This window comes from Peromyscus eremicus, unplaced genomic scaffold (genome assembly GCF_949786415.1).
Source record: "Peromyscus eremicus unplaced genomic scaffold, PerEre_H2_v1 PerEre#2#unplaced_1634, whole genome shotgun sequence".
Taxonomy (NCBI): domain Eukaryota; kingdom Metazoa; phylum Chordata; class Mammalia; order Rodentia; family Cricetidae; genus Peromyscus; species Peromyscus eremicus.
The window spans coordinates 1,768-73,856 of NW_026735869.1; the positions used below are offsets into that span (position 1 = coordinate 1,768).

Sequence of the window (72,089 nt, forward strand, 5' to 3'; positions counted from 1 at the left end):
CATTTTTTTTAATCTTATATTTACTTTTTTATTTTTAACGGATATTCTCTCATTGACCTAGAACTCACTTAGCAGGCTAAGCTGGTTGACCAGCAAGTCCCAGGATCCACCTTTCTTCATCTCCAAACCCATAATATTATAACTATGTGCCAAAAATGTCCAGCTATTTGTGTTGGTTCAGGGCGATCAAATTCAGTTCCTTGTGCTTAGAAGGCTAGCTTTTTGCCAACTGAGCTATCTCCTCTGAAGTATTCCCCACATCAAAACACTGCAGGTAAAGAATAAAAAGCTTTTTGTTCTAGAGGAAGAATAAAATCAAAGTGGGAAAAATGGAAGCACACAAAATGGAAGAATACATTAAGAAGGAATCTGTGGTCTTTCAGGGATCTCAGTAAGACTCAGTAGGCTGACCAGTCAGTCTTAACTGACTGGTGTCCAGGTTATCAACAGTGGCTCCATAGAGCAGAAAATGAGAAGATTGAGGCTACCTACCATAGAAAGAACCTTATGCCTGTGGAACTCTGAGGAGAGCATTATGTTCTCACATACCCACATGTTCACTCAGGAGCATAGGAAAGATAAGCACATGGACTTTCTTTTCTGTACCTAATTCTGAAACCCCATGGCCAACTGTCTGTCATAGAATCTATGTCATCTATCAGAGTTTCCCTTCCATTTTCCTACTTAATAAATGTCTATTCTAGCGAGCCATTCTTCATGATTCACTTATACAGAAATTCACTAATTCAAAAACAAGGTTTGATCCCATTGTTGCATCTTGAAAACAGAGAAGCACATTCTGTCTCTTCTTGCAGTTCAGACATGTGTAAACTTACACGGGATCAAAAAAGTAGCTAAATTAAAATAGACATATTGCTGCAAAGCCACCTTCAGATTTCTCCTTAGTTTTAAATAAAGAATTTGTATGATCATACAAGAAGTGTATGTAGGGAAGGTACAGCCTTGGAGGTTACGTGAATGTGTAATTTTTCTGCATCTGGTACTTACACATCCACCTTTCCTCCATCAGTTCATTCCAGCATGGCAGAAGCCCTTCCTTTAGCCTCCTTGATACTTTTTTGTAGTCTAAACAGGATATGACTTACCTTGGTTTCTAAATCTCTGTGAAACATGTCGGGATTATCCTAGGGCACACTATTTGTTTGCTGAGCAGAAGGAATTTATTTTTTCCATGGGCCTGATTCCCCTAAGAATGCACCCACAGTATCATGGGAACCTTGACAGGGTGTAGTGTGCAGACTCCAGAGAATTCTTCCTCTCAGTCGTTTTTTGTATATACAAGATACAAGGGCAAGAGCCTATTGCTGCTCTTTTGTTTCTTCCTAATTACCGATTCTTTTATTTGTACTGATAGAATGTGTTTGACTTGTGATTTCAAATTAAACTTTTAAACCCCTAGTACATTTCTGGGATTCTTGCTGTTATCTTCCTATTCATCCTCTGTTGCTCCTCCTTTCACAGAGCCCTTTTACTCCTTCTGCAGTTTATCCTTATAAATACATTAATCGATTTTCCAACACTGTGTTTCTGTGAGAGCACCTGATTTATCTCATGTATCCCATTGACGACAGACATCCACACACTAGATATGGAGGAAGTGTTTGTTCTGTGAAAACTGCTGTGATATACCAACAGCTGTGTCAGGAGACTGCCTTTGCATAAACACAAGTGTTAAAAGCAACACTGATAGTGGGTTAAATAACCATTTAAAGTAATCAGAAAAAAAAGCAAAAATAAGCACGACAAAAGAAGGGAAGTCATAGCAAAGAAAAGTAGAAATTATTGAGTTATAACACAAATGTAAGATTCCCCAACATAGCAAACTAAGAAGCTCTGAAAGGTACCAAAATTGAGCTCTTATCAAGAGAATTCCTTGAAAAATTAGCAGTGTCAAATATTATAAATGACAATAAAGATTGGTAGATCTAACTTTTTAAGGGAACATATTTTATTTTAATTTTGCCAGGCTAAATGAAGTATAATGACATATAAGGATTCTACATATTTATATTATATAAACAGTGTTTTGATGTCAGTGTATATTATAAAATGATTAAATCAAAGTAATTAACAAGTCAATTACCTTAGATTTGTCACGAGAGTGGTAAGATGTACTCTTTGCAAGTAAACCACATTATTGTTTTATGACAGTCACAGCTCTATTCAAATGATCTCCAAAACATATACATTCCCTGTGACCAAAGCTTTATACCCTTTATCTTAATTTCCCAACCTCACTCACACCCTGGACTCTTGTATCTAGCAATATATTTTCTCCTTATAAGAATTACATAGTTTAAACCTTTTAGTGGCTTTCTGTGTTTGGCTCATTTTACTGAAGATAGTTTCTTTCAGTCCACCTACGTCCCCACACATGACAGAACATGCTCCTGGTGGTTGGCAATGCTCCAGTGGAAGGCCAGAGATCCACAAATATATGGCCATCACTAATTGCTCTCGCTGAGTTTTGAGTAGGGAAGGAGGTGGATTTGGAGAAGTAGGAAGAGGGGTGAATGTGATCAAAATTGCATTTTATGAGAGTCTCAAAGAACTAATAGAAAATGAGAAAAAGGAAGTTTATATACCCATTGGTATAGTAATTATCTTCCTTTGAGAAATGTCCCAATGTCTTTGCATATCTTTTCAGCAGGCTGTCTGATACCTTAGCACTGTCTTGTCTCTTTTATGTACTAACCTTTATTATCTATAATAGTGCCCTCTGCCATTCCTTTCACGAAGCCTTTTGTCTGTTTTTGCTTTGTCACCTGTGCTTCTAGGATCAAATAAAAAAACAAAACAAAACACCTCATTGCCAAAACCAGTGCCAATAACCTTCTTACAGAGTTGGAAAGACTGTTGCACAGTTATAACTCTTAGAGAGCATCTGAGTTTACTTGCAAATACCCACATGGCAGCTCACAGCCACCTGAACCCCAGCTCTGAGTTATACTTCCAGGCCATCAAGAGTCAGTTTATATTTCTCAACATACAACCTGTATTGGTACAATCTCCTTTAATACAAGGTACAAGTCCTTTAACACAGAGAATAAGGACTATTAAAAATCCCAAGCTACTAAGAAGGATCCAAGTAGGCACAACTAAGGGAAGGTCAGAAAGCTGTTCCCGGACAGCTTCTTTACTGCAACAACAGAAACAAAATAAATGTGGATACCTCAGCTACAAGGGACCACAGCTTAGCTCACTTCCATGCCCCGTTGAAGTATCTGTTGTAAAGAAATTAGAGTAAAGGAAACATATCAACCATGTGTCTATGGCACATCATCCTGATCTAGTAGACTAATATAAGTATACACTGGAGAAAAGACAACAGTATTCACAATAATCAAGTCATGGTGACTAGGTGCCCATCATCCATAGAATAGATAAAGAAAATGTGGTACAAGTATACATTAGGGTGCCATTCCATAATAAGGAAGAATACAGTAACATCATTTGCTAGAAAGGGGATGCAACTTAATCATATTATGTGAAATAAATCAGATGCAGATAGACAGAAATAGCATTTTTCCTCTCAGTTGTGTATCCAAGAATATGTGTGTGTGTGTGTGTGTGTGTGTGTGTGAGAGAGAGAGAGAGAGAGAGAGAGAGAGAGAGAGAGAGAGAGAGAAAGAGAGAGAGAGAGAAACATGAAAGTGTAAGTGAAAATGTAGGAAGTAGACTAGCAGGAGGGGGAAAGAATTAAGAAGCTATGAAGGGTTAATTTGGGTAAAATGCATGATACACTTGAAAGAAACTTTTATGAAAGTCAATAAATATTGAAAATAAAGATACACCAAAAAGATCAAATCGAAACAAAAACTATAGTAGTGTATGAAATGTAATATATGCTGATGTGAAGAAAGACATATAAATCCATAAAATAGAATTCATAATTGAGCAAGCTACATAGCATGGTTCCATTATACAAACTATCTAGAATAAACTTTAAAGAAAATTAATAAGGACAGAAAGTGAAGTAATGTTTCCCAGGGACTGGAGGGAGGAATGAGTAGGGAAGTGACTACTTAATGACTTTAGTGTTTACTTTGGAAAGATAAGAAATTTTAGAACTAGATAGAAATGATAAAAGCACAGCATTGTGACTGCACTATGCACCATGGAACTGCAAACTTCATGTTTTATAATGCATGTATTTTCTAAGAATGAAAATACTAATGCTTCACTTCCTCTCTCCTCCCAGCCACAGACAGAATTGAATGTGGGTAGAGCTAGCAATACATAGGCTGGAGAAGAGGGGGCTGGGAAAGAAGACAGAAAACAAAAGACAAAATGGAACTTGCAAAAAATAATATATGAAATAGCAAAAAAGTGGCAATTAATTAAATACAGGAAAATTGTTCACTGAGATTAGCCAAGAATGGCTCTTCGCCTGGTGCAGTGACTAAAGGGAATTACTGTTGTTTACTAGAAGGACTCTGGCATCTGGAGACATTATTACTAACCGTCTGCCCCAGAGCTTGAGTACACACACACACACACACACACACACACACACACACACACACATTATTAATATCCCCTAAGGTATATTAAAGGCTCCCTTTAAGCCATGTATCTGTATTTTAAAACTGAATACACAATTGTTACATGACTCTCAGAGAAAGAAAGAAAATATTGGTAAGTCTCTGCAATATATACTTAGAATTTAGATTCTCAGAAATTGGGAAGATTTAGAATATTCATGTAACTTTTGAAAAATAAAAGTATAATTAGAAAAGAGTAAACAAGCAAGAAACGTCTCTTTATGGGTGAAATACTTAAAATGTATAATACCAGAGCAGTGAACATGATGCCATGTATTAATGCTGTAGGGCAAAATTAAGGGGGAAATACATTGGAAAGAAAATTTATTGCCATCTACAATATTTCAAACATATATAATTTCACTTATTCAACTCAATAATAGACACTACTGTGCATTATCTACATGAAACAGAAACTCAGGGAATCATGTAACATGCCTACACTCAGTAAACTGAGAGCAGAATCAGGATCTAATCCTGTGTCATAATCTAATATCACTAAATGTTCTGTAATTTTACTTAGTTTTCCTATATTTGCTGTCTTTTTAGTGACATAATAAGTGATATACAAAGAAAAGAGCTATAATAGTTAGAGGACAGAGCAATACATTTTAACTCTGTATTGACTTCACAATACTTTGACATGGGAAAGGACTCAATATAAGTATTAGCTGTTTGGCTTCTCTTCATTCTTCATAGTTCAGGAATAAGTTAAATTCAAAGCTGGTTATTAGAATTTACAGTTATGTACAAGATGAGAAGATGAAGCATGAGGTCAAAAAGCTCAGATACAACAGCAGCAAGTACTTTGGGAAATAAGTTTGTAAACATGTAATAAAGAACTTTTATTTGTACAAAAAGAGTGCAGCTCTTTAGTGTTCTGGGCCTCCAGGAGGTAATCTTCATGAATTTGTTCAAAGTGAGGACTTGAAATGACATGCCAACTGCAGGGTGCAGCCAGGCCATAGAATCAAAATAGGTTGTATGAACTTCTTAAAGAATTAATTAGAAACTCATGCTTAAAGAAAACTAACCAAGAACATGAACTTGTTTGGAGATTTGATCAAGTGGCATCAGTCAACATGAAAAGTAGCAAATATAATGCTATGTCAGCCATGAAGTAAGCAAAAAGTCATGCTTGGCCGGGCGGTGGTGGCGCACGCCTTTAATCCCAGCACTCGGGAGGCAGAGCCAGGCGGATCTCTGTGAGTTCGAGGCCAGCCTGGGCTACCAAGTGAGTTCCAGGAAAGGTGCAAAGCTGCACAGAGAAACTCTGTCTCGAAAAACCAAAAAAAAAAAAAAAAAAAAAAAAGTCATGCTTATTAGTCATGTAATTAGACCACAATGAAAATGTCCAGGTAATCTTCCCTAGATGGTAATATGCTCTATGTACATTGTCATACAATGTCAAGAGGATAGTGCATCACAACTCCATGAGAGGACAGTGGGTACCTCACATTTGTAAACCTCACAGGTTTTCCCAGGCATATCTTTCTGAGTCTAATTGTAATCAGGATCCTTTTCCAGTAAGAAGCTGTCTGAATGAACACAATAGCTTTGAATGATTTTTATGAGTCCCTCTAGTAAGTTCTTGAGATGAGGATAGTTTGGGAGACCTGAGACTGAAGATGTCAGAAGTGAGTGTAGACATGAGATCTGTTTCCTAAAACTCTGCACTTTAGCTTCAGGCTGATGGTCAAATTTGATGCTACATATTTTCAACTAGAAGTCAGCAGGCTCTCATAAGGCAGCTTCAGATGGGGAAGATGCTTCATGGGTCACCATTTCCTTATGCTAACCCATCTTAAATTCTTACCGGAGGCTATCTTCCTTTTAAAGACCCAGATCCTATGAGATATGTGTGTCTGCTTTTAGACTCCCAATTCAGTTCCACTGTCTTTTTCTACTTTTTAATTTATTCACTTTTGGGCCACAAAACACTGTTATAATTATCATGGTTTTATAAAAGCTTCAAATTATAGTAGCTTAAATTATGCAGATTTTTTCCTTTAAGGAAATTTTGTACAAATTATTCTCCCTCAGACCCATTTCTTCCTCTCTCTCTTTGTACTGCTTCCACTAACAAATTTACAAAGACAGATCTAGACTATGTCACATGATTAATTTCAACTTGTTTTGAAATCTTGACACTTCTGTTTATTAACATGGGAAATACTGAGAAGTGGTTTAACTTTCTAAAACATCTTCTTCTCCATAAAACCAGATACAGTAAAATTTATGTCAGCAAATTATAACTGTATGAAACAGCTAAGTAATAATGATAGATGCAATGTTTTTCAATAATAGATACCAAACTAATGATAGCTATTGTAGTACTTACCAGTTTTATTATATCCTCCTAATACCTAGCTCTTGAAAAGAGGGGAGTTCACCTTCTTTCTTACTCTAAATACTAATTTTAAGAACTGTGTAGCTCACATCTGGCATCTCAGCTTCTCACACTTCTGGTGTAAGTGAGCAATGTTACTAGGATTATTTATACAAAACTGAAGAATGGGGGAAAAACTCAAAGGCCTTAGGAGAAATGTATTTTTAATATCAACACATTGTTTGAAGACTCTTTAAATTTTTGTAGCTCTCTATTAAGCCTGGATGAACTGTCCCATGGAAACTGACAACAGCTTTTAAACCATGCCATGCCCAGCTTCAGCCTGCAAAAGAATGCCCTTGCCCAATGTCACTGAGGCCCACCCTCTATCCTTCCTGTTGCTGGGGATTCCAGGACTGGAAGCTGCACAGTTCTGGCTGGGCTTTCCATTCTGTGTTGTGTATCTGATCGCTCTTGTTGGAAACTTTATCATTCTGTTTGTCATATGGACTGACAGGAGCCTTCACCAACCCATGTTCTACTTTCTGGCTATTCTGTCTATGATTGACCTAAGTCTCTCTACTGCTACCATCCCTAAGATGTTGGGCATCTTCTGGTTCGGCCTCCAGGAGCTGTGCTTTGGATGTTGTGTTGCTCAAGTCTTTTTCATCCATTTCTTCACAGTCATGGAGAGCATCATACTCCTTGCCATGGGCTTTGATCGTTATGTGGCTATTTGCAACCCTCTCAGGTACACCATGATCCTCACCAACAGAGTCATCGGTGTGATTGCTATGGTCGTGGTTATAAGAAGCCTATGCATGATTGTTCCCATCATTTTTCTCCTCCTGAGGCTGCCTTACTGTGGACACAGAAACATCCCACATACCTACTGTGAGCACATGGGTGTGGCACGACTGGCCTGTGCCAGCATCAGAGCCAATGTCTATTATGGTCTTGGGAATATTTCCATTTTGTTTCTGGATGTGCTTCTTATTATAGTTTCCTATTCTAAGATCTTATATGCCGTTTTCCACCTCCCTTCTCAAGATGCTCGTCTGAAGGCTCTTAATACATGTAGCTCCCATATCTGTGTCATCTTAGCCTTCTTTGGTCCAGCTCTTTTCTCCTTCCTCACTCATCGCTTTGGTCATAACATCCCTCAGTATATTCATATCCTCCTGGCCAATCTCTATGTAGTCATCCCTCCTGCCCTCAACCCAGTCATTTATGGAATCAGGACCAAGCAGATCCAACAGAGGGTAAAGATTCTTTTGGCTAAAAAAAAAATGAGTGAGAGGTAATTTGTTCAAGTAATGGGAGGATAAGGTCTAAAAGAACTTGAATTAATAATAAAAAGTAATCATTAATTTTACTAAAATTAAACATCAGCATCTCGCTGTGTAGCCCAGACTGACTGCCATCCTGAAATCTTTATGTCTCAGCTTCCCTAGTGACTGGTATACTACAGATATATATTTATAATACATATTATATATAGTATAATAGATTTAAATAGATCTAAATATTATACATATATACATATGTTGGTGGCAGCTGTTGAAGTCATGATGTATCCTCTATTGAAATCTGGTAGAATATGGATATATAATATGTATAATACATATACACATATTATACATATAAATGTTGATGGTGCTTGTTGAAGACATGCTGTATCCTGTATTGAAACCTGGCAGAATATGTTTCAACAGCAAGTTTCAAGGAAGAGTGCTTGAAATTGCTGAAGAAAGAACTTACTATTAGAATTGTCTAGTTGTAAATCTCTTACAAGTAATAATATTTATTTCATAGACATGTTTAAAAGCAGGTCATATGGTCATGATAGAAGAAGATTTAGGTAACCATCATGCAAATAAAGAGGGGCACTAACTGTGAACTAGGAAGTCAGGTACAATTTAGCCACATGACAGAGAGAATGCATGCTCATGTACTGGGATTTGAACTGAATGACTTTCAACAGGGAAATGTGTAAAAATAAAAAAAAAGTGTTATTGAATTTCAAAATATTAAAGAAAAGGAGAAAGGAGCATAAATAAGTTTGTGGAAAAAACCATAAACTTTTGAAAAGGTATGAAAAGGTAAACACAATAAACAGCAAAGTAGATAAGCAATATATCCCTGTTTTTCAAAACTGGCAGTCAAAAAAGACAGAAAAACAAACTGCTCTAAAATTCTTAAGTAAAATATTGTCAAGCTAAGATAAAGTCAAATTTGATTTTGGAAGTTGCCATAGCAATCATCTTGCCCAATTGTATAACACTCCTACTGATTTTCACTAATTTAACATATAAATATCTTCAAAATATGTTATTAATGGTGATTAACTTCAAAGATAAGAATAAATGTTAAAGAAATGGTGAAAATGATAATTAGCATGCCCCAAAATTTGTATTGTCATCATCAATTTGATTGTACATATATTACCTGCTTTAATATTCTTTAATCCTGAAACTATCACTACAGCCACTTGATGCTGAATAATTGAGATAAAAATCTTTCTAAAATTCAATTTCAAGAATGTGTTTGAGGACCAGGATTTTCTTCTGATCTCCTTTAAATATACACTGAAATGGAGGATAAATTAGAAATAAAGTATTAGGTATACATTATCACAAGGAAATCCACAATACAAAATGAGTTACATATATGTATATCATCAGTTCTACTCATGTTCATTTCCATTACCCTTTCTCATGCCCCCTCCCTTTTCTACCAAAACCTTTATTCATCCCAAGAAGTTCCTGCTGTGGGATGGTCTTTCTGTATGCTCTGAATATGTTGCTCCCATTGGCTAATTAAATAAAGCTATTTTGGCATATGGTAAGGCAGGATAAGAGCCAAGGGGAAAATCTAAGCAGAGAGACAGGGAGAAGAAGGGCCAAGTCAGGGCAGACTCCATCCAGCTATCCAAGGAACAAGATGCCAGCAGACTGGTAGTGCCACGGCCACATAGCAATACATAGATTAATAGAAATGGGTAAACTTAAGATGTCAGAGCTAGCTAACAATAAGCCTGAGCCATAGACCAAACAGTTTGTAATTAAGATTAAGTCTCTGAGTGATTATTTTATAAAAATGGCTGCTGCCCAGGTAGGACCAAATGGGACCAAGAAACTTCAGTCTAGAATTGGTGCCCAGACATTTGGCATGAATTTCCACATAAAACCTGAGAGCTTTAAAAAAAGGTTCTAAAACAGAGCTAAGAACATCTTCCTAGTGCAGATAATACAGAATCCCCTAGCTACTGAGGGCTTCAGCAGTGACATGGCAGACTCTCGCAGTCTTTCACAGGCTATAATACAAAGAGCCTTCTCCTGGCCACTGCCTAAAGGCCTGGGAGCACAGCCACAGGCTTAAAAACATAGTAATACACTAATTAATACTGCTTTCAAGAATTGGAGAGGTAAGCATGACTCGTTGGTACCTCCGGCCATGTTGAAAAGCCAAGCAGGGAGGAGCCAGCAGCCAAAGCTGCCACTTGGTCCTAGTCATGCAGCTTAGCAATTTAAAAACTCTCCTGGTCAGAAAAGGATTACAGATACACAATAAGGACAGATTCAGATGGAAAAAAAAAAAACCTCTAAAAGGGTTACAGTGTGCTTAAAAATATACATAGGCTTGGGAGAGAATAAAAAAAGGGTAAAGAAAGTCCTTAAAATAGAAATAGAGTAATAAAAAAAGCCATGTAAAGATGGAAAATACACAGACAGTCTGAATACTGTACATTATGTTGTCTTTGGGATTTTTAATTACAGAGAGGCATTTGATTGTGGGGGCTGCTAAGTTAAGCCAACATATATATTTTAAAGGTATTTTGACTTCAAAATTTGGATCTAAGAATATGTTGCTTTGGAAAAGAGGCTTTGCTTTTGTTTCCACAGGAAGCAAGAGGCTGTGGATTAGTTCCAGGTTAAGATGGATCAGATTTGATCAAGTGAGACCTCCTGAACCTTGACAGATGGCATCTATCAGCAAAAGTTACAGCTGGTTTTCCCAGGACTTGACCGTTATCTCAAATTTTCTCAGGATCACCATAAGATTACCAGAGCCCCCAATCAGCAGGAAGTAGTTTAGAAAACTATGTCCAAATTCCCAAAATATTGTTTGTGAATGTTTGTTTTCATTTAAAGGGGTTTGGTTATAAATGGTTAATGGTCACAGTCAATCTTTTTCTTAAAAAAAAAAGAGGGGTTTGATACAGAAATGATGAAAAAAGGTAGATTATTGAGTCTACTTTAATTCCAAAATCAACTGTTGGTCTCAAATCCTTTACATTGGTATGGATTTTGGTTTATTAGTGTAGGTTTAGGGTCAATTTTGCTATACTATATGTATATTTCTATTTTTGTTTTGGGGTTTTATGTTTATACAGCTCATTTGAAATTATAATATATAATTAAGAAACACAGGTTAATAGTCATCTATAATAAGCAAGCTTATACTCATATTAGGTTTTCTACATATATAAAGATACTATTTCAGATGGATAGGCAATCTTCAAACACTTCAAAGACATACAGAATATGATTATTGCTTTATAGTATTCCTTGTGTTGGCAATAGTACACCTCCTGCTGACAGAATTCTAAGTGGCTGACAGACTGTATCCACTGTGTCAGTATATAGGCCTCTTTCTCTGAAAAATGCCCAGGAGAGATGAAGAGAATACATCCAAAAGTAAGAGAGTTCTGGAGGCATTCCCTAGGGTCCCTGTGCCCAGGACTCAGAACTTCAGGGGAATGACAGGCCAATATTTTGACTGCTTTTTGTCACAGTATTTGTCAAAGCTTAGCTGCACAGCAGCCTCCATGGCCAGGATCTTGGGGGCACTGTCCCCATACAGGCGCTTCATCTCCGCTTGGCGCCGCTCCCCAGGCTCCTCAGATGGGGACTCCACTGACTGGTGGTGGTTGTAGTACAGGCCGTGGTCGGCATTCACATAGTTTTCCAGGCGCTCTGTGTCTAATTGTTGTCGCTGCCGCTGCTCTTCTCTGTGCCTCTCGGTCTCTGCAAACTACTGGCGGAGCTCTTCAGTGATTTCCATGCTGCTCAAGTCGCATTCTGCTTCTTCATTATCTGAATCGGACTCCATCTCTTCGTCTTCATGCGGGGCTTCATCTTCTCTTGTGGAGGCCTGGGTTCTACTGCTATGGTACAGAGGCAGCCCAGAGCTTTTTTTTTTTTTTTTTTTTTTTTTTTTTTTTTTTTTTTTTGGTTTTTCGAGACATAGTTTCTCTGCGTAGTTTTGCGCCTTTCCTGGAACTCACTTGGTAGTCCAGGCTGGCCTCGAACTCACAGAGATCCGCCTGGCTCTGCCTCCCGAGTGCTGGGATTAAAGGCGTGCGCCACCACCGCCCAGCAAGCCCAGAGCTGTAGCATGAATCTTAAAAGTTCTTATTAATAAAATCCAACCTGAGGCCAGTTATTGGGGTCAATGCTGGTAGATCAGAGAGACAGAACAAGCCACAGCTATCTCACCTTGCCGGTTCCTCAGCTGGTCCTGTTTCCTCAGACTGGAAGCCTCTGAGTCCTCATCCAGAATGAATCTCAGCTGAACTGTGTTGCTCCAAAGCCTGAAAGCTTAACCAGCCAAATGCTTAACCAGGCCAAATGCCTCTAGTTTCTGGTCCTCACACCTCATATATCTTTTTGCTTTCTACCACCACTCCCTGGGATTAAAGGCTGGCTTTCTGGGATTAAAGGCGTGTGTCACCATGCTTGGCTGTTTCCAATGTGGCCTTGAACTCACAGAGATCCAGAGGGATTTCTATCTCTGGAATGCTAGGATTAAAGGTGTGTGTGCCACCATTTTCTAGCCTCTGTATCTAGTGGCTGTCTGTTCTCTGACCCCAGATAAATTTATTAGGATACACAATATTTTTGGGAACACAATACCACCACACAGAGCTTTTGAGATGTGAAACACTGTAGGGAGGCTCCTGCCAGACCATGTGCTGGCCTTGAAAATTCCAAGGATGCCTAGCCTCATAAGCAAGAGAGTTCCATGGAGGAACTCCATAAGGGGAGAACCATGGGGACACGAAATGGGAATCCTTGGACTTTCTGTAGGCATTCTGGTGGCTTCGCATCCAAAACATTGCATGATGATAATGTCGCCAGTATCTTGCATATACTGGGTGAGAATACCAAGATGCAGTAGTTCTCTATTTTGATGTCATTGTTGCTATCTCTGACTGCAAAAGTCCAAGTGGGCACTCGTGGGCATGCAGCTTGCAGATCTCCGTCTTTTTCTTCTATCTGATCTTCATGTTCTGTGTTCCTAGATCAATGGTGATTTCTGTGATACAGGAAAGGAGTAAAGTAAATTTAATAGGAAATTATACAGAGATGATCACCCAGGCAGTTAAGCAGTTCATGGGAAAGAACCTGCAGCCTGGGGAAGCTTTTCAGGTTTGGGTAAACTGTACCGAATGTGTGGTCAACTATAACACACTGGACTCAAATTGGCCATGATGAATAATTCAGTTTCTGAGGATATTCCAAGGGCATTGTGTAAAACTTGAGATCCTAAGGGGTATTGGTTGAAGACTGTGGATGGAGTAACATATAGATGGGATGACAAACTAAAAGTGTGGGAACCTAGAATAGGAGGAAAATAGTGGCATCCACCAAAAAAGGGAGATGGCAGCTTTAATCCAGATATTTTTGATTCCTCCTGAAGGGGTGTGGAGACAATGTGGCAATTGATGGAATGATTGCTACAAGTTTTATGGATTCCGAGATTAAAAAGAGGTGCCAAAAAGGTGAGCTTCCTTTCATGGAAGCTCTGAAAATTGGATCAGGTCTTCCTTGGAATTGTTGGGATATAGAAGGACAGAAGTTGCTGACTTGCAGGGACAGATCTCTTGTCTGAAGTCATTGTGGCCCACCAGTCATGGGGCTTGGTGTTTGCAGAGGGCTGAGGAACTTAGGCGGCTGCAGGGGTCTTGAGGTCAGATCAGGCTGTGTGAGAAGGAAATGACTGTCCTGGTATATTGACCACTGTTTTTATTTTTACCTTTTTTGCAAAATTGCATGTTGCTAGCCTTTGGGTCAAGTGCTCAAAAGATTGTATAATTATTAATAATAAAAATAGACTATGCTTGCTTTGGTGTTAAGTCTGGGATAGTTCCTGTGTTTAGTAAAAGATGATGAAGAATATATTGGTTATTTTCTAAGAATAACCTTTGGAATCATGAGAATATTTTGTATTGGGTGATTTCCCCTTTTCTTTCTGTTCCCCCTTGCTTATGATAATAAAAGACTGAGGTTACCAGGGCAAAAGCAGAAGCTAAAGGAAGCTGTAGCATGGATCTTAAAAGTTCTTATTAATAAAATCAAACCTGAGCCAGGTATCGAGGTGAATGCTGGAAGATCAGAGAGACAGGACAGGCCACAGCCACCTCACCTCGCCAGTTCCTCAGCTGATTCTATTTCCTCAGACTGGAAGCCTCTGAGTCCTCATTCAGAATGAATCTCAGCTGAACTGCTGCTCCAAAGCCTGAAGCCTTAACCAGCTAAAAGCTTCTAGTTCCTGGACTTCACGCCTTACATATCTTTTTGGTTTTGCCATCACTCCCTGGGATTAAAGGCTCACATTCTGGGATTAAAGGCGTGTGTCACCATGCTTGGCTGTTTCCAATGTGGCCTTGAACTCACAAAGATCCAGAGGGATATCTACCTCTGGAATGCTAGGATTAAAGGTGTATGTGCCACCATTTTCTAGCCTTTGTATCTAGTGGCTATTCTGTGTCTGATCCCAGATAAGTTTATTAGGGTGCACAATATTTTGGGGAACACAATATCACCGCACTGAAGAACCTGTAACAAAGAAGCTACTTAGCAATTGCAGAAGCCCGAAGTGACCTGTCAGCTTGCACAAGCATTGTCTCTGAGTCATTACTGCTCCTTCCAGGTATCCCATCCTTCGGACTCCCAAAACTGCTGAGGCTCGTCCCCAGCAATACTTACATGTAGCATGAATCTTAAAAGTTCTTATTAATAAAATCAAACCTGAGCCAGGTATTGGGTTAAACACTGGAAGATCAGAGAGACAGAACAAGCCACAGCTAACCTCAGCTGGTCTTGTTTCCTCAGACTGGAAGCGTCTGTGTCCTCATCCCAATGGCTCTCAGCTGAACTGCTGCTCGAAATCCTGAACGCTTAACCAGCCAAATGCTTAACCAGCCAAATGCTTCTAATTTCTGGTCCTCACGCCTTATAAACCTTTCTGCTTTCTACCACCACTCCCTGGGATTAAAGGCTTGCTTTCTGAGATTAAAGGCGTGAGTCACCATGCCTGGCTGTTTCCAATGCAGCCTTGAACTCACAGAGATACAGAGGGATTTCTGTCTCTGGAATGCTAGGATTAAAGGCGTGTGCTAACATTTTCTAGCCTAAGTATCTTGTGGCTTATCTGTTCTCTGACCCTAGATAAGTTTATTAAGGTACACAATATTTTGGGGAACACAATACCACCACACTTACACAAATTCATACATGCATAAATAGTTTCATTAATTAAAATGCAGAAAACTTGTACACAAGCAGGCAGCTTGATTAAAAAAAAAACACAGCCGGGCGGTGGTGGCGCACGCCTTTAATCCCAGCACTCGGGAGGCAGAGCCAGGAGGATCTCTGTGAGTTCGAGGCCAGCCTGGGCTACCAAGTGAGTTCCAGGAAAGGCGCAAAGCTACACAGAGAAACCCTGTCTTGAAAAACCAAAAAAAAAAAAAAAACACGTACAGAAAGAAAAAAAATATTTACAAAAGGTGTATGGTACATGACATAGAACTGCAAATAATTAGAGAATGTGTATACAAGTGACACGGAATGAAATGAATAACAATTTACATCATTTCTGTACAGAAAACCAAATGAGATTTGCCCCTGAAACATTGCTTTTCAATGAGACATTTAGGAATAGTGTTTTCGAGACACAACAGGGAAGTTCTACATACAAACTCAGAACGATTGTAATAGCACGCACGAGACTTGAACATCATCAAGCAGTCAATGTTCCAGCATGGGGGGGGTGAAGTGGGTATGAAGTCCTATATTTAACTAAGGATGTGCTGGCAACTGTTAGCTTGTGGGACAGTGAGGATCAGTTTTATTTAAGGGTGTGACCCCTAGCAGGTTGACTACACTCCTTTGGATTCCATCATACCATAGAGTAATTGGACAGCACAAATTGGCCTTGAGTTTAAAATAATGAAGAGACCAAGCTGGATAGGTAGAGAGAATGGGGAAGGTCTAGGAGGAGTTCTGGTAGGGAAGGTGATTATAATAAAAAAATCTTTATATGATATTCCAAAATAATTAATAAAAAAAGAGAAATGTTTTTGGTGTGAGAATGATGACTTTTCTCTTAAATCATGTTTGCTTTCTTTCTTTTATTTATTCTTCTCTCCCACAATACAACCCCCAACAGTAATTTCCCCTCCCTCCACTCCTCCCAGTTCCCTCCCCCACCGCCCAGAGAACACCCTAGGACATTGGTGGACCAGCCTGACTCCATCTTAAGATCAAAAGCTTACAAGGAAAAAATGAGTTTATTTTGGTTTGCTGTAAAACTTTATTTTCTATTTTTCTGGAATTTGACCTGACCATACCTTGACCCTTCCTGCAATTCAACTTGGTCCCCAACCTGACTGTGCCTTGAACTACACTGCCCCAAATCAGGAGATTTTCTTACAAATAATCTCAAAACCACTATTACTTTTGGTATTTTACTTGGCAAGTTCCTATGTTGACAAAGTTACTTCTGCAGACTCCCAGATTTTGCCCTCTAAAAGGAGCTGAGAGTTAACTTGCTGCTGATCTCCTGAGCCCCACATTGGGGCTAGGGTTGGGGTGGCGGGTTGGAATGGCCCCTGAACCTGTTTTACTGTACACAGAAGTAAAGCCTGCTTCCTTCAAGCCCAAACAATTCAGGTTGGTGGGTTTTACTTTTCTTCGGTGGGATCAACAACATGAAGGGGACTTTTGTATGGGAGGTCTACGCATTCTTTCTTTATCTGATGTGGTTTTTTAATTTTGTTACAAGGAAAACCCAAGCATAAGACACCTTGGGCAAAGGATCTGATTCCAGGGAAGTGGAAACCAGAGATCAGATTTCAGTGCTGCTTTGCATAAGCCACACCCTAAATTGCACTAGGCAGTTAGAGGCTTGTAGGGGATTGCCTGTCCCAGCAGGGATTATGGGTGTGGCCCAGAACTGGAGTATAAAAGGCTCAGCCTTTGGGCACAGTCCTCACTTGTAGTGCTTCTTAGAAGGGAAAAGCATCCTTCTACTCGCTGAGAAGACTCCCGCAAGGTGTTCAGAGTTGGCGTCTGGAGACATGGAGGGAGCTCTGCGGTTCTCAGAAGGTGAATCTCACTGTAAGATCTTTATAGCATGCAGGTCCTCATTCCACACTGTAGACCCTGAAGTCTCTTTGTGTTTTTATCCTTCAGCAGGTTCAGTCGAATCAACTCCTGCCACCCGAGACCTGTATCAGGATGGAACTCAGGCAGCAGCAGAGCTGGCCGCCAGGAACAAGCAGAGTGTGAGGTGGGAGAGGCCAGAAGGTGTGGGTGCAGGTCTCCTGAACACAGGCAACACCTGCTACCTCAACGCAGCCTTGCAGTGTCTGACACACACGCCACCTCTTGCCGACTACATGCTCTCCCAGGAGCACTCTCGGAGCTGTTGTCACCAGGAAGACTGTACCATGTGTGCCATGGAAACTCATGTGACCCAGAGTCTCCTCCACTCCAGGGATGTCATGCAGCCCTCGAGGAAGCTGATTGCCACCTTCCACAAGGACAAGCAGGAAGATGCCCATGAGTTTCTGATGTTCACCTTGAACACCATGCACGAATCCTGCCTTCGAGGGATCAAGCACTCAGAAGGCTCCTCAGAAGACAGCAGCCTGATCCATGAGATATTTGGAGGCTCATGCAGATCTCAAATCAAGTGTCTCAGCTGCCAGGGCACCTCAGATTCTATTAACCCCTTTTTGGACATCTCCCTGGATATCAACGCAGCTCAGAGTGTGAACCAAGCCTTGGAGGATTTAGTGAAGCCCGAAGAGCTGTGTGGGGAAAATGCCTACCACTGTGACCATTGCCAGGAGAAGATGCCAGCTTCAAAGACCCTGACAATTGAAACTGCCTCGAAGGTTCTCCTGCTGGTATTGAATCGCTTCTCAGGCTTCATGGGTGGCAAAGTAAACAGGCAAGTGAGCTACCCTGAGTCCCTTGACCTGCGGCCATACATGTCTCAGCCTGAGGGAGGACCACTGGTGTATGCCCTTTATGCTGTGCTGGTCCATGCTGGTGTGACTTGTCACTTTGGACATTACTTCTGTTATGTCAGAGCTGGCAGTGGGAAGTGGTATAAGATGGACGATTCTAAGGTTGAGAGGTGGGATGTGACTTCTGTCCTGAGGGAGCCTGCATATGTGCTCTTCTACGTCCGGGAGACTGAGCTAAACAAGGACAGTGTCAAGGGGCCAGTAGGCACAGTCAACCAGGCTCAGGTTGAACTACCCCAGAAGAGAAAGCTCAACAGAGGATCTCGGGTGGGAGCTGTAGAACCCCAAGGACACATGGAGAATAGAGCAGCCATAGAATTCTCCTTACACGAGTGGAAAGTGCTTCAGGAACAGAACCGGCCAAAACCTGTGCTGAACCTCAGGAGAGCTGAACCCACTCTGCCAGCCAATGCAGTTGTGATTCACCAGCCCAGATACACCGGGCACTGGGACAGGAAAGATCCTGACAAGGAGAATAACCCACATCACAATTCTGCCAGATTCCTGCCTGCTCAGGGAGCCATGAACACCGGACAGCTCTGCAGTCAGGGAGAAATATCAAGAGGCAAGAAGAAGAAGAAGTGGAGGCCTCTACCTGTGCGCTAGGGCTCACTGCAATTACTGACCCCGTGTACTGTGGACATACCTGACCTGGAAGAAGCCCTTGGAGCAGGAAATTCGGACCTGTGTCCCAGGAAGGACAGAGTGTCTCACCCTTCTTCTGTGTCCTCGTCTGGCCTTGCCGAGTCCCTAAGAATGAATGTGGAAAAAACTCCCCAGAGTCCTAGGATGAGTTAAACCCCACAAGGTTCTGGCTTCCTAGGGGAGTTCCGCAGAGGCCTGTAGCGGAACTCATGGAATCTGATCATTGCAGAGGCAACTCTTCTCCCACAGGTTTTTGATACGGGATTTGTATTCAGCCAGCAAGCTGTGGGCCAAACAGCCTTCCATAGCTGTTTCCTGTGAACTCTTTCTTTGGGGTTTTCTTTGTAGAACATGTAGTGGGTAGCCATTCCAGCTTTGATCTGGACGTTCCAACCCCCATTGAGACTTCAGCAACCGTCAGGCCTACAAGGCGGGGCCAAGGGAGGCGCCTGGAGACCTGAGATCTGGATGGGCTGCGCTCTCGCTGTTCCGGGACCCTGGACGGTGGAGGTGGGCCAAGCAGAGCTCCAGAGAACACCGCTGGACTGCGATACACCTTCCCCAGACCCCGCGACCTACCGATCCCTTAATTTGTAAGTTACGCCATTAAATAAATCTCCTTTTAACTACATGGAGTGGCCTTCATAATTTCACCAATAGAACACACTGTGGGGACTTTTTTATTTATTGTGCTTGAGCAGCAATACTTAAGACCAATAAAATTCTGGAACTTCACACTCTTTGTTGATCTTTTCTTTTTGGCATGAACTCAACTCAGTATGGAAATATTCTTGGAAGTGTCTACTCAGCGTAGCAATGGTTCCATTGCTTCCAAAGGGGATGAAATCTAGTGTGACTGTGTCAACATGATGGGATTAGATGGGTGATTCAATCACCTGCATAGCAGTAGACAGCAGAGGGCTCAGGGCTCCATAAAATTATTAGTAGTAGTAATTAGTGATTTTGTTGAGTGTATAACTACTATATTAATAAGCCTGGTAAGGTTGTGAAATGCTTGGTCCCTTTTTCCTCATATACACTAAAGAAACAGAATGTAGGTTCAAGGTCATTTTTTTTTTCAGTGTGGACATTCTAAATGCAAACAACAATCTCCTTAGAGGTCACATAATGTCTTTGATCAAGTGACCTTGACTGGACCTAACAAAAGAGACTGTGAAGCAGTGTGTGGTCTCTGTATGGTTTCAGCCAAGCTCCTGAAAGTAGCACCCTGTCTGGTGTGGGCGATAGGATTGTATAGCTCAGAGTACCTGCTTAATGGACCAGTGCAAGACATCTAGATCTCAAGTGTGATTCCTTTGTCAGACCTTGTTTGAAAATCTTAGTTAGAGATGTTTGGTGGCACACAGCTTTATCCCACTCTCAAGAGTCAGGCAGATATCTGAGTTTCGGGCCAGCCTGGTCTACAGAGCTAGTTTTAGGACAGCCAAGTCTACACAGAGAATAAGAATGAAAGTAAAAAATAAAAGAAAAAAAGAAAGAGAGAGAGAGAACCATCTGAGTTCGGATAAGGATGTGACTTCTTATCAAATTAGTAAATGTGATACAAACAGAGGCTTAAAGAGATATTGTAAATTAAGACTTATTATTATAGCACTTGAAAACAGGGCACCATGATGAGCAAGTCCAGTTGGCTTGCTGAAGGATAAGAAGCTATAAGGAAGAGAATGGAAGTTAGCTCTCAGCTTTGAATCATAAGGTGTTGTGGGTAAGACTGTCTTTAAACATCTAGCTAAACTGTGATTTATCTTAAAGGAAAGTATAGTGTTCTCCAAAGTATTGTGTTCCCCAAAATATTGTGCATGCTAGTAAACTTATCTGGGGTCAGAGAAGAGAACAGCTACAATATTAAACATAGAGGATAGGCAGTGGTAGCACACGCCTTTAATCCTAGCATTCCAGAGCCAGAAATCCCTCTGGATATCTGTGAGTTCAAGGCCACATTGGAAACAGCCAGGCTTGGTGACTCATGCCTTTAATCCCAGAATGTGAGCTTTTAATCCCAGGGAGTGATGAGAAAGATATATAAGGTGTGAGGACCAGAAACTAGAAACTTTTGGCTGGTTAAGCTTTCAGGCTTTTGAGCAGCACAGTTCAGCTGAGATTCATTTGGATAAGGACTCAGAGGCTTCCAGTCTGAGGAAATAGAAGGAGGTGAGATAGCTGTGGTTTGTTCTGCTTCTCTAATCTTCCAGCATCCACCCCAATACCCAGCCCAGATTTGTTTTCATTAATAAGATCCTTTAAGATTCATTCTACAGGAAAGGCTCATGAAAACAAAACAAGGTAACCCAGGCTGAAATAATTCTTCATTCAGCTAAAGTACTTTGAACTAAGAAAAAACAGTATTTTAAGCCACAAACTGTACATAAGTTGGTTATGTCGTAAAATCTAAGTAATGCAACACAATGTAAGATTCAGTTGTAATGTGATTCCAGGAACATATTATAAATCTTCTCCATGTATATAAGAAGTTATAATATACATTATAGTGGTAAATTATTGCTTGCTGCTTACATTCACTAAGAAGCTGGCTTTAGGGTTGTGGCCCCAATTAAGACCCAGGCATGTTTATCTTAGAATGTCTGTGGTAGGAACAGAAGAAGACCTTCTGCCAAGGACCCTCTTTATCAGTCCAAAACACAGGTGTTTGGGTTAATACAGTTTCCCCAACCAGTTTCTACTGGACAATGCAATTATCTAATATGATGCTCTACTCTTTTTCTGCTGCTTTCTATCTTATTCTCTTGTTCAATCTTGTGTACATAAAAGAAACCCTGATTCCTTCAAAACTGAAAGTATGGCTATTGTGGATAATTCTCCACATGAAACACAAGCCATAACATGAATAAAATATTCAGCATATTTTTAAGAGAAGAAATAACAAAAGACACATTGGTAAATATTTTAAAAGTAAAATTGGTCAAGTGGTGGTGGCACATGCCTTTAATCTCAGCACTCAAGAAGCAGAGGCAGGCCAATCTGTGTGAGTTTGATGCCAGCCTGAACTTCAGAGCTAGTTCTAAGACAGCCAAGGCTACACCGAGAAACCCTATCTCAAAAAAAAAAAAAATCACAAAAAAGTAAAATTGTTGCAAACTCCAAAATCTTCAAGAAATTAGAGTCATTGACCATATTATGACATGAGCATCAAGGTATATGTTAGACTTTTAGGGATGAGGGTGGATACCATTCAAGACATATCAATGGATATGAATGAGTATACTCTGTCTTAGGCTTTTTGGTTTGAGGAGTTACAGTGTAAAAATACACCCAATCCTTAAAATCTTTGCAGGAACTGTGTCTTTAAGAACAGGTTTCTATCTCAAAAGGAAAATGGAAAAAAAAACATCAATAATGGTTTCAAGTGAAGATAATAACGCTGTTCATGATAACCTGCCAGAAGACACTCTAATACTTTTTGTAAGTTATAAATCATATATAAGAGAGAGATAAGATCATACAGCATTGGGCTCCTCACAGAACTGCCACTTTAAAATTTTGGGGCTTATATAACCCAGCAATATCTGAACATTTCCTCCATCCAAGACTCTGTGCTGTGTGAACTGAGGAGTAGAGTTGAATGAAATGTTACCTTAATATCCTCACACAAAGAGAGTTAGAATGGCAGGCAACCCTCAATGAGTGAAAAGGAAAGTGTGCATGCTGTAATAGTAGCATGAAAATACAGAAAGCAGAAAGGTGATACAGATGACTGTTAGGGAGGACTGTCACTGGGGAAGAATTGAAAGAAAGTAGAAATGAGTGAAGATGATTTTATATGAAAGATAGTCAGTCCTCAAAGACAGAGATATGTGGTGTAAAATCACAAGTTACAACCAAAAGGATTATTGGTTATTTAATGAAGGCAATTGGTAACAGTAGTTTTTATAATTCACCATATGAAGTTTATAGTTTACAATAGAGAAAAATGGGAGTTATAGGAAGAAATATTAAGGAGAGATTGGATAGAGTATGGTTTAATACATGAAAAATAGGTGTAGATACAATAGCAAATATGGACTCTGTGAGGGAAAGACAGGAGACTAAGTAACCAGCTTGTCAATCAAAAGAGAAGGATGAATGTGAGAGCAGAACAAACCAAAATCTCTTTTAGATCAGGAACATTACTTTCTCAGTGATAACAACTCAAAAGAGTCTGAACTTAGAAGATGAAAACTGGTTCACATATCCCATTGTCCCTTGGACCTTTTGTACCTACAGCCAGGAAATCAGAGCATATAGTATGTCCTGGGAGGAATATCAGGCCTCGTCTACCACACAGGAAGGGACACTTAGGAGACACTACTGTGCCCTGCATGAGGATGACATTAGGATAAGTTTTCTTAGGAGAAATGGGATTTTTTTCCATACTCTAACAAAAGAACTGAACATGTGCTTTCCTAGAGACTCCATCTCTTGAACACAGGCTGGAATGGGGACTCTTTCTTAGTTGAAGGACACTGATGGATTTATCTGTAGTTCTCTACACTACCACAGAGATGAATGTATTTCAAGAGCCTACTCTCTTCATCTTTTTAAACCTTGGCTATGGTCATGCCCAAACTAAGCCAGCATTTATACTTTTTAATAAAACCAAACAGAAGAGTTGCTGGGGAAAGTCATACTTTGGAGAGGTCACTGCTATAAATTTAATGCTGTCCTTTCCCCTCAGAAGACCCACTCATTCACATCTTCCCTCATCATATTTCCCTTCCTCATCTTCCACACCACATCTCCTCTGGGCTAAGAGATTATATCCGGTACAGTGTTTCTCTACTATGCCTCGGGGATGAATAGAATGTAAGACCCTTGGGTACAGGTTTATACACAGAGGGTTCTAAAAACTATGTTCAGGGATTGTGGGATGTGTCTAGACTCACTAGAGCTTCTCTCCATGGGATCAGTGAGACCAAAAGCCCAGAGGTTTGAAAGGGCCATCTTTAAGAACCTAGACCACAAGGCTATTCAACTCTATGTAAGGATGGGGAAATAAAATACTAAGAGACATCAGAATTCAGGCAGGGTACAGAAGAGACAGGTGAAAGGAGGAAGAGAGGTCAAATATGTAGAAGCCTCCCTTTTCTTAACGATTGTCCTGAGAACCATTCTCTACACAACAAAACGCAACTTGGAGGGACTGATACGGCTAAGGTAAGGACTTGGGTATACATGAAGACTTTGTAGACTTTGCTTCTGTGCCCTTCTCTTTTTCCCTTCCTCTCTCTCCCTCCCTTACTCTTCCCTTCTTTCCTCTATGAACCTCTCCCTAATACAACTGCATTCCTTTATTGCTTATAAAATGACAGGTACACACATACTTCAATAACAAATGAAAATTACAAAAGCTGGAAAACTGACACACAGTAGCAAAGCCAGTAGTGAGGTTTGCTCTGCTTCTTCTATGACAGACAAAAACTTGCAGATCACCTTCACATGAGGGTTAGGGGTAGAGGTGTGACTGATTTGAGTTTCCAGATAGACTTTCACCGGTAGTTTCCGCTTCACTACTGTCTGCTCCTGTCTCTCTCATATCCCTTCATGTCTTAGTCTTGAAAAAGCCTGAATAAACCTCCTTCCCAGGCCATTCAGTTTTTTGTTTTGTTTTGTTTTTGTTTTTGTTTTTGATCTGACCAAGCTGAGGAAAACTGAAGTGAGAAGAGTAAGGCTAAGAACAGAGCCTGGTTCTCTTCAAACTAAGCAGTACTGGATTATGTTAGTATAAGTGGATATCCAGAGAAGTGTAAATGTCTCATCTGGTAGCAGCCCTTCATTCTTCTGTAACAATCCATTCATCTTCTAGACTACAATGACCTCATTTTAAATAATGGTCTTTTCTTAGCATCTTGGATTAAAACAAAACACTAGGAAGCATCAGTGATATTTTCTGGCTACCTTCTGAGGTGCTTAACTCACATGCATTAATCATGTTCATTCTGAAATAAAGAACATTAGTTGGATTTACTCCCCCAATTTTACAAGAAAAACCTGATTTATAAAGTAGAGAAATTAGCCAAAGTTCTTCAGCAAGTGAATGGCACAACATTTTTAGTCATTTAAAATCTCAGTAGTTTCAGGTCTAAACAAATCCACTTATTGTTCTGCAAAGGCCAAAGAGAAAGAAACAATATAGTAAAAAGAAACCACAAGATCAGTGGCCACAGCAATTGTTGGTGCTATAACGGAAAATGCCCTGCTTATCATCAACTCAGGTTTTAAAGGGTGTTATGGGACTGAGATCTTTGTCGATGAGCCCATCTAAACAAAGATGGCCTCCAAAAATGACCAGCTTGTTAGCTGCATGTGTCACTTCAAGTATCACCCAGCTCCAGCAGAAAAACAGAAACAAGCATTCTGGGTAAATTTGTAAAGAAGTAGGTGTCTTGATGGCTCTACATGGTACTGTGCAAGACTGGCCCTCCTTTCTCACTCCTCTGGTACTCACCTTGCGCCAGTAAAGTGTCCTGTTGAAAACAAACACTGAAGATGGTATTGACTATACATTAGTAAAAGTCCACAAATAGCTTCCAATTTCTCAGACCGTCATCTTCTCCTCAGCACTGGCAAAAGTTGTCCTCTTCCTTCTGCATGATCAATTTTCTCTCAGCTTCTGTAGGGTCTTCTATGGATTCTTTTATATTTATAAAATATTTACCTTATATATTATAAGACAAGTATACACTATTCATCTGATAAGATGAAGGCATTTTCAAAAAGATATACTTCTTGTCAGCTTTACACAAACCTAGATTATCTGGGAAGAGGAAATCTTATTAAATTATTTCTTTTATTTTTTGAGATTATAATATAATTAGATAATTCCCTTTTCCTTTTCCTCCCTCAAACCTTCCTTTGATCATCCCTTGCTATTTTCAAATTTATATTGAGAAAATGTCTACATGGAATTGGCCTGTAGGCAAGTCTGTGGGGTACTTTGCTGATTAATGATTAATATGGTAGGACCCAGCTCACTGTAGGTGATACCACTCCTGGGCAGGTAGCCCTGGACTATATAAGAAAGGAGGCAGAGCAAACCATGAGGCACAAGCCAGTAAGAAGCATTCCCCCATGGCCTTTACTTCAGTTCCTACCTCCAGATTCCTGCCTTGAGTTCCTTTCCTAACTTCTTTCAGTGATAGCGTATGAACTGAGAGTTTTAAATTCGAACAGAACCTTCCTCCTTAAGTTGCTTTCAGTCATGGTGTTTTATCACAGCATTTGAAACTCTATCTAAGACAGATATGTGAGTATTGTCAAGTAACTATGGAGGCTGGAAATGTTTTTGAAAATAACACAGCCCCCCCCCCAAAGTACTAAAAAAAGTAGTGATATTGTCATAGAGTAAACAGGCTACTCAGAGCAACAGAGTTAGAATGAGGAAAATTCTAAGACAGAATATCTCATTGGGCTTGATTATGTTGTGTTGACTATACTGAACCAATGAACAAATCTCTAGATTTATAAGAAATCAAAACACTAATGAAAATATAATGCATCTCATAGAATTTATGGCTTTTTAATAGCAGACCACTTCTTTGAGGGACATTGGACATGGCATGGTAATGAACACAAAGTTATGAGTGAAAATGAACACCAAAAAAAGTGAGTATATACTACAAGATGGAATATTCCAGTTTTTTCAGAGACCTCATAAGTTAGAAAAAAGCAAGCAATATTGGCTGCAATAGGTCTCAGAAAAAAATATGTATGTTGAGCAAATTGCTCAATTACTCTTGACAAGGATGCCTTATCTTTGTAAGTACTTATACCATTTTATTCAACATACTAATGGATGTTTTCCCATCTCCCAGGACTTTGGTAATGGAAGCGCTTAATGAAAGAATAGCATCCCTTGACAAGAATTCTCAGACACTTGCTGGGAGAATGTCTTTTGTCAACAGCACCCAGTTCCATCCTTCCTTCTTTATCCTTCTGGGGATTCCAGGTCTGGAAGTTTTTCATATATGGATTGCTTTCCCATTCTGTCTTGTGTATCTGACTTCCCTTGTGGGAAACATCACCATTCTCTTTGTGATCAAGACTGAACACAGCCTCCATCAGCCCATGTTCTACTTCTGGCCACATTGTCTATGATTGATCTATGTCTATCCACATCCACCATCCCCAAAATGCTGGGCATCTTCTGGTTCAATCTCCAGGAGATCAGTTTTGGAGGCTGCCTTGCTCAGATGTTCTTTATCCACATGTTTACAGGCATGGAAACCGTTTTGCTGGTGGTCATGGCTTATGACCGCTTTGTTGCCATCTGCAATCCTCTTCAGTACACCATGATCCTCACCAATAAAACCATCAGCCTTCTCCTTTCAGTTGTTATTGGAAGAAATTTAATTCTTGTGACTCCATTTGTGTTTCTCATTTTGAGACTGCCCTTCTGTGGGCACCACGTTATGCCTCATACATACTGTGAGCACATGGGTCTTGCCCGATTAGCCTGTTCACCCATCAAGATCAACATCATTTATGGACTTGTGGTGATATCTCATATCCTTGTGGACATGATTCTGATTGCCTGTTCCTATGTGCTTATCCTTAGAGCTGTTTTCCAGTTTCCATCTCAAGATGCCCGATTAAAGGCTCTCAACACTTGTGGTTCCCATGTCTGTGTCATGCTGTGTTTCTACACACCAGCCTTATTTTCTTTTCTGACACACCGCTTTGGCCAAAACATTCCCCACTACATTCATATTCTTTTAGCTAATCTATATGTAATTGTCCCACCTGCTCTTAACCCTGTCATTTATGGAGTCAGGACTAAGCAGATTCGAGAGAAAATAATAAAAATATTTTTACAAAAAGAATAATTCTATGTAAAGTTTGGATAAACATATTCACATATGGCTCAAGGTATAATAATCTGAGTTCTCTTGAAAGTCTTTAAAATTTTAGATGTGATTGCCATGTCTTGCATTTTGATTAGAAATGCTTTAGTATTGATAGCTAGGAAAATCTACAATTCTGTCCAGTCTCCACCTCCCTCCACATATCTGGACAACGTTTAGAAGGTCATAGAGATGACACTGAAGGTGACAATCACCTTTGAATAGAATCACTTTCAAGAATGATAAGCCTTTCCATTTCTCCACACATCTCTTTAGGTAAGTTTGAAAAATGAAGGACAGTGTAACCTAACAATGTTTTATAGATGCAAAGTTTAGTTCTTGACTTAGTACTTACTGGTGTTTGAACTGCCTCATATCATTCTATTCTTTACAATAATCCCAGACTTTTCCTTCATCTCTAAAATTATTGACTCACTTTGGGTAAGTTTTCTATGTCTTATCCTTACAGTCATTACTACTCCCGTCTCTGTTCTCATTCCTTCTCCTTGCTCCCTATTTTTTTTCTCTAATAAATTGGGTTTTAGTTTCTTAAAGGATCTGACAGACTACCTTAAGAACATTAATGTGATACTCTTTTTCAATTTTGATGTGAGTAATTGTGTTTTGTGTCCAAATCCAAACTGATTTTATATATCATTTGCCTTCATGTATACAGGGCTTCATAAAATTTAGAAGAGGAAATAAGGTCAATTCTATGGCATAAGCCAAAAAAATGATCTCAGCAAAATTTCTTAATGCTATGGGCTTCAAATATTTTTTCATATTGTGAAATTCCTGATATGGGTGAAGAATGAAGTTTTGTTTGAAATAGGTCAAACGGCCATTGAAGTGAAGTTCATGACTGGTCATAGAATTCTTGCTTAAAATTAGCAGATGTGCCCTGTGTGTCTTGTGTTTCAGAAATGTTGTCTAGGTCTACATGTCAATACAAAACTACTCAAATTATTACATGATTGGAAAATATGGGTAGATAAAGCCAAGAAGACATTAAAGGAACAGCATCTACTCATCTCTGTGAGCCTGGGCAGCTCTTGTATTTAATAACACCAGCTTAGCTCCATTCCTGCCTGGTGTAGCGACCTGCAAAATTTCCTGGTTTATGTGCATGAATCGTGCTTGAGTTTTACAGCCTCTGCCTTGTGCACCTGGAAGTTATTTACTACAAATTTACAGTGGAAAAATTAAAATGCATTGAAACCTGGTATATCAGCTTAGTCTGACAAATAAAATAAGTGAGGTCTAAATAAACACAGATACTTGTGTCCACAAAGTGTATCAAATGGACCCATCTTTAGCATGATTTTCATGTAGCAAGAGAAGGAAGATCACTCAGACACATTATCTTTATCAGAAATAATTAACTTGCATAATGTGAGTTTCAGAAAGACAAGCATTAAGTATTTTCTCACATGTGAAATATGGGGGGTGGTCATCATAAAGATAGAAAGAGGATTATAAGGGGAAAGGGGGGTAGGACAAGAGGAGCTATATGAGGGTAATTCAGGGATAAATGTTAGCAATGTGTTATATGCATTTATGAAATGAAACCTACTACTATGGCCAATTAGCATGCTCTAGTCAGATCCATAAAAATAAACACCTTACCTCTGTAATTTGACAATTTGTTATTAAACTGTGTCTGCCATTTTAAAAAACTCACCAACCTTCTGACCTATATTTTTTGTCTTAAAAAAAAATCAAGGATCTCTGAACAGATGTTCTCAAACTTGCAGCTATGCAAATAAATATGTATCTAAAATATAATGTAATATTGGGGGTAAGATGATAGCTTACGGATCTTTTGCTATTTCTGCAAAAGTATAGTTGATTTGATCATTAAATATCCATACAGCTCAAATGGCAAGCAATTTTTTGTTGATTTAACTTATATTTATAGAGAACCAAATTATTGTATTATGTAACCTATAACATGAGCTCTGTAAAAAGAGATTGCATCTAGGATCTTTGCCTTGGCATATTCATACTGCTGACATCTACTGGTCAAAGGAAATACAGATCTTGATAAAACGAACTAGTAACCTTTTCATGAGCTACCTACCAAGTGAAGAAATGTAACTGTTTTTTTCTACTCAATTACTTATATAATTTCTGCTCCATTAGTTATTGAACACGAGCAAATTCTATTTCAAATAAGTAAGAGGAGAGTAATTTACATTTTAATAATAGTTTGGATCTCCCATGAAAGACTATTACTCTACCTGTATGCATTAACTCACTTCATGCTGAGAAAAGCCATGTGGACTATATATTGTCATTTTTGTCAGCTATGAAAAATCTATAAGAAAAATGAAAAGGCTCAGAGATGTGAGAATGGCTTTTGGTTATTGAATTATAGGAAGTATATTTAAAGTTAAATTGTCTGACTCCAAATTATTAACTCCAAAAACACGGTGGTGGCACACGTCTTTAATCCCAGTACTCAGGAGGCAGAGCCAGGTGGATCTCTGTGAGTTTGAGGCCAGCCTGGGCTACCAAGTGAGTTCCAGGAAAGGTGCAAAGCTACACAGAGAAACCCTGTCTCGAAAAACCAAAAACCAAAAAACAAAAAAAACCAAGGTGTTCAAAATTAATAATTATGGCTATTATTTATTTGCCAATAAACTTTTTTGTTAAAACATAGCTAATCAAAACAAAACTTCAGTTTTCTGCTGGGCTTTGTTTCATACATTCATCAAACAGGACAATAAATAAATAAATATATAAATAAATAATAGTAGTTTCATAGACAAGAAAAAAAGAACCCTCACTAGCTTTGGCCTTTTAACCACCTCATACAAACCAAGTAATTATAGCACAGCTAGATACACACACACACAAAAAAAACATTACTGGAATGCTTGGAATAAGATTTTGCTGTTGATTTTCTTTCTTTTCTTTTTGTTTGTTTGTTTGTTTTTGTTTTTATTTTGGTTTGGTTATGATTTTTCAAGACAAGGTTTCTCTGTGTAGTCCTGGCTGTCCTGGAACTCACTTTATACACCAAGCTAGTCTCAAACTCAAAGATCTATCTGTCTCTCCCTCCCTGTAGGGAAATAGAGGGATTTGACAGGGGTGGGAGAAAGATAAGAAAGGGTAGGCGATGAGGGTCAACAGAATGCGCTACATACATGTGTGAAATTTTCAAAGAGCAAATATGATAAAATGATAATACAAATCATGTCCTTAAACTATACTTCTTCCTTTACATACTGTCTAGTTATATTTATTTTTGATTTTATTAATTAATATATAGAATTAAGGGCACCAAATGCTCACAAAAAGTATATATAAAGTATATGTATGTATGTGTATACACACACGTGTGTGTATCAAGGTTTGGAACAAATTAGCATCATCTTTCTCTATTACTTATTAATTTATGTACGTTTCAGAGAAGACTTTGAGGAAATACTGGGGTTTCCTACAGTACTGCTCTTTTCCTGCCTTTACTGCTTCTCTACCAAAAGTGACTTCACTTACCACCATAGAGATTTAAAGTGTTAGTGTGAAGCCATTATGCCTTTGAGTAGCTCGTCTCCTGGGGCATGGTCAAGGGGGAGTATTCTCTAGGTGATGTACTGGTCATTGGTAACCACAAGCAGAAAAATAGACTTCTACCCTGAGAAATGTGGGAATTTTCTGTTCCGTGTCCAGGTCCTCAAATATAGCTCATTGGGAGGAGGCTGTCCCCAAAGGACTAGAGGTCTTGTTTAATTCCTTGGCTCTGGCTATTGAGAACTTGGTCCCACACAGGTTACAGTCTATGGCATCCAGTTCTTCACAAATGATTTCTCAGATGTTGGACAGAGGTGGGTAAGTTCCAGTAATTCTGATGGAAGGGCCTCCAAAGAGTAACTGAGCTCCAGTGGATGGGTCAGGACTCTGTAGATAGATACCAAATATATAGTGAGGGGTCAGTTTGAAAATAACTCAGATTCATTGCTAAAAGTCAGACATCAGCACCCACAGTGACAAGAAAACAAACCAGTTTCAACACATGTAGGAGTGTGTGTGCAATTAGGAGCACATGAATAAAGAATGGTATACTATATACATAAGGGAAATATCCATGGAAACAGGTCAGGCATAGATGGTGTCTTTTCCTTCATATACATTTCTATTTGTCTGTTTAGATGTGGCCAAATGACCAGTTAGTCATGGTGGCAGGAGAAAGTAATTTCATGGACAAAATAGGAGGATAAGTGATGTTAGTGGCAAATTCAAAGTTACTTTAAACACACCAAATTACTTTAAAACTTTAACTAAAATGCACAACTCTCCAGAGCTAATATTTTAGAAAATACAATTCATATACCAAGAAAAACACCCTGAAGTTTAAAAAGAATAGTCATTGAACTGAAAATGGCATTGCAATGAAAATTGGGATTTAAAGTCACAAGAAACCCCAATGATGTAAAGCTAAGCTTAAACATAAACTTTTACTTCTTTTATTTTTCCCAAACGCACTTTTTATTTTATTCTTTATCTAGTTGTTGGGTTTTTGGTTTGTTCATTTTGCTTTTGCAGTTTTGGTAGGCTGCTTATATCATAGAAAGTTTTGCTGGTATGGTAAACTAGGTTAATACCAGTAGTCTTTTAGAATTTGAAGTACCTTGCTCCAGGCTCTTCTAACGTTTTTAATTTTCCACTAAAAAATCAGCTATTATTCTGGTGGATTTTCCTCTATTTGTGACAAGCGCATGTGTGTGTGTGTGTGTGTGTGTGTGTGTGTGTGTGTGTGTGTGTGTGTTCCTTTTGCTGCATTCAATATTCTTTCTTTGTTTTGTATACTTGGTGTTTTAAGTATGACATGCATGAGAAGATTATTTTCTGGTTTTGTCTATTTGGGGCACTGTGTGCTTCTTGTATCTGTACAGATTTGTGTTTCCTTAATTTGGGGAAGTTTTCTATGATCCTGTTGAAGATCTGGTCTATGTTGTTTACCTGGGATTCTTCTCCTTCATCTATGTTATGATTCAAAGCTTTGGTCTTTTCACAACGCCCCACAGTTCTTGTGCATTTCTTTTGTGTGCTTTTTCAAATTTTTCACATTCTTTCCTGTGGCAGTTCAATTCCTCTATGTTATCTTCAAGTTCTGATATTCTATCTTCTCCTTGATCCATTTATTTAAAAGACTTTCCTCTGAGTTTTCTAATTGGTTTATTGAGTTTTTCAGTACCATCTTCATTTCAACGAGAGTTTTCTTCAGTATTTCCATTTACTGAATTTAGTTTTCAAATCCTCAGTTGTCTTCATTAGTTTGTTCAATGTTTATTTTTGTTTTCTTGTACATCAGTCAGATATTTACTGCTTTTCTCTATGTTTATTGAGCTGTTTGTGTCTTCTTTAAATGCTTTAAATCTTTGATGATGTTTATCATTGCTGTTTTAAACTCTATGTACTAGTGTTCATACAGGTAATTCTCCTTGGAGACCATTTCTAAAGGACTAACAGATTTAGGAGGAGAAATACTGTCATAGCCTTTCATATTGTTTGTATTTTTTGTGATATGACCTGTACATGTGAACTTCTTTAGTTGTACATCTGATATGAAATTCTAAGCTGCATCTATTGATCTACCAGTATCTTACTGTATAGTAAAAGGCATCTCAAACTCATGACCCTCTTGCATAAGCCTCCCAAGTGTTGAGGTTTGTGTATTACCAGACTTCTAATCCCATTGAATTTTTTATCTCATCAACTTTGGACACTCCTTATTTTTATTTTTTTCCTGACATTATAAATGAGTTATCTCTGTTCTTTAATTTTTCTATCAACAATATTCTTTCTGTAGCTCTCTCATTAATACAACTAATATTATCATGATATATGACTTTTATTTTTTAAGCTTTGAAAATACTTAGCAGAATTTAGACATTTCAAGATACTAACAATTGCATCCACCATTAGGAAGCAATTAGTACATTGGTTTTATGTTTGTTCCATCTAGAAGCCTTTGATGGAAACATGAAAGATTGTTGGAAACATAAAAATGAAAGTCCAAGTAGGACAATTCTATAAGAGTTCAGACTAATAATGTTGGTCAGAAAATTCTGTTAACAATAAAATGTAAAACATCAAAGTATAGAGATAAGGAAAAACATACATTCAGATATAAATAAAATATAAGTATGTAGAACATTTAAAAAACAGATTAAACATGCCATGGTAGTTAAACAAGATAAAATAATTTAAATGAAGGAAAATTCATTCAGTATTTTCATGTCTTAGAAACTGGAAATGTACTACATATTAATAGAGATCAAAATGCATTACATGAGAAATAATGAGAATTTAAAATCAGAAAATGGACAGTGGATAAAAAGATATATTCTTGAGATATATCTCTCCATTTCCTCATCATCTCAGTAATAATGATGATTACAGTTAGTAAATTCTACATTCAGGGCTGAATAAGCAAACTACAAATCTATGTTATAGTTTTCAGAATATCCCTGTGTGTTACACCAACCACGGAATCAGTATTGTCACCACTAAGCTATATATTTTAAAAATTATTGAAACTATTGATTAATATATAGCATGTACACAGTATCATACAATGTAGATAGATAGGTAGATAGTCTTTACTTGACCTTCATTTACCATCTTTGTAAATGGGAGCAGAGGTGCAAATCTCAGACCTGCTTTAATACTTATAAACACTAAGAAAGGTCCTTAAATGTCACCTAGATGTCTTTTCTCCAAAACAATCTGAAGTATTATTCTTTTCAGTTAAAATAACTATTTGGTCTATTATGTTCTGAGGCAAGGACTAGGAATAAATACAAAGATAGATCTAATAAAGGGTCACTGGATGTGAAAGCCACTGATACTGAGTTTCATATGATCAGAACCAAAGGTAGAGAAAGACTGAGATAACCCAACCCAGAGAGTAAACAAATAGCAAAATGCTAATTATAAAACATATTTGGAATTAATTCCATAGTACATTGGTAAAGGAAATGGGATATCATATGGCACATGCCAATCTAAATGGAATATATCGTCATACTTTCAAAGCAGTTTTTAATGCCTATCTTATAGCCATAGGTATATTTTGTCTTTAAACTCCATGACACCATAGTAGAATCCATTGTACTCAAAGGAACATCAAGGCAACACAACCCACAGCACTGCTGTAGATATGTCACTGCCTACCCAACAAGCCCAGTCGATGTCTGGCTACCACCTGTGGCCCAGAGTCTACCACAGAATTCATCCTCTGTGGTTTATAGTTAAGTAATAGGATAATTTGCTCACACCCATTACCTCATCACATTATAAATTACATCCATGCCACTGATGACTCAGACCAGAAAACAATGCAACAGATGAATTCAGTTTTGCAGTCAGCTAGCCAGTAACTAACTTGGAAATATCCTCGCATACTGTGTCAGAAAAAACTAGATATAGCACTAACACAATGGAGGAAAATGACTGCTCTTCATATTACTCCACCCTTAAAAATATTCTGACATTGGTTACCACTTTACAATAGCGTAAAGCAATTGCCCATTTACAAAATGCATCATAAAGTTTAAAAGATCATGAATCACAGTAAGTCTGAAATAAATTGGTGAGTGGGTAGTGCTGTTAGTGTAATGATTGTAATATGGTGCATGACAGGATTTTACATTTCCAAGAGGGATCATTGTTTTAGGGAATTGTGTAATAGTTTTCAGTTGTCTCTAAATTCCTTAATTCCATTCCATAGTCTAAATCCAAACCACTGTCTATTCCATCCCTCATCTTTACTGGCTTCTCCACTGCCACATGTATCAATTTCTCTTCTTCTTTGCAAGAAATGTATTATTCCCCTCAACAACCTGTTGAATCATCATCTCCTAAACCCAGTCCAGTGATATATTATACACTGTACACACACACACACACACACACAGAGAGAGAGAGAGAGAGAGAGAGAGAGAGAGAGAGAGAGAGAGAGAGAGAGAGAGAGAGAGAGACTCCATATTGGTTATATATTTTATGTGTTAATTAGCTAGTGTGATTATCAATAAACAGTTGCTAAATTAATATGTGTGTGTGTGTATGTGTGTGTTCTTAAAGACTGAGAGAATAAATGACAGAAGTATGTGTTTGTTTTAAGTTTGAAAGTTTTCTACATGGTTTTCTATAAATGTGGAGCAAATTTTTCAAAGTTAAAATATCTTCCATTACCCTCTGTAGGTCTCATGTGCTATATTATGGAATTGAAGAATGGGTTTTCCACTTCTGCAAGAATTACACAACATACTATGGAAGAAGCTAGGGTCTCTCAATGGAAGCCAGAAAGCTACAAGAAATGTGTTCATTTCACACTAGCATGCTTCATTCCAACAAGACACAGTTCCACCCTTCCTCCTTCCTCCTGATAGGGATCCCAGGGCTGGAAGATGTGCACCTGTGGATTGGCTTCCCATTCTTTGCAGTGTATCTAATAGCTGTCCTGGGGAACATCATCATCTTATTTGTGATCCAAACTGAACGCAGCCTCCACCAGCCCATGTTCTACTTCCTGGCCATGTTGGCATGTACTGATTTGGGCTTATCCACAGCCACCATCCCCAAGATGCTGGGCATTTTCTGGTTCAATCTCAGGGAGATTGTGTTTGGAGCCTGTATCACACAGATGTATACCATTCACATATGCACCGGCCTAGAATCTGTGGTGCTGACAGTTATGGCCATAGATCGCTATATTGCTATATGTAACCCACTGAGGTATAGCATGATCCTCACCAACAAGGTGATAGCTATTCTGGGTGTAGTCATCATAGTCAGGACTTTGGTGTTTGTGACTCCGTTTATATTTCTCATCTTGCGATTGCCTTTCTGTGGTGTCCGGATTGTTCCCCATACCTACTGTGAACATATGGGTTTGGCAAAGCTAGCATGTGCCAATATCAGGGTCAATGTCATTTATGGATTAGTTGCTTTCTCAGTAGGATACATTGACCTATCTGTGATTGGATTTTCCTACATCCGGATTCTCCAAGCAGTCTTCCGCCTTCCATCCTGGGATGCTCGGCTCAAGGCTCTTAGCACATGTGGCTCCCATGTCTGTGTCATGTTGGCCTTTTACCTGCCAGCTCTCTTCTCCTTCATGACACACCGCTTTGGCCACAATATCCCTCATTACATCCACATACTTCTAGCCAATCTGTATGTGGTTGTTCCCCCTGCCCTGAATCCTGTTATCTATGGAGTCAGAACAAAACAGATAAGGGAGAGAGTACTAAGAATGCTTAACCCTAAAATCCACTGATATTTACCTCCATGATCTTCCATAACAGTTCAATAAGAAAACAATGACAGTCAGAAATAAACATTAGAAACACTTTCTGTTAAATTTCCACAAGACAGTAAATGATCACAATAGATTCTAGAAAAAAATTGCTCACCTCCTTTCACTGTCCCTCAAAAGTCAGTTCCATTACATGACCCTTCATGGCTCATAAGTTAATACACACCATCAAAAGATATTACATAAAGGTTCCAAATTCTCTACTCTAACCTATGGGAGGTACAACAAAACCCTTTTATTTAAGCCCATGATAGCATAAAATTCCAAGAGGGAGAAAAGGAGGTTGGAAAAAGTTGGTGCCCAGTAGCTACCTTGAGTGATATATTTCCATATAGAGATTCTATCCAGTCACTTGTCAGAGCTAAAGTTATAGTGATAAAAATGGCACAGAGTATTATCAAAACCAAGAATAGTGGTAAAAGATGAACAAGCATCATAAAATATACATTTAATCTCAGGTTCAGGCCTTTTCTGGAAGTTTGACCTGAAATCGACAATAAAACTCTTTGAAGGTAGGTGTGACTACTTGAAATCCCAGTTCCTGTGAAGCTGAAACAAGAGGATTGGGACACATCTGGGCCCATCTTGAGCTACACAAGATGAGTCTGTTCCTGGCCACATAATGAAGTCATTGCCCATTACAATAAAAAGCTCTACCAACTTAGCTGTACCCTCAGCCCTGGAGATCATTAGTTTAAGTGAAACAAACCAGACTAGTAAAAATAAATATCGCCTGTTTTTATTTCATATGCAGTCTAGGTTTATATATAAATGAATATGTATGACATAAAAGATTGTAACTGGCTGTAAGATGGGAGAAATAGGAAAGGGAATGGGTGGAGAATAAGAGAGAATGATGAATACATATGTCAAAAGCAAAAATGTGCACTAACTTCAGGGGCAATAGTTACTCTAATTTGGGAATCACAGGAAATAAAGACCTGAGAGAAACACTCAAGAATTTAAAAACTTGCTGTGCTTCTGGTTCTCCAGCTTCTTCAGGGCTACCAAAGCTGTATTTCTCCAGGGAAGAAAATGTATCTGAACTCTAATATAACTAATATAAATTTTCCTTTCTAAGAAACAGAATATGGAGCTATCCCTGTCTGTTAGAAGGCACTATGTCCATCCAGTAAGTTTGACCTCATAGAAAAATGAAGGTATCAAGCCATCTCTGTGGTACTAGTGGGATTAGAAAAGTTGTGATGATGGCATATGGGACTAGATCTGGAAGGGAAATTAATGAGAGTCACAGGATAGAGAACTGGTAAAAGGCAAGGTATAGATGGTACCAACCCTAAGCTAGACTCACATACTCTTTGGGAGGACCTGGATTATACAAAAGGACTCAATGATCTGAACAAACTTAACGGAGGATATCTTGAGCAGCCTTCCTCAAGTGCTCATAAGAGTATGAAGCAGAATGTAGATTTGGAGGAGAAAGAATTGCCTCCACCCCACTACTGTCCAGGTGGTTATCATTAATTAAAAACATTACTAGTCTACCTCTTACTTCCTTTCTCATTTTCTAATAGTCTCAACTCTTCTTTCTGTTCTTCAGTTCTCCCACACACATGCCCCTTGTTCTTTCTACTCTCATTTCAGTTTATTTTTCCTCTAATTTCAGACATTTCTTTTTCCATCTCCTTACTGTCTTGGGAATACACATGCTTCTGTTCTCCTCATTAGTTCTATGTTCTCTCTACTCCACATCATTCAGCTCAAAGCCATTCCAATGTATAATGTTAAACCCTAGCCTAGAAGCTCCCAGCAGGGAGAAAAACTATAGCACCATTTTCCACTGGATGACTTTCTCTCTTTCCCTCATCACCCATCATCCCTCATCCCTGTTTCTAGTTCCTGCTAACCAGGTTTGATGTTGGACTGAATATGTTAAATTAAGAGAAATTCCTATCACCATCGTTATATTCTAATTTGACATCATAAGGATTACGTTCAAGCCTCTGTGCCTGGTGCATCGACTCTACACACCGAAAGCAATGACCTTTGGATCACTCTGAAAGGTCACCCGTGTGAAGGTTCTTTGAAGATCCCTGTGATGCTCTGAGAAGGTGGTCTGCATGTTCATGGGAGGAGACAGGCAGAGAGAGCTTATTGACATGGGGGAAGAAAGATAGCAATTGGAGAAAAGAATGAAAAGTGACATGAATACAGGGGTTGGGAGAAAAAAAACATGAGGGGATTTTTTAGAATGTTCTTGAAACCAGAGTCCAAGGATCCTGTGACCAATACACAACTCTTAGCCTGAAATACCAGATCAAATGGCTTTGTGCCCACAAATAAAAACACCTCAACAACAATGTCAATGGACATGTTAATATGGAAGGGGGAAATTTTCACATGGTCCCACCCCTAGACAAAGAACTGTGGGAAACTAATGACTTTTTGGAGAATTAGCCTCTCCCAAGGATCAGCCCCTTTATTGATTGCCCTATGCAGAGTGTTCAAAATTACAATTAAAAGGCAGAGACTGAAAAGACAGAAATACAGTCCTGGTGTCCTCTCTGAACATGGCTGACAATGTGAGCTACATACTTTCCTTCCAATGGTTTCTATGGCACACATTTCTAGAAAACACTAAAGAAATAGATATCTCAACCTCCTCCCCAGATTAGGGACTGTGAACTTCTTGTAAGTCAAACATCAAAACCCAATTATACCTGATTAAATCACAAGGAAAACTAGCGGCAGTAGAAAACAATCAATATTCACATAAAAAAATGTGGATGAGTTCTATTCTTCAGAATGCCACCGAAGATTCTCTTGTTATCATGGGCTGCCCCACCTGGTGTTAACAGCTTTACAAGTCGTACCCACTGTCTAACTGCTGCCAAGGCATCCCTGATGCTAAGATTTGCATCTGACTTGGGATGGAAGAAGGCAAAACTTGATGAATTCTCACTTTATGGCCACATGGTATCAGTTTAATATGAGCAGTCTCCTCCAAAACCCTAGAAGCTGACTATATTTGTACCCAAAAATACATAATAAAGAGTATTATGACGAGGATAGCTTTCATATTTGGGTGAGGCTCCACTTGACCTGCATCAACAAGATGTCTTATGCTGAGGATGACTGGCTCCAGACGGGTATGTGTGGTGCCTCTGGGAAATCCCTGGGCACAGCAGTCAGCCTTCACAGTGGCCAGGTTATCATGTCCACCCTGCACCAAGCTATAAAATAAGAAACGTGATTGAAGCCCTGTGTAGAACCAAATTCAAGTTCCCTGGCTGCCAGAAGATACACATCTCAAAGACACATGGCAGGTAAGAAATGGCTTATCCCTGATGGCTGTGGGGGTCAAATATATGTCCAATCATGGTCTCATGGACAAATGACCAGCCCTGCGTTCCTAAGGGCTTCCACTGTGCTCTCTTATACACCATCAAGCCATGCTCAGTAATAAATTTTATATCCAGTCTGCCACAGGAAAGTGGGTGATGGGAATAGTACACAGGCTTTGAAAGAATAAATGTAATATTAAAATAACTTTTAAATTTAATTCACATTAAAATCAACACTTCCCTTTAAGTATTCAAACTTCTATTGAAAGTCATTTTGTGATCAGCATATTGCTAGAAAATGAAACTCTAAGATAAACCATTTTGGTCCCCTTACTCAAGGAGAGCAGTCTAGTGGCTAAAGCAGAAACCTGAAAAATCAAGTATATTACAAAAAAAATTAGATTAAAACACAGAAATAAGACACCTTGGAAGCCCTAAAGGTGAAGGGCTATTGTTTCTCTAGAAAATACTAGGATACTAACCACAGAGAGTGGCATCATAGATAGACTGGAAAATGCAGGAGAATATACCAGAAAGCTATATGGCCATGAACCAGAGCATAGACACATGAAAGCATTTTGCTCATTTGTGGACAAGGAAGTTTGATTCTCAAAGGCTTTGTTGTCCTAGCTGATGAAACTCCACACTTGCAACCCCATAACCATTAACTTTGAAGTTTCTATGTCTCTCACTTCCTCTCATAATGGCACCTTGTAATATGAATTCTAATTGTCATATTAATAAAAAACTAGAAGCCAGATATTGGGGTAAATGCTGAAAGATTGGAGAGACAAAGGAACAAGCCACTAGAGAAACTTCTCACCACGACTGAATCCTCAGGCCGAATGGGGCAAGATTCTATCTCCACAAATTCTTTGACTGAAAGTGTCTTAGTCCTCAGCAGAAAAACCTCTAGTTCCTGTCTCCTCATGCCTTATATGTCTTTCTCCTCCCAGCCATTTCACTTCCTTCCTAGTGCTGGGATTAATGGCTTGTGTGTGCTTCCCAAATACTGGTAGCAAAGGCATGAGATCCCAAGTGTGGGGATTAAAGGTGTGTGCCACCCTTGCCTGGCTCTGTTTCTTTCCCAGACTGAATCAATCTCATGTAGTGGCTTTGAACTCACAGAAATTCAGACACATCTCTACCTCACTAGTGCTAGGACTAAAGGTGTGTGCCACCACTGCCTGGCCTCTATATTTAATCTAGAGATTGGTCCTGTTCTCTGATCCTCAGGCAAGCTTTATTTGATACACAATATGTCACCACCACAACACCTGCCTTACATCATATCCTCTCAGCCTTGGAATCCCACTGATGTTGTACTCTGTTTGTTTTCTCTGTCACCTCTGTACAAGTCCAAGACACCTCATCACCTATATTTGGATTATTGCAATGACCTAGTGGGAGAGGTAGGAAGCTGTTTGCTTTAGTTCCTTTTTTTTCCTGAAGTGTAGTTCAATATAGTCACCAGCATAGTTATTTCAAATCATATCCAGCCAGTTATATCTCTACTATGCATAGCTTCATGATTCACTCATAATAGAAAGAAAATGCTAACAGTGGCTGACAGGATCAAACACAGTCTGACCCTCAGTGACCCCTCTGAGCTCCTCCCTCAACTACTATCTAAACCAATTCATTCATCATTTGACAAAAACAACAACTTCACTTTTTTTCTTCTTCTAGGACTTGTCATTCATTGTTCCCTCTGGGCATATAGTTCTTTCTTTGTCCACTGGGTCTCCTTCATAACAATATTTAGAATGATATCCAACTACTTTATTTCCAAACATAAAATCATTCCTATCACAGCCCCCATTGAATTGTCCTACACACCATTCATTACTAGTTAATGGCTATGGATTCAAGCAATTTTATTTTTGATGAATAATCTGTACATCAAGTTGTCATCAAGTACAACCAAGAGAAACCTTAGATTTGAGGATAGGAGATAATAGAAGATATTGAATCCTAAATATCATGTTATTTTGGTGGTCATTCTTCCAGAACAACTACATCAGATTCTGAAGGAGGATAAAATTAAAGCCTAATCTCCCCCATGAACTTCAAGGGCTATTCAAGAAGAAACAGAAGGGACTAAAGTCTGCTGTGCAAACATGACAATCTATCTCCATGGAATATGTTAGGCAATGAGTTTGAAAATGCCAGACATTAGCCAAGTAAAGGCAATGTGAAATATGGATAACAAATGAGAGAAGCCCTAGAGATATGTGGGCTGCCTCGAATGAGTTTTCAGTCTGATGGACAGAGAGGAAGAATGGATTCCAAGAGGAGCTTATCAGTAGAGTCTCTGAATTGAGGAGGGTACTTAAAAGTTTGAAAGATTAAAAGTGTTACATTTGGACAGATCAGAGCCTTGGAAGAGAAAGGAGGGCAAGGTGAGAGAATTTTGAAACTCTGCAGAGAACCTACCTCCAGTGAATGTATGATGTCAGGAAACTGCATGAGCTAAGGGAAGAAGGTGATGCCCTAGGATTATGGATAAGAGTACCCAGTTCTGATAGCTATTCACTGCAGCCAGAATGGAACACAGTTCTCAGAGCACTTGGGAGGTAGTCAAAAGAGTCTTTCCTCAGTAATAAATCAAAATTAGTCATAAAGAATTGTTCTAGGTTTTTCATAACAAGTCTTAAAAACAAAGCCCTGTCCCATAAAGAAAATTATCCTCAAATAACTTATTTGTATTTCATAATGAATCTTAAGAACACTTCTAAAAGTTAACATTTATAAGATCTGGTACCCCAAAAAGCAAAGTCTCAAAATGTCTGATACAATAGCTAACAAAAATTACCAGATACTGAAATAATTAGAAAATATAACCCAAAATAGAATAAGGAAAGTAATTGGTTAGTTTAAATTAGCAATGTTGTTAGAATTAGAGGATAAGAAGTTTGAGATAATTACTGGAATTTCATTCCATATATTCAAAAGAATTAAGATATAGACAATATTTGGAAGACTTAAGCTTATCTTCTATAGCTAAAAAGTATGTTTGAAATAACAAAATAGAATTCAGGGTATATTAAACATTACATAAAGAAAAGTATGACCTTTTACTTCATTAAATTAAATAGTTCCACTGAGTAAAAAGCAGCTTTCACTAAAACCTTTTCAGTGAGATTTTTTAAATTTCCACTTGCATTTTTATGATAATAGTTCCATGACAAGAGTTGTGATAGACTAATTTTGGTTCATTAAGTTTTAGGGACAGTATATATCTGATAGGTGTATTGAGGAAGCTGACACAAACTGAGTTTGTGGACTCCATGGAAGGCACTGAGTGAACATGTGCAGCTAAGCCTGGGCACATACAGATGTGTGTGTAGAAACCCTGTATCCAGGAGATTGACTTATTCCCTACAGGACAGACAGCCAGTATAGGGCTAGATTACCAGGGAAGATTCCTTTCAAAAAGAAAGAAAATAATTTTCTTCTGCCTGTCTGCCTGTATCTCCCAGAGGGATATTTTGAGCTACAGAGAAGATAAATTGAGATCACAGTGGTTAAGATCCCTGAGGTTCCAGATGTACAACTACCCTGGCCACTTCTGGAACTAGCCAGAACTCTAGTGTCCATGGATCAAGAAACCATGCTTCAAGTTCTTGGTAAGTGACTCTGAGTAGAGGGTGCCAAAGGGTATCTACAGCAGACCTTAACAGAAGATCAGAGACCTAACTCTTAAACCTGAACTTGTGCTTTCTTTTCCTGGATCAGTACAACTGTAAGTGTCGAGACCATCTGTCTGTAATTAGGAAGCCAACGTGAGGAACTGGCTTCTGATCTTCTCTCTTTCTCTCCCTCCCTTACCCACTCCTCATTTTCTTCTTCAAGACTCAATGGAGTCAGAAATGGAAAACCTAGAGAGTATACACATCATGTAGAGCCCAGGTAGAATGATTTGTAATTTTCTGCTACGAATATAGAAATTCAGAGGTCCAGAGGACAGAATATATTTTTAAGTGGATTATTGAGTAGTAAACAATTTTGGTAGGTGTAACATCAGAGGCAGGAGCAAAAGCTATAATTGGGTGTTGGGGGAAAGATAATTCAGCAAGTTTTAGCCAAAGTTAATGGACTGCTAAAAATGACAGCTCCAGAACTAGAAACTTATGCATGAAGAAGCCATGAGCTACCTCCTATTCTGTGCACTCAATAATGTCCAAACTAACATGAGAACAGACTCCTTACATTCCTCTCTGAACTTCAGGAAGTCAGGGGTAACATAACAGTGCTTCTCTAGTGCTGGACTGTGGCCTTGTCCACCTAGAGAATGGCTCTGGCTGCAAGGCCTTCATTTTGATTTTTGACTTAAGCTTCCTAGGATTACTCATCACGTCCCTGGCTAGAACCAGAGACATTAGATCTCAGTGTCAGCCCCAATGTTGTCATTTTCAAGCTCTAGTCACAAACCAAGACTGAAATAACAATACGTCATCCTTCAACATTTTATCTAATGATAAAAAAAATCACATTAAAGCTCTTTAAGACACAAAGCAGTATTTCTTCCTCTAGGCTCTTCCATTAACTTTCATTCTTCAGTCACCAGATTTTTTATTTGATGAATAAACTCAAAATTCTTTCTTATCCCAATATGAAAGTCCTTCATTCTTTTCAGGGATTCTTTATGATCCACAAGGGAAGTTTCTTGGTCACAGTGAGATGTAGGGCTTTGTAAGGGATAAATGTAAATTTTTTCAAGGAATTAGTCAGAAGATGAGAAGGCAATAAATAATAAAAGCTTAAAGATGAGTATGGTGATAATAAGGATATTTGTAATTAGATTGAAGATGTATGTGCCATGGATACAAGAAAAGATAACAGGGATTAGGTCAATTGTCACAAATTATGGGCTTAGCAGGTATTCAGGAGGCCATGGGAGTATACAGCGGGTGACAACTAGTATTTAACAGGTTGACTCACCAGATGAATAACTCTCTCTTCAGGAGCCCTAGTAGGCAAAGTCCGTAGGGTCACTGGCTGTGGAACCTGGTTGTTATCTGTCTGTGACTTTCTCATGTACCACCACTTACCTCGCTAAAAAAGAACAGCTATGGGGTTCTTTCCTCAGCCCATTGGTAGTATGTTTTCCATCTTTGGGCACACTTATAGTTGTGGATGGTCAGGAAGATGATTTCTGTTTAATTTGTATAATTCTGATGAATAAAAATAATATCAGAACATTTTTTCTTTATTGACACAGGAAAGTAACAGTGTTCTCAATCTCAAAGATACCTAATTTTAGACTTCAGAACAAATTCAAAATAGACTAAGCTGCCCCTGTAGAATATATACAAAGAATAGCTCCCAGGTGTTTATTGCTGAATCAAGGTCAGGCTGTTTACATTGGGACATAACCCCCTACAGTAATTGACTGCACGTACTCCTAGGCTCAGGGTTCAGCCAACTAATTGTTTATTGCTATTCCTGAATTTCAGTGTCATTTTCTGTCTGGGGATGTTTACCACTCAGGCTATGTGCTTGGCCAAATGTTATTCACTGGCCAGTCAGCGTGACCTTCCTAGCCTGAGAGAAACTGTGTAACTTATCACGTGTTATGAGAATGGGTCAGATCCTGAAAATGTAACATATTATTGTCCAGATTTTGACTGTAAGAGAGAGAGAAGGAGTAATGAGAGAGTATGTGAGTATGTGTGTGGGTGTGTGGAAGGGAGCTATGAAAAGCTAGAGACAGAACTGCTGTGAAAAAAAGCTGTACAGAGGGTAAGAATAAATGTGTGTGGGTATGTGCTGAGGAAGGGATATGTAGGAACTATGTAAAGAGCAGAAAGTAGTGAGTGTGTGAATGTATGTAGGTATAGCTGAATGGGCAGAAAGAAAATGTAACAAGTAATTGTCTAAAGTTGGGCAGAGAAGAAGAAATGTGAGAGTAAGATGAGAGAGTGAATGAGTTGAGAGAGTGAATGAGTAAAGAATGAATGAATGGATGTAGTAGTGTGTGAAGGAATGTAGCAGAGTAGAGAGAAGAAATATGTATAGAAGAGAGATGTAGAACTATATAAAAAAGAGATGCCAAGGAAAATGAAGCTGTATAGAATAGAGATGTAACTGTGCAAAAGAGGTATGTATGTGACTGTGTGGAGAATGTATGGAGAATGTAACAATGTGGAGACAGAGATTTTCAGAGAAAAAGATTTTTGAAGATGAAGTAAAAAAAAGTTAGCTTCAGAAAGCATATATGTTTCCTTATTTTTCCCCTCAGATAGAAAAAGTCTAGCCCTTGCTGCCTTCATGGATTTTTTTTTTTTTGCATACCCTGGATGTGGCCTTGGAGTCAGCTCTCCAAAGGCCTCCAATACAGGTACTTAATTTATGCCTCAAATTAACAAGCAGAGGTATTGAAATAGAAAAGAACAGGTGGAGTTTTTAATGCCTGTGTGTGTCACAAAGAAAGCTCCTTAGTTACAAACTCCAACTAGAAGGTACACTCTAAATAGGTTACCTTAAGGCCACCCTCCATTGCTCTCCATCATCCACTCCATTTCACACAATTTAAAACTACTGAAAAGAAGAAGCTAGGATTGGGGTTGGGAGTATGGAATTACGAAATGCAAAAACAAGTAGGGGGGAAATAGCTATGGAATTAACTGTCATTTTTAATCAAACTTTTAGGTTTAGCACTTGAAACCAAGGAAAAACAATGAAAACCAATACAAAAAAATGAATGAAGGAAGAAATTGAGACTTATGAACAGTAAGAAGGACAGGGGGAGACAAGATGCTAGAAAACTATCCTTAGGATTGAGGCAGAGCATCATAGAAAAACCCAGATAGATGGGTAGAGAGGTAGGTAGTTAGATAAAAGATAGATAGATGGATAGATGGATGGATGGATAGATAGATAGATAGATAGATAGATAGATAGACAGACAGATATGCATTTATATATGTATATGCATGTATGTGTATATGCATGTGTATATTTGTTACCCTGGCACCACAGGAGACAGGAGTATTCATATTTCCACTACCCTTGGATCTCAAATAATTTAGACTTTTATTTCTTCCACATTTGACCCCTACCACTGAAACTATAGGAAAAACACAGAATCTTCCCTAGGTAAAAGATAAATTATTAAACTTAGCCAACCTACTTCAAAATATTGTAAGCCATGAATGAAGTGATATGTTTAAAATTAATTTTGAATTTGCCAAGCTTGTTACTAATATACCTATTACTAAAACATTGTTACTAAGATGCTTATTATTATTATTATCAAGGCTTTAAAATGGGATATTTTTTAATTTCCTCTATTCCCCTACATACTTTGTTAGAGAACTCTTTCTGGCAGCTCTGCCTGAAGAAACAAAGGTCAGAGAAGGTCCCTGGGAAAGGAGGCCCATCCTCCCTCCACTGAGATGCTATCATTACTGATGGGGATGGTCTGGAAGGAGCCAGTAAAGAACTGGAATTACATCTGGAGAACAGAAGAGGCATCACTAGACACAAAGATTCAATATGACCTCTTGAAAAAAAAAGTATGATTTTATCAGCGTGAAACTATCACAGAGTTCTGGATCTCCAGTTTCACTACCACTTTGATTCCTTTCTACTGTACTCCAACCCCATAACTACTTATTTTCTAGCATATTCCACTTTAAAAACTATTAATTTTATAATAAGTTAAGCCTGTTGGTTTGTTTGTAAGGGTGTCTCTCTCTGTAGCCCAGGCTGGCCTTGAACAGGGGATCCTTCCTACCCCAGCCTCCCTAGTGCTGGGAGGGCAGTTGTGTGCCACTGCACCTGGAACTGTTGTAAGTTTCTAAAGTCAGGGAACCAAGTACATGATCACAGAATCACCTACACTTGTTAGAGACTGCTAGATCCTAGAAAGACTTAGGTGCAACTGGCTGGTTTGAGAGGTCCCAAAATACCACAACTTGCCAAACTCCAGGGCTCCTTGAGGTCGTTCACAGTCTGGGGAAGGGAGGATGTACATTAGAATCTTTGCTGTCTGTGACAGTGCTGCTTCACATTATTTACAATTTTTTTCTCCTGCTTCTCCCCACTGTGAGATTTAGCCCTCTCCAAATAATCTATGTTCATTCTTGGAAGGCACCACTGTACCACCACCTCACTCTATATGCCCATTCTTATCATGGCTCACTCATTTGTTTTCCCCATAATTCCACAGGGTAAATAGAGTTTTACTACCTTACAAGTATAGATAGTTTTTGTTTTCCATTTTGTGACCTTAGAGCCTAAGAGAATTCTAAGGGGAAAACCTGAATGAGAAGAGACGTATAGCAATATGGGGAGCGAAAATATGTCTCTGAATCATTCAAGGTGGAAGTGAACATGAACAGAGATGGAAGGCGTTATCAAGTGAACTCCATCATTCTCACACCACTGCAACCAACTGTTCTCCTTTAGTCTACAAGGTAGGACTCCTAAAAGCATGATGATCTAAGAAAGAGAGTGGAGACCAATTATTTTATAAGGTACATTCTCTCATCAAATAAAAATTACTTTTGAGACAAAGAATTGACTACTTTCACTGTAGAATAGATAAAATATATAATTAAAGCAAAAATAAATACAATCAAAAGGCTAGAATGCTATGGGAACTAGAGACACTTATCTGAGTCCTTTTTTTGTGCCAAGCTTTTGTTGCACTATGATAGTTAAACTGAATGATAGTTTATGTGAGCATTAAAAAAGAAAATAAGGAGAAAAAAATATGTAAAAAATATGCAGTTTCACCTGCATGTGAAAATATCCTAAGTGTTTTTCTCAGTTTTAGTTTCTGTAAAGATATACCAACTCTTTTGAAGATAAATCAAATGTATAGTTAAATCCTCTTACTTTGGTCCTCTGCACAGTTAAAATGATAGTAGTATCCCCGTAACAAGGCACCAGACATAAACAGATAAACTCAGTTGACCTGGATAACCTGCTACAGTTGTGTCTAACTAAAGCAACTTGCTCTACCTTCATATAGCTATACAGAACCTAATTCTTTACATCCTAATTTTACAGCTCACTAAGAGAAAGCTGTAGGACTGTGTGACAAAATATGACAGCACACAAGAATGACACCATCTCTACTGGAGTTTCAGACTTCCTCCTAAATTGTTTTGTCAGGTCTCCCAGCTGGCAGCTCTGGCTCTCCCTGCCACTCAGCCTTCTCTTCCTCCTAGCCATGGGGGCTAATGCTATTCTTTTGATTACCATCCGCATGGAGGCCTCTCTGCATGAGCCTATGTACTACTTGCTCAGTCTTCTCTCCATGCTGGACATCGTACTCTGCCTCACGGTCATCCCCAAGGTGCTAGCCATTTTCTGGTTTGATTTCAGGTCCATTAGCTTTCCTGCCTGTTTCCTTCAGATGTATATCATGAACAGCTTTCTTGCTATGGAATCTTGCACATTTATGATCATGGCCTTTGATCGCTATATAGCCATCTGTCACCCACTGAGATACCCATCTATCATCACTGACCAATTTGTAGTCAAGGCTGCCACATTTATTTTGGTCAGGAATGCCCTTATTCCTTTGCCCATCCCCATTCTTTCAGCACGACTTCATTACTGTTGGAGAAATGTCATTGAGAACTGCATCTGTGCCAACATGTCTGTCTCTCGACTCTCTTGTGATGATGTCACTGTCAATCGCCTTTATCAGTTTGCTGGAGGCTGGACTCTGCTGGGATCTGACCTCATCCTCATCTTCCTCTCCTATACCCTCATACTAAGAGCTGTGCTGAGACTCAAGGCAGAGGGTGCTGTTGCCAAAGCCCTGAGCACATGTGGTTCCCACTTCATCCTTATCTTATTCTTTAGCACCATTCTTTTGGTCTTTATCCTCACACATGTAGCTAAGAAGAAGGTCTCTTCCGATGTGCCGGTCTTGCTCAATGTCCTCCACCATGTCATCCCTGCAGCCCTTAATCCCATTGTTTATGGGGTGAGAACCCAGGAAATCAAGCAAGGAATCAAGAGACTACTGAAGAAGGGGTGGTAGACAGACCAACTGCACCCCTGCATTCCTAATGCATGATGACTTATTATATTGATAGCAAATTGGCTGAAACACTAACTCAGAAAATTCCCATGAAGAAAGTAAGTCTAAAAAATGTTCCTGATTATACTCTTCCTTTAGAAAACACAATACCCCCTCTACAAAAATTCCATATCTCATCTAGGTGTAGTGCCTGCCTTTAATCCCAGCACTTAAGAGGTAGAGGCAGGTAGACCTTTTTGAATGTTGGCCAGCCTAATATACATAGTGAATTCCAGGACAGGCAGAATTACAGTGAAATCCTTTCTCAAAAAATAAAATAAAAATCAAACAAACAAAACATCCCATATTTCTGTGATTTTTTTAAATTTTTCCAATATTTACTAGTCTATTTTGTCTAAAATAGGAGAGTCCAAAAGAGTGAATGTTCTACTAGAAAAATAATCTCTAGCTACTTCTACATTGGCAATCTCTGCACATGTATTTTATTGGGACTGTAGACATTAGTGGCCTCAACTGAAGCTCATTGTCATAGATAATATTAATCCAATTGTACAGTGAGATTATGAACAGTACACAGTACTTTAAGAGTCAGCTTTTAATGACGCAATGTGGCTAGATCCTAGAAGCAAGTCTGCTTCATTTATGTCCACCCAGCCAACATCTTTCTCCCATCTTCCTCCGTGTTTTCATGCAAAGCTTCTTTGTTAGCCAGTGCTCCCAAAGGCTAGAGCTCCTTGAAGAACTGATATGTGAAGCAGTTTATCCTACTGGGTTTAGGAGGAGGAACATCACATCAAGCTTCTTCCTTAGTTTCTCCACACTATTGCTGTGCTTGGAACTTCATTTCTGGGATTCACAAATGTCCGTGATCTGTGTACAGGGTTCTGTTTATGTGGATCAATATATCAGAAGACACTCCATAATGACACTTAAATATACAACAGTCCATTACTAGTTGGGTGGAACTTTTCCGATCAGCTTTCTTTATTCATAAGTCTTATTAGAGATTAGAAGTACAAAGATGTAAGGAAATTCACAATTATTGAGAAACTTAGATGATATTTAGGCAAAATACAAACCAATCTAGATCCCAGGAATATTGAAGATTATTAATCTGGATCCAAGGGATCTTGACAGGCCACTTTCCTTCCTTCTACATATAAACAACTAGAAAAAAATGAGTTACTCATACATGCAAGAAGTAACTTGAAAAAGGAAAAAGAATCTAAGATGACTGAGCTTTGAGCTCTTCGTTCTAGGTTTTGACCAACTATGAATGATATGTGGAGCTTGGAACAAATAAGGAGCATCAGTCAGTTTCAGAATCTTTGTTTGATGTAAGAGGCACTAAATTAGTTGTTTCAAAAATGCATTTGTAGTCCTAAGAGTCTATAAAATGATTGACCCTCCTGAAACAGGCATCGTTCACACTGAAGAGCCTACTCCACATTTCCCTTTGAGCAGAGGCATGGGCACTTCCTGTGTTGTTTCCTCAATGACAACTGGGAAAAAGTTGGAAAAAGGAAATGGGAACATTTCCAGATACGGATCAGATTCAAGTGTACTTAAGGAGTGCTTGTATATCCACATCATTCATGGACCCACTTGCCTCCAACTACTGAAAGCAAACATATGTTCCTGCTTAACAGAAAAATCAAGCAGATATTAGTGAATATTTCAGTTTCTGTTTGCTAAAGGCTTTGGTGTTATCCTTTTTTATGATGGTCATCCTGACTGAAGTGAGAAGGAATCTGAAAAAAAAATCTAGTTTTGCTGTGAGGTGATATGATGTTACTTTCATTTTGAGAATCTTTATTGGTATTGTTATAAGTAGGCTCAATTAAGACATTCTAATATAGTAAATTTTTAAGAGTGATAGTTTTGTTAGCTATAGTTGCCTTTGTAATAACAAAGAGTATATTGTATGAACAAGATTTTGACCCAATTTTAGGTACAATTATGACTTACACTTAAAGAGACGTGAAATACACTTATGTCTCCAATCAGGTGCTAACTGTACTGTAGCGTGAATCTTAAAAATTCTTACTAATAAAATCAAACCTGGAGCAAGGTATTGGAGTGAATGCTGGAAGATCAGAGAAGCAGAACAAGCCACAGCTTCCTCGCCTCTCCAATTCCTCAGCTGATCTTACTTCCTCAAATTGGAAGCCTCTGAGTCCTCATCCAGAATGAATCTCAGCTGAACTGCTGCTAAAAGCCTAAAAGCTTAACCAGGCTCTAGTTCCTGGTCCTCACGCCTTATATACATTTCTGCTTTCTGCCATCACTTCCTGTGATTAAAGGCATGAGTCACCATGTCTGGCTGTTTCCAGTGTGGCTTTAAACTCACAGAGATCTGGATGAATCTCTGCCTCCCAAGTGATAGGATTAAAGGCATGTGTGCCACCATTTTCTGGCCTCTATATCTAGTGGCTGTTCTGTTCTGTGACCCCAGATAAGTTTATTAGGGTGCACAATATTTTGGGGAACACAATATCACCACACTGTACAGCAGCAGTAATACTGAAGACCACAGGAAAATTTTTAATATTGATTTGTTTTGTTACTATACAGGATGTGAACAAAAATGACCAAACACATAAGGCTGTTCTTTACACAGACAATCAATTTCATGTCAGGATATTTCATGTCAGGAGAATTGACCTAGATTTGGGGAATCATACATCACAAAAAAATAAAAATACAATTGACAGCAAATGCTGACATGGATGTGGGGAAGGGAAATCCTTATACATTGTTGGTGGAAGGGTAAACTAGAGCAGCTGCTTTGGAAATCAGTCTGGAGGCTCCAAAAAAAAAAATACCACCCTAGAAATAGAACTGCCATATGCAGCTCTATATCCAATAACCTTTTTCCAAGTACGTGCTCATACATTCATTTTTATTACTGCTCTAGTCACAAGTTAGTGAATCTAGTGTGATCCTGAAGACAAGAGGAAAGAAGTTCAATATTGATTTGTTTCATTACTATACAGGATGTGAACAAAACTGACTAAACACATTGGGGAATTTTTCTATTTGTAGACTTACATGAATTTTTTTTTTTTTTTTTTGGTTTTTCGAGACAGGGTTTCTCTGTGTAGCTTTGCGCCTTTCCTGGAACTCACTTGGTAGCCCAGGCTGGCCTCGAACTCACAGAGATCCGCCTGGCTCTGCCTCCCGAGTGCTGGGATTAAAGGCGTGCGCCACCACCGCCCAGCGACTTACATGAATTTTTATTTGGAGGTTAGAAGGCAGGTTTTGTTTGATGTTGGTCATATGTACTGGAGTAGAAAGAGAAGCTCACCAAGATGCTTAGCCTTCATTTTTTTCCAAGGCGCAAAGGGGTTCAGCCTTCTCAGAAAAGACTGACACCCAGCTAGCTCACTCCAGTTACTTTATTCAAGCATATGCAAGGTTAATTGGGGCTGAGAAAGGTTCCAGTTACCAAAGTTACCTTGCTCTTGCTACCCATGAGAGCAGACAACCCATACAAATCTTAGTCTCTTTTGACTATGGCAAGCCATAATCAAAAGTAAGAACTCCAGGTTTGCCAGGAGTGTCTTAGGACCAAGGTCAGTGTAGCTGCAAGCTCTTACATAGCACCAAGTACAGATTCTCCAGAGAAACAACATTTCTTCAAGGTTTAAAAAGTCTCAGCACAATTTCTCAGCCTCTACTGATTAACCCAAACATAGCAAAGGCTTTGCTGAAACATTTCACTCAAAGTCAGACACCAAGACTTTACTATTCATTTCACTTAAAGCCAGATATAAGGGCTTTACTTTACATAACACTACAAGCAAGAACATAGAATTTGTGGTTTGATCAGAGTTTCTTTTTTAATGAAATTGACATTACTTTATCAGTCTTCTAGCAACATGATTATCTAAACACAGGATGAATCCTCAGCATTTCAGAGACAAATACTTGTCTACTGAGGACTATACTATTAGACTCAAAATCAAATATCTAATCAATTTATCGATTATCTGCAAATCTTGTGACACATAACCAATTTTCACTCACTCCCTCGGTCTAAGTTGTTTATGAACAATTTTTAACCTCAAATATTTAAATAAGTCCCCCTGGTTTCCTTAACCCTTTAATACGCCCCATATCCTTTCAAAAGTGTCCCTAAAGCACTATCCTATAAAATATGAGAACCACTTAGAATGTAAAGATTGAAAAACACACAGGTGATAAACTCATATTTAATGGCTGAGTTTCATGATCAAAGACAGTCAGAATGCAGAACACAGTGTATCCTTAAAGGTTGATTTAGCATATATTCATAGAGGGGAGTGCAGGTAAACATAATAGTAATTCTGAAGTTGTAAGTTCAAGAGGAAAGTAGCAGCAGCATAAACATCATATTTTGTCCATTGTAGTTACCACATCAGACCAACAATAAAATATGCCCAGACTCACAGTCACTTCCACAAAGTCCTTCTTTGGCTAATGTATGTCAGAATTAGTGCTTGAATAGTTTGATAATCCCCTGCTTGATTTCCTGAGTTCGTACTCCATACACAATGGGGTTAAGGGCAGGTGGGATGAGATGATGCAGAACATTGAGAAGAATGGGTACCTCTGAAGGTATCTTCTTTCCTGCCTTGTTTGTGAAGATGAAGACTAGCAATAGTGTATAGAAGAACAGAATAAGGATGAGATGTGAACCACAAGTACTCAAAGCCTTGGTGACTGCACCTCCCGACTGCTGACACATAACAACCCTCAAGATGAAGCAGTAAGATAGCAAGATGAGCACCAGATCAGAACCTAGTAGGCACCAAACACTCACAAACTGATAGAGCTTATTTAGGTGAATGTCCCCACAGGAGAGCTTTGCTACAGAAATATTGGCACATATACAGTTCTCCACCACATTGCTGGCGCAGTAATTGAGTCTAGCAGCCAGAACTGGAGTGGGCAGTGTAGCTAGGAGATTGCGGAAAACAATAAAAATGGCTGCATTGATGACAAACTGGTCTGTGATGATGGATGGGTAGCGCAGGGGATGGCAGATGGCCACATAGCGATCGTATGCCATGACCAGAAAGGTAGACGATTCCATAGGAAGGAAGGTATTCATGATAAACATCTGCAGGAAGCAGCCCACAAAGCTGATGGGTTTCATGTTGAACCAGAAGATGAGCAGGACCTGCCAGAATTATCATTCCCATAAATTCTGTGTATTGTAATCCTAGAATACCTAGGAAATACTTAGGAAATTCATCAGCTATACAGTTAAAACCATCCAAATCCTAAAAACCACTGGGATGATATCCAAATTTGAAATATTTTCTACATCCATGTTGATCTGAAGCAGTGGTTCTCAACCTCCCTAATGCTGTGACTCTTTAATACAGTTCCTCATGTTGTGGTGACCCCCAACCATAAAATCATTTTCAGTGCTACTTTATAACTGTAATTTTGCTACTGCCATGAATCATGATGTAAATATCTTATAAGCAGGATATCTGATAAGTGACCCTTATGAAAGGGTAGTCGATCCCCAAAGGAATTGAGACCCACAGGTTGAGAACCACCGATCTACAGAATCTAGTTTATACCTTTTCTCTGAGTCTAGAGACCAAGATTTTATTGTAAAAGCATTTGATATCCCTGTCTTCAGTTGATCTCCTTGGTTCTTAACCAATTCCAGTGGATTCTTCTGCCATCTAAGGATGCACATATCACAGGAGGATCAAAGATGACAAGTCCAATGCTTACATTGGAACATTCTCCAGTCCCTTCATACTTCAAGTAATCTTCCCCAACATGTTTCCTAGTGAAGTATATGACAAACAAATCCAACTAAATTCTTGTGAGCAAATTCTAGATCCCTTGGACACAGGAGTAGGAAATTTCAGGGTCAAGGAGAGTATCTTTCTAATTGAGGAGAAATTTGAAATTTGAAATATCACTAACAGACATTAGGAGAGGAGTCATCATTTGGGAGACAACTAAAGATTCAAAAAATAGGCATTAAAAATTAGAGGAGACACAGTTTGCAATTGAGAGGGATCTGGTGTGACAGTTGATTGACACATGGAGCATTTTTCTTCAGAAATGAGAGGATACACACAAGCAAAACAAAAAATTATCTAGCTAAAGATGAAAAATGAGTGGCCTGGGAGGCTCTGACCTTGGGGATGACTGTGAGGCAGAGGATGACATCAAGCACAGAGAGGATGGCAAGCAGATAGTACATGGGCTCGTGCAGAGATGTCTCCTGATGGATGGTGAGTAATAACACAAAGTTGGCCCCAAGAGCCAAAAGCAGTAGAGGAGCCAAGATAACAGATAACCAATGCTGTGTGTCCTGCATTCCTGGAAAGCAGATCATCAGAAATTCTGTCACCTGAGTCCCTGTGTTGTTGGGAAATGGTACCATGATGGCAGGTAAGGCTGAAAATAGCTGAAAAGAAACAGGCAAGAATGCAAGGGTGACACTGTTTTATCAACAAGATTAATGTATGTCCGTTTTTATTCTAATTGGACCTCACGGCTTCCTGTTGAAACAATTTCCATTAACACTCATAATTTCATAGAAAAATAATAACTTCCTTCATATAAGTTCTAAGCCCAGATAAGCTCCATAGTTTACACTCAGATGCAGCCACACTTAGAGGACATGTTTTGCTTTGTGTAAAACACACTGAGCTTCACATATGTCATTTCTTTCCCTTAGAATACATCCTTTTGTCCCCAAATAATGACCTCCTTCTTGCCACATTCTTACTTGTACCAAAAGCTCCACTTCTTGGAAAAGACATTTCTTGTTAAGCATTTTAAACATCTCTCTTTTCTTTTGCACCCTTATGGTCCTTAAATGGCCAGGTATTTTGTCAATAAAATATTGATCAAATTTCCATAGTCACACTTACACTTTTAATTTGTTTTGAAATGTTATAGATAGAATCTTATCTTTTTATTATAGCACAGAGAAACACTAGCCAACTGGTGGAAGATGGGCATTCAATAACCCCATTGCAAATGTATAGGCCTGTTAGATTATTGAAAGCACCATGTCTTTGACAAATATATTGTGTTATTTACAATCTCAATATTTTTTCTCTATAAAGACTACTATAACTGCTGCTTAACACTCAGGAACAAAATGTGAAAGAAACAGAAAGTAAAACATCATTTAATGATGAAACATACTTAGCTCCATGATACAGAGACACAAGTTGGGACTGAGATGGAAGCCTCTTCCCTGCCTGCTACCTTTCACAGTACCAGAATGTGGTATGCAGACTGCTGGGGAGAAAGGAGACCATTGTGAACTCTAAAACTATGACACCAACCTGACAAGCAAGATGTGACCACTTGTACAATAGTGGCATCACTGCTGTAGGGATAACTCACCGTCCTCTGCATTTGAGACCCACTCCACAGTAGAGATCCCTACCTGCCATTATAAACCCCCTAGGAGGGGACTTAATTCTGTTGTTTGAATAAACTGACATAGCACTGAGTTACCTTTTAAAATACATGTTTATACCCATAGACACCACTTTCAACCTTAATCAGAGAAACCCTTCTTTCTAATGAACTGTGATGGAAGAAGAGACTTGCAGCTGCTTATGGTCCAGAGAATAAATGGTAGTTGGTTAGTGCTCAACCCTAAACAAGACATTGATACCATCTCCTCCAAGGCTCAGGGAACATTGTAAAAGAAGGTTCAGAAAGGTACAGGTATGAGCCAGAATACAGAGAGAAGGGCTGCTAAAGGACATCTTCTGGGCAATAAAAAGTCACTGCAAACCCAGACTGTCAACAACTACAGATGACACACTGACTCTGCATAGAAAGGGGCCCATTAACAACTAGGCAGGGATGGAGCAGAGACCTAAGGGACTTTATCCCTAACTGCTGAACTATTTACTCTGGATAGATTGCAAGAAAAGGAGAGTCGTCGCCTTCAGTTGTGGACCCACTGATGACTCCGCTGAGTTCCGATGGACAGTCCCAACCCAACAGTCACATAGATGGCCCTAATTAAATGTGCCACACAACAAAACCAAAAGTCATAAATCTGGGAAATGGGCAAGCAGGGAGGAGAGGGGCTTGATATGTGGGTAGGTAGATAAAAGAAGATGGAAAGAACAACCATAATGCAATATATGTATATTTATATAATATATATTATATATATAATTATCAAAGAACTAACTTAATAAAAATAATAGTGACTAGTGGTGAGAAAAAAATAAAATGACTGAAGAGTAAAAAATCCATATAAAAATACACTTACCAATACGTTTCTGTATCACTAGCTTCTTCATTTTTTATCCATATAAAAATACACTTACCAATACATTTCTGAATCACTAGTTTCTTCATTTTTTCTGAGAGGTGAAGTTGTTAAGCTGGGTTGCACTCTCCTCTGGAGAGGCAAACTCATCTCATATCTGGATTTTGGGAATGCTCTTTGGGGTGCTTATGACATACAATCTAAAAATATTCCAGTCAAGATTTAGAGATATTCCATTTTTTAATACATACAACAGGATTCCAACAGCAGTTTTCTGATCAGTCTCAGATCAATTGGCTGTTTCTCTGATTATCTTAAGTCGCAGTTTTGACTGATCTCTAGCCTTCCAATATGAAAGCACCCACCCCTAGCTTTTGGGGAATTCTAGATTCCTTTTTCTTTTCTTTTCTTTTCTTTTTTTTTTTTTTTTTTTTTGGTTTTTTCGAGACAGGGTTTCTCTGTGTAGCTTTGCGCCTTTCCTGGAACTCGCTTTGGAGACCAGGCTGGCCTCGAACTCACAGAGATCCGCCTGCCTCTGCCTCCCGAGTGCTGGGATTAAAGGCGTGCGCCACCACCGCCCGGTCCTAGATTCCTTTTTCATACTCTTATTTCTGTCTTGGATTTATATTTCTTAGCCACCTTTCTTAAGAGGATCAATGCACATAAAGACAGAAGACAAGATGGGTTTCTATCTTTCTTTGTTTCTGTCAGTGAGCAAGAATACAGACATGCCCTATGAACTCAGCTGACCCACACCCTGGCCTGCTCAAGTTCTTCTGACACCAATTATCCTTAGGGTCTTCACATACTAACATACACAGAATGTAATAACATCCTGAAATAAATAACAGAGTCAAAGGGCAAACTTCAAGGATCATTTAACTTGGTTTTCTGATGCACAGTCCTGAAGTACTTACTAAATTTTCTCTGCAGAACAAATTTGACTACTCCGTGGTCTGGGGACAATGTGTGACTCCTCAACTTCTCACTAGCCCTGTGATTGTGACTTTGGGATCTGGATGCTTTTATATAAATAAATGCAGTAGTCATTCTCCAGTGGGTGGAAAGACACAGGTTTGGGAATATTGCTCCCATGGGGTCCTGCTTCTCTGAAGATACACAGACACATCCAATGTAAATAATAATAATATAATAATAATAGATTTCTGCTTTAAACTCATGTATGGTCTCTCTGGAGATGACCAGGTACTACATAAGCTGCTGTGTATTGCTCCCAGTGGGAGAGGGTATCACTCAGGGACAAAGAAGATGCATGGATGATTTTTTAAATTATTTTATTTTTAATTACGTGTATGTGGGGGTATTTGCACAAGAGTTCTATGCCCACAGAGGCCAGAGGTGAGTTACAGGGGGCTAAAAGCCACCTGACATGAGTGATGGAACCAAACTCATGTCCTGAGCAAGAGCAGTGTGTGCCTTTAACAGCTGAGCCATCTCTCCAGCCTCAGTGAGCAGGGAAATCCAAGGAAAAACTACATTGGAAGTCTTTCTCACTCCTTTTAGAATAACCATCACCAAGGAAAAAGTAGGAAATGATGGTAATGATGCCAGGTAGCAGGGACTCTTATACATTGTTGTTGGGAGTATAAACTCCTCCTGCCATTATGGAAATTGGCACAATGGTTCTTAAAAGAATTAAAAATACAACTACCGTATATCTACCTCTATCACTTCCTGGTCTATGTGCTTAGGAGAAGGCATGATTCAGGAATGAGAACAGTGGTTTTTCCCGGTATGTAAAATGAGAAAAGCCCTGTTGGGAGCGAAAATAGTTGGGGCAGGATTAGGATAAGTCTGATGTTATTGATAGCATGCAGACATTTGAGAAGAGATAGTAATTTACTTTCCTAATGAGTTAATTAGGAGTCCTCCTCTCTACTCATAGCTGTGGTGGTAACTGAATCTCACATGGAAATGATCATCTATAAACAGTGACACGTGGCTTATATTTAGGGGAAACATGGCAGAATTGGTGATTCAGGCTGCTAGATGGTAAAGGACTAACCACAGAGAATGAAAACTTCAACTGATGCTTATGTGGCCCCTCACCATTGCAGCATGTGTCCTTTCACAGCCAACTGTCTACTTGTGCTGCTGCCTCAGGAAGCTCACTCACTGGCCCTCTGCCTTCCACACGGGGATGCTGAGCATTTGGGGAGCAGCTGCCAGAAAAGCAAATGAAGGGATCTGAAGAGAGCCTTACTATGGCTGCTTTCCTGCTGCTCCGTGCTGCCTCTGAGAAGCACACTACAGAGTCTACTATGTGAAGTGTAGCAGATGCTTGGTCTGTAGAAGACAGAAGTGACAGAGGATGTAAGAGAGTTAGCAGTCTGTGTCCCGGGCATTTAATGGGTGTGGAGTGACAGTAATTGAGGAGAAGAAAATGTGATTTCATCTAGGACTGTGATTTCATGGAACATACAAGAGTCAAAATAGGATGAAAATGTTTAGGAGAATGAAACATAGCTTTTGGTTGAGGTAAGAATATATGCATTGTTACTAAAATGAGATAAAGCATATTATGTACAATGTGGCTGAACTGCTGATTGGAAATAACAACACCATAAAGCTTAAGGCACAATCACATTGAAACTCTTCAAAGTACATGAATGTCACCTCTTCCATAGATAAACTATGTTCTATAGATAAACTACATGTCATTTTAAGGGACTGGGGGAGGATCTGGTGTGGTCTCAATCATACAGATAGCATATCAACCACCTCTGGTCCTGTTTGTAAGGTTCTTGCGGGGGTGGACTCTACAGAGGCCTGACTCTACAGATAACAGAGAGATCATCAGGGTACTAGGCTATCAACCACCTCTGGCCCTCTTTGTCAGAGTCAGGGGGATTGATCATACAGATAGCACAGAGGTTAGCAGGCTATTAACCTCATACATTCTCAGCCTTCTGGATGAAAAACAGGTTATATATCTCTTTCTTTGAAGAGACAACCCTGAGTATTTAACATTCCTGGTTTCCCTAGTGCTTGTCTGTGAGGACAAGGACTTTGTGCCCTCTACGCCAATGGTGAAGGAGAGGCTGTACATTTAAATACAAAGAGAAACAGAGTGTTGAGGCTTAAGGAACTTTCCAAAAGCACCCTAAATTTCATGGAATAGGAGAAGCCAGTGAGATGGCTCAGTAGGCAAAGGTGCTTGCCATGAGAGCTTAGCAATATGAATTATGTTCCCATAACCCACACAAACATGGAAGGAGATAAGGGACTCCACAGAGTTGTCTGGTCCACACAAATGGCAAATAAATCACACATTCCCAAATAAATCACACACAGAGGCTTTTTCTTACTTATGAATGCCCAGCCTTAGCTTGACTTAGTTTCTAGTCAGCTTTTCTTAACTTAACTTATCCTGTCTACCTTTTGCCTCTGGGCCTTTCCTTTTCTCTTACTTCTGTAAATCTTACTCTTTCTCCGTGGCTTGCTGTGTAGCTGGTGGCTGGCCCTTGGAATCTTCCTCCTCTGGGAGAGATCTCAGATCTCTCCTCCCAGTTTTCTCCCTCTATATATTCTCTCTGCCTGCCAGCTCTGCCTATGCTTTCTCCTGCCTTGCTATTGGCCAGTTCTTTATTAGACCATCAGATGTGTTACACAGGCACAGTAACACAGCTTCACAGAGTTAAACAAATGCAACATAAGTAAAAGTAACACACCTTAAAATAATATTCTACTACACTATATTATAATATGGACTCCCATTCTATTATACATATGCATACACAGATACACACACACACACACACACACACACACATATATATATATATATCACCCCTCATATAATTTCACTCTCCCATTCTATTGCATTCCACACTTTCTTAATATATCCTAGAAGCATTTGCTATATGTCTTTTATGTTTTGTTAATCTACTTTACCTAGGAGGAAATAAAAAAGTGGATGAAACTGATATTTACTTGATGGAGCTAAGAAGACATTGAAGGAAGCACATCAAACATGAACAGAGAACAGTTTGGAAGATGAGTAAGCAATGTGCCTGTTCTAGAGGAACCAAGCCTCCAGACATTTGGGAACATTATTGAAATTGCTGACTTTTACCTTAGCAGAAAGAGTTTCTGCATAGCACAAGTAAATGTTGTAAGCAAATGAGAGGAATCAATTGTTTTTTCATAGAGCCCTGGGTGTAACTCAGTGGTAGTGTACTGCCTAGCATATGTAATGCTGTGGGGAAAGAAGGAGGGGGATAGAAAAAGAAGGGAGGGGAGAGGAAGGGAGAGAAGGGGAAGAACAAAATGAAGGGGAAGGGGGAAAGGGAGATAAAAGGTAGAAAGGGAAGAAAAACGTGGAGATTTCTAAATGACTAATCTGAGGTTGTTGCTGTTCATGGACAGGGGTGTGTGTGTGTGTGTGTGTGTGTGTGTGTGTGTGTGTGTGTGTGTGTGTGTATGTGTGTGGTGTGTTCACATGTCATACAGGTATGCTTGTCCATGAATGAGTATGTGAAAGCTAGAGATTGGCATCAGGATGTCTTTGCTCAATCACTTCTTCATCTTCCTTTTTTGAGGCAGAGTCTCTCACACTGAACTTCAAGTTCACCCATTCCCACTAGAGTGGCTGACTGAAGAGCTCTGGACACCCACCCTCTGCCCCAGTACTGGAATTATGAGCATGTGCAGCCATGTCAGCTTTTTATATGGGTTCTGGGGATCTGACCACAGGTCCTTGTGCTTGCTCAGCTAATATTTTACCCACCTGATTGTTTCCCTAGCTTCAAATCCAACGCTGTCTTTTCTTACTTGTGCAGTAGTACCAGGCTCAATGCAAGGACCCAGAGCATACCAGATTAGATAGACAAGTACCTACCACTGGCTACACTCACAGCCCTGTGGATAGACATTTATCCTTCATTGTGAAAAACATTGCATTTATACTGAGTCCATCTCAATCATACTGGGAGCCAACTGTCTAAAATGAGGCAAGGGGACTAAGATTTTAATGGAAGATTTTTAATAGAGTTCCAAGGCATAATGCTATAAGCTTCAAATAAGCAAAGGATTTTGCTTATAACAAACAAGACCCAGTAAGAGAGAGACTGTACTAGAGGTTGTGAATGGCACAGCAGACAGGCCTGTTACCTGTGATGTGAATGGTGTATTAGATAATAAAGACCAGTTGCTCTTGAAGAATCTGGAGAAGTAATAAGCAAAGGAAAGTGAACTGAGGACTTTGGATTTAGAAGTTAATTGCATATGTGAGTTCTCATTGAGAAACATGTCATGAATTAAGTATTCTAGGACTTTCAATCACAGAATAAGAAGGCAAATATTATCCTCCTTAGATGAGAAAACCAGAACTTATATTGAGATCAAAGGTGCCAAATTGATATGTCAGGGTTTACACAAAACTCAGCCTTCTTCCAATGGAAGAAGTCTTGGGTTCTATGGTAAATAAGGCTGCACTGAACTAAAAGTTACAGGAGATTTTTTTAAGGTGCTTCTTGGGAATGTAATATATAAACATTATTATATAAATCTTTTCCTAAGAAACATTCAAAGGAAATAAGAAACAAGATGCGATGTTTTCTTTACTTTTATTCAACAAAAGACTCACAACACACAAAACATTTTATATAAAGTTGAGAAGATGGATAAAGCACTTCACTCAGCATGGAGGAGCTTATATGGGCACACCCATGACTCTAAGATGCCAAATTAACTCCATCAGGAAATAAAGAAAGGCATTGTGCACTGGGTAGAGTGTAACAGAGGCTTAAACGATATGCATAGTTTGTAAGTGAATACAGTAGTGTTGTGTTTTTGTAAGAGGATAACTGCATATATACATAAAGCAACAATATAAATAGGTGGGGAATACAGTCTCAGGAAAAAATAAACTAGCAACTGACTATGGTGAGGTGGATGGTCAAAGAGTGTTTGAAGCATTTTATATTTTGGTTAGAATCATACTTTGATGTTATGAAACAGAGAAAAAAGATAAAAGCTATTTGAGGTGAGAGAAAATGCTATAAAAATGTTAAATTTACTTAGAAATCTCCTGAGAACATTTAGGTCATCCTAGATCAGCTCTGTCAAAAGCCATTCTCAAATGGCTCAGGAAATAACACAGGAAGTTCTCAATTACTATTCAAAAGGGCCTGGCTGCTGCTATGTTAATCCTTGGAAATACCTATCAAACAATATCTATTCATTACCATTTGCAATATGACCAGAACTGCAACTAGTAGAATGCATATATCCATATTCAGCAAAACCCACCAACTCAGATGCCTGCCTCACCTTCAAGTTGTGAGAATGACCAGCTGGGCTAAACACAAAGGAAAAAATGTACGGATTTAAGACAAGTAGCAAAGGGAGGGGTACAGGTGGTGGCTCAAATCCAATGGAACAGTCAGGACAACATGAAGTCAGGCATTGATAAAACATAGAAGTGGTATTTTTAAAAAATGATAGAGTGTGAGGAATGGTTATGCATCTGATCTCCAGACTGCATGTGGCCTCTGCCTGAAGCTTTGCTCAGCCATCATCAGAGAAGCTTCCTCCTGCAGCAGGTGGGAACAAATACAGAGACCCACAGCCAGACAGACAGAGACTGAGAAAGCTTGGAACATTCAGCCCTAAAGAGGATATGTCCATCAAATCCCTCCCCTTAGGGTTCAGAGACCCCTATGAAAGAGGAGATGGAAAGAGAGTAAGAGCCAGAGAGGATGGAGGACAACAAGGAAACAAGACTTTCTAAACAGCACTGTTGACACACATACGAACTCACAGAACTGTGGCAGCACGCACAGGGCCTGCATGGGTCTGCACCAGATGCTAACCCAGAAGCTATCTCCAATTGACAACCACTTGCAAATGAAAAATTAGTTTTCTCCAAGGGAGTCTCACTAGGAAAAAAACCATTCTTAAGGGTAGGCTGCATGCCCAGCAGTAGATGGATAGCCAACACAACATGAACTCAACAGCATCTTTGAAAGTTCATTGTCTCATAATGTTGTATCATGGCATTTTTTTACTGTTACAGGTCCTTTCTGTATATATTATGGCTTCCATGTTGTGTTTTTATGGGGCTCCTGTGTGTGTGATCATGTGTGTCTCTACATGTTTCTTGTACTTTTTCCTTTGGATCTCTTTCTTCTATGTATTTGTTTTCTCTTATTTTGACTGGCTTTTATTTTATCTTATTTTATTATATTTTATTTTATTATTTCTTAGATGACTGTTTTCTAACCAGAGACAGAAAGGGAGTGGACCTGGATGGGAGGGGAAGTGAAGAAGTACTGAGAGTAGTTAGGGGAGGGGAAACTGTAATCAGAATATATTGTGTGAAAAATATTTTTTCAATAAAAATAAAATGAAAGTTTGATGTAAAATAATAAAATCAAATGAGTTTCATAATGTTTATGCACTATTTACTTGCATATAATGTCACTTCAAAATAAATTTTAATTCAATTCAAAATAAATAAATAATAAGAATTAGTGAGATCTTTCAAGGCATCATTCACAGCAGGAAACAGGAATGAGCAGCATTAGGGAGAATCAAGCGATTTGATATGTAAATAGCACTTTGAGAAACTAGAAACTTTTAAAATTATGTTTATTCATTATATGACAAATGTAGTTATTATTTAACAAGTCCCTCTCACATAGATGAGGCCATAAACATACCAATAATTCCAGAATGTAAAACCTTCAGGGCTTGGGTACAACAGAAAACAGAAACCAAGCTGAATCCAGTCAGCTCACCTCCCAGATCTTACTCACTTTATATTGTGGCTAACTTATACTGTCACATAGAGCTAAGCTTCACTATTCAGGAAGAGCCCTGTCAGGTCTTGTTTCAATATGATCGCTTAACAATTGAAAGCTTTATATGTAGATCACTGATAGAGCACTTGCCTCTGTGTGCAAAGTGCAGTCCCCAGCCCCACACCAATCTTATCAACTAAACAATATTTTAAGACAGCCTACCCCCCAAATTTTTCTTTCTGATTGGATTTTATGGGCTATGAAAACAATACATGAAGTTGGGAGCAGGATGGTGAGGAGGGGAGACCTGAGTTGGAAGGAGTTGGGTGATATAATCAAAGGAAATTGCATACATATATGAAACTTGAATGAAATCTAAGAATCAGTCAAATTAAGTAAGCTTTATGTCCAGTGCATGTTTCTTACCCATATGTGACTGCTGCAGATCTTCAGGTATGTCTGTAGAGAAATATTTAATTGTCATTTACAAAATCATATTTTCTTTACATTCACATTGTATCAGTGAAGGTTTGGGGGAGGTAAGACAACATACCATGATGAACTTCAAGGAAAAAATTTCATGCTTACTCTGCAGCACTTAAATGTTTTATGCAATGCAAATATTGTTCCTGATTACCAATATCTGTCCCGTAGGCCAGGTCTCATCTTACTTCTTTCAACCTCCTAAGCAGGTTCCATATTCCCTGCTTGATCTCCCTGGTTCTTACTCCATAAACAATGGGGTTCAGAGCTGGGGGGATGAGGTGATGCAGGATGTTGAGAAGGATGGGAACATCCGGGGGAATCCTCTCCCTGGCCAGGTTAGTGATGACCAGCACCAGCAGGACAGTGCTGAAGAAGAGGATGAGGATGAAGTGGGAACCACATGTACCTAAAGCTTTGGCCACAGCTCCTTCAGCTTTGATCCTGAGCACAGCCTTCAGAATGAAAGAATAAGAAAGAATAATAAGGATGAGATCAGAGCCCAGCAAGGTCCAACCTATGACAAACTGGTAGAGTTGATTAAAGGTGATGTCATCACAAGAGAGTTTGGATACGGACATATTAGTGCAGATGCAGTTCTTGATAATTCTTGCACAGTATCTCAGTTGGGAAGAAAGTATGGGGATAGGCATAGTAAGTATCCCATTTCGGGTTGCTACAAAGATGGCAGCTCTAGCCACAAACTGGTCAGTGATGATGGATGGGTACTGCAGAGGCTTGCAGATGGCCACATAGCGATCATAGGCCATGACCATGAAGGTGCAGGACTCCATCGTCAGGAAACTGTTCATGATGAACATCTGGAGGAAGCAGGCAGAGAAGCTGATGGATTTGTTGTCAAACCAGAAGATGGCTAGGACCTTAGGTATGACAGTGAGGCAGAGCACAATGTCCAGCAGAGAGAGAAGACTGAGCAGGTAGTACATGGGCTCATGAAGAGAGGCCTCCATCCTGATGGTGATGAGAAGGGTAGCATTGGCCCCCATGGCCAGGAGGAAGAGGAGGCTGAGGGGCAGGGACAGCCAATGCTGCCAGGTCTGAAGGTTAGGGAAGCAGATGAGGAGGAATTCAGAGACCAGAATAGAGGAAGTGTTTTTTTGTGCTTCCATGTGTTGCCTTCTGATCGTGACTGACACCAGAAAACCTTGGGCTAGAACAGAGATAAATCATTTACACACTATGAATACCCATAAGGAGTTGGTTCATTTCCCAAATAATCATTAAAAAGTAGTATGAGGACCAATGAGTTGGCTCAGTAGGTAAAGGCACTTGCTGTCAATCCTAATAACCTGAATTCAATCCCTGGACCTACATGGTGGAAGAAGAGAACTGATTCCCACAGCTTTGTCCTCCACATACATGCCATGAATTCATGGGACACATCTCATCCCCACACATTTAATAAATAAATAATTTTAAAACCATAAGAGTTAACCTGGCATTGTCCTAGGTGCCCTCTATGGATTGACAGAAAAGCTGTATTCCTGGTTTTATTTGGATAATTCCTATTTATGCTCCTTTTCATTTCTTTATACTCAATTTGATTAATAAATTATATTACCATCCTTCTGAAAATGGAGTGTCATTGTTTAATTTCACAGAGAAAAAATCAAAGGCATAGGTAAGTGAAAAATGCTTTTCTAAATCACAGTAGTCAAAACATGAAGTCTATAACTGTCACTATTACGCTTTCCTGTCACTGAAACAAAATACTCAGGCCTCAAAGTTGACCAGCCATGAAGTCTTCACTCAACTATCTTTTTCCTTCTTCTCAGAGAAGATACCACAGGTAAATCAGAAGCCAGGCTCAGTGAATTGACTATATTGTATCTGGTGACTTCATTGGAAATAGAGCCTTCGCATGGACAGGAAAAATGACCTCAATGACATAAAAAGTAGACTCTGTGTTAAGATATAACAACAACAATAAAAAAAAACCCGATGTCCCAAACAGTGGGTGAGATGAGAACAAGAGATTTTAGGAGCCAGCAATTTTTTTGATACTATCTACCAACTCTTGTGATTTTTCCATGAGTCATTAAGCAGCTTCCCAGTAGTTACTGGCCAGGTGAGTGATAATAACTCATGAAATATTTATTGGACCAAAGTTTCACTTGTTTTCCACACCAGGGCTATTCTCTGAGCATTGCTTGACATGCCCCAGTGACACTATGTTTTTAATGCTCCAAGAAAGCCCACACTTGGCAGTTTTTAACTCAGCAATGATAGTGGTCCTGTGGAGGATGAGGTCTCTCATGACCAGCTTTCCTCTCTTGCCTGAGAGAACAGAAGTGTCTTTCTCAAAGGCAGGAAGTAAGTGTGAGTAGCCAAAGGCATTTTGGAGGTAGAAAGAAACTAATTTACTCATCTGTTTTGCCCACTAGGATATCACTCTATACAGGTTTCCTAGCACTATAAAGTCTAGAGCAAAACCATAACAGCAACCATGTGTGTACCCAATGGTTATTGAGTATAGTATGGGACAGGACTGCTAGGCACTTAACCTTTCACTTTGATTATTATGTGAAGGTAATCTTGCTGTTAATTTAATGGCATCTCTTACTTTTAGGTGGTAGATGGGAACTTATTTTATTTTTTTCCATTTCTGGGTCCATTGAAAATTACAGTTTTACTTTCTGTTTCAAAATAGCTTCTCTTTAGGGATTTCTTTGTGAATTGGTCTTCTTTGCTTCAGAATGGAAACCCATGAAAGACAGGATAATCAGCACATGCATTCTCCCAGAACAGAACATCACACAAGCGTATTTCAAAGACTAGCTCTCTACCAAACAGTAACTCAGTTACCTCCATACATCCCACATCCTGTTCTTCCTTCACACCTTCTTTCAAGCATGGAATTTATATCTACTTTTTTTAATTAAGAAACGTAATTATTGTTTACTGTGGAATGTCAAAAATTTTCAGATATCAATTGGGTGGTGGTGGTACATGCCTTTGATCCTTAGGAGGCAGAGGCATGCTGATCTCTGTGAGTTCTAAGCCATCCTGGTTTACAGAGTGAGACCCAAGACAGCCAGCTGTACACAGAAAAACCCTTTTAGATATCATCAAATATGGCACTAGACACATCATTTTTTTGTATAAGAAATACTTGGAAACTAGTACCAATTAATGTTAATAATGAAAGGCAAAATAGGAATAATCAAAAGGGTGAAAATTGAGTTAGAAAAAAATGCAACTTCATATATAAATCCAAATAAAATCATATTTATCCTCTCCTATAAGTCAGACTACACAAACTTACCTTGGCTAGATGATAGTCATCTTAAAGGAATAAGTGTCCCTATGTAAAGTCATCTTCATCATTTCCAATTGACTATGAAATTCTTTGTCCTGGAACATTAAAACAAGAATTAAATCTATATCCTGTCTAGAGTCTTCAAAGGAATATGGTGTCATGAACAATGGAAAAGACAATGGGATCCAGCCCAACACTAACACATAAGATAGGATGGGAACCCAGAAGGCTAAACATGGGAACTAGGACAACTGCCCCTCAGTCATCTAATGCCTGGACAGCAAACTTTTGTAGGGAGGCTGAATTGTATTGATAACACAAACCTACTGAGACTCTCTTGGTTTCTGGCTCATACAGACAGTGATAAAAGTATAGATATAATTCAAGAATCCTTAGCCTGAAAATATCTGTTTTCTAAATGTGTAGTGTACAAGTCACACTGAAAAATGGAGGATCCATAAGAAAGTAGGGGTGTTCCTGACTTCAAGAATCTGGCAGAATTTAAATTTTGGATATCAGGCTTGCAGTAATCCTTCTGGAAGAAGTCCTTCTTCCTGCCTGTATTAGACACCCACGTCACCACATACCCCACCATCTCTTCTTCAAATATTCCTGGTTCTCAGCCAAGATCAGCAGCTCCCAAAGGCTACACCACAACTGCTATTTATAACAGTTGGTCACACTATTTAGACCAGCCTCTCAGAGATGCTAAAGGGAATTTTCATGCCCTAAGATCCAGTCTATCCCTTCTCTCCTCATTGCCCACAGGGGCTAGGGCCACTTTAGATATCTGAACTGGCAGCATACAGCTTATTCCTTGTGGAGTTGATGAAAAAACAGAAGATAAACACAATATGGAAGCAATGCTAGGAAGGGAAAGAAAGTTGGATAGGATGTAAAATAAAGGAAAAATATTAATAAAAAAAGAAGAAAAATGTGCTTAAGCAGTGGTGTGATGCAGGTATTTCTTGACATTTTATGGGGTTGCCTAACAGTGAATGATTTTAAACTGAAAATTGTTCAAAATTTAAAATATATGCAATTGGAGCTGAGGAGGAGGTTCAGTGGGCAAGGTGTTTGCTTTAAAAGTATCAGGGCCTGAATTTGGGTCCCCAACACCCATATAAGAGCCAAGTATGGAGGTGTACAACTGTAATCCCAGCTCTAGCAGGATGTAGACAGGTGCATGCTAGGGGCTTGCTACTCAGTCAGTATAGCCAAAATGGTGAGCTCCAGGTTTACTGAGAGATCATGTACCCAAAATAAAGGTAAAGAACAACAGAGGAAGATAATTCTTTCTTATCTCTAACAGAAGCACCAGAATCTCTTTCTTCAAACTGGTACCATCAGCCTACTCACATGTACTTTCACTTTTCACCAATTCTTCTGGTTACTGATTTGCATCACGAAGGTATACTTGTGTCTCTTACACCTGGAAGGTCTTCCCATTATGTACCTAACATGCTTTAACTTCAAACTATAACATTTTAATTGTTATTAACATTTATGTTACATTTAATATATGTTACCCCAGGGTGGTTGTATCATATGATTTCTTTTTATAACACTTAGAAGAGTACCTGGAGTGGTAGATAAAACAGATGATCATCAATTTATGATGGTGTGGAGAGGCAATAAACCCATTGTAAATTAAAGACATTGTAAGTCATAAATGTACTTCATACACCTATGCTATTGAACATACTAGCTTACTAGCAAGATGCTATCACATACATTAACTTGGAAAAGATCAAAATTCAAAACTATATGGCTTGGGAAGAATGCATATCACTTTTGTACCACTATAAAAGTGGAAAATAGGAAGTTGAGAACTGTGTGCATTTATGTGATGAATGAAAAGAGGTAGTCTCCTACCAAACACTAATTAAATAGTTGTTGATGAGGGGAATGAAAGGACAATGAGCAGAAACATTG

General features: G+C 39.1%; 7 protein-coding genes and 2 pseudogenes across 7 annotated transcripts; 6 read left to right on the forward strand and 3 right to left on the reverse strand.

The window, feature by feature from the left end:
• The first annotated feature begins 7,222 nt into the window (after nucleotides 1-7,222).
• Nucleotides 7,223-8,198, forward strand: LOC131902055 (olfactory receptor 52E8-like). Its single transcript, XM_059253101.1, is given in 2 exon segments — nucleotides 7,223-7,258; nucleotides 7,260-8,198. Coding segments are annotated over 2 exon segments (975 nt in total).
• Nucleotides 8,199-11,640: 3,442 nt separating this feature from the next.
• On the reverse strand, nucleotides 11,641-13,096 carry LOC131902054 (gem-associated protein 8-like; annotated as a pseudogene).
• A 4,164-nt stretch (nucleotides 13,097-17,260) lies between these two features.
• LOC131902058 (ubiquitin carboxyl-terminal hydrolase 17-like protein B) lies at nucleotides 17,261-18,932 on the forward strand. Its single transcript, XM_059253105.1, has one exon. It carries the CDS (start codon nucleotides 17,261-17,263, stop codon nucleotides 18,821-18,823), a length of 1,563 nt encoding a protein of 520 aa, XP_059109088.1. The 3' UTR covers nucleotides 18,824-18,932.
• A 7,826-nt stretch (nucleotides 18,933-26,758) lies between these two features.
• Nucleotides 26,759-27,702, forward strand: LOC131902056 (olfactory receptor 52E4-like). The gene is given in 2 exon segments (XM_059253103.1): nucleotides 26,759-26,954; nucleotides 26,957-27,702. Coding segments are annotated over 2 exon segments (936 nt in total). The 5' UTR covers nucleotides 26,759-26,764.
• Nucleotides 27,703-36,067: 8,365 nt separating this feature from the next.
• LOC131902057 (olfactory receptor 52E5) lies at nucleotides 36,068-37,009 on the forward strand. Its single transcript, XM_059253104.1, has one exon. It carries the CDS (start codon nucleotides 36,068-36,070, stop codon nucleotides 37,007-37,009), a length of 942 nt encoding a protein of 313 aa, XP_059109087.1.
• Nucleotides 37,010-39,579: 2,570 nt separating this feature from the next.
• LOC131902059 (large ribosomal subunit protein uL16-like) lies at nucleotides 39,580-40,407 on the forward strand (annotated as a pseudogene).
• A 9,004-nt stretch (nucleotides 40,408-49,411) lies between these two features.
• LOC131902062 (olfactory receptor 56A3) lies at nucleotides 49,412-50,359 on the forward strand. The gene has a single exon (XM_059253109.1). It carries the CDS (start codon nucleotides 49,412-49,414, stop codon nucleotides 50,357-50,359), a length of 948 nt encoding a protein of 315 aa, XP_059109092.1.
• A 4,474-nt stretch (nucleotides 50,360-54,833) lies between these two features.
• Nucleotides 54,834-56,759, reverse strand: LOC131902060 (olfactory receptor 56A4-like). The gene is made up of 2 exons (XM_059253107.1): nucleotides 56,511-56,759; nucleotides 54,834-55,523 (listed from the first exon to the last, which is right to left on the reverse strand). Exons 1-2 carry the CDS (start codon nucleotides 56,757-56,759, stop codon nucleotides 54,834-54,836), a joined length of 939 nt encoding a protein of 312 aa, XP_059109090.1.
• A 10,294-nt stretch (nucleotides 56,760-67,053) lies between these two features.
• Nucleotides 67,054-68,013, reverse strand: LOC131902061 (olfactory receptor 56A4-like). The gene has a single exon (XM_059253108.1). The coding sequence runs from the start codon at nucleotides 68,002-68,004 to the stop codon at nucleotides 67,054-67,056; it is 951 nt and encodes a 316-aa protein (XP_059109091.1). The 5' UTR covers nucleotides 68,005-68,013.
• Nucleotides 68,014-72,089: the final 4,076 nt, after the last annotated feature.

Bases quoted from the DNA above. Each gene is read 5' to 3' on its own strand.
- LOC131902058 (XM_059253105.1), top strand. From the start codon at position 17,261: ATGGAGGGAGCTCTGCGGTTCTCAGAAGGTGAATCTCACTGTAAGATC.
- LOC131902057 (XM_059253104.1), top strand. From the start codon at position 36,068: ATGCTTCATTCCAACAAGACACAGTTCCACCCTTCCTCCTTCCTCCTG.
- LOC131902062 (XM_059253109.1), top strand. From the start codon at position 49,412: ATGACAGCACACAAGAATGACACCATCTCTACTGGAGTTTCAGACTTC.
- LOC131902060 (XM_059253107.1), bottom strand. From the start codon at position 56,759: ATGGTACCATTTCCCAACAACACAGGGACTCAGGTGACAGAATTTCTG. The intron at 55,524-56,510 runs GTCAGAGCCTCC...TAATTCTGGCAG, and splicing joins GCCTCACAGTCATCCCCAAG to GTCCTGCTCATCTTCTGGTT.
- LOC131902061 (XM_059253108.1), bottom strand. From the start codon at position 68,004: ATGGAAGCACAAAAAAACACTTCCTCTATTCTGGTCTCTGAATTCCTC.